Genomic DNA, 71,002 nt, shown 5'->3' with positions numbered 1-71,002 from the left:
AGCGCTGGCCCTGCCTGGCCTCAGAGAACCCCCAGTTAACAGGGGAAATACAGCCCTGCTAGGAGACTCTAGTCTGATGGAAGAGACAGCTCTCTCCTCTGTCAGACGCACGCACACGCCAGGACACGTAGTCTTGAATGTGGACACGGACTCTCCTGCACACGTGGGCCGCAGACATCAGGCGGCAGGTTGAGGAAAACCCCTCTGCTGACCCTGCCATCCCAATGTAAATGCACAGCAGAGTCTGAGGACCTACTGTATGACTGGTGGCCTCGACTCCCACCCCCGTCTGATGCTATTTCCATCCCCTCTACATCCTCCCTCAGCCCCTCTACCCACCCTGGTCTGGTGAGAAGTCTTCCCTGAACCTTCCTGCTGCAACTCCAGCTTTCTACCGTGAAACCCTGCCTCTGGGCAGAGCTTCCAGGAAGTAGAGGGAAGTGAGTTAGGAGGCCTCCTCCCCTCCTACGACAATCAGGATGTGCTCCGTGTGGGTCACACCTGGGAGGATGAGGTGGGAGCTGGCAGGCGCCGTCTCCTGCTTCACAGCCCACATACCCACCCAGGGGCCTCCCAAAGAAGCCCTCAAACCCCCGCACCTTCGGGGGGTTTCTCTTCCAACCTGCCCCCTCCACCCCTAGCCTCATTAAGGAAGGCGGTTAACCTCAAACAACAGGCAAATTAAAGTCCTGAAGCCGATCAAATAGGAGGTGCCCAGAGGGTAAATTGAAGGCAGCCTGCCCAGGCCTCGGAATTATCCTGTTCCCATTCCCAACTCCTGGGCCCACCTTTTCACCCAGGTTCAGAAAAGACAGAAAGTTGAAATGAGGGGCTCGGGAGGGACAGAGCATGGAATCTCTGGGATGGGGAACAGACAGTCCTGGGAAAGATTCCCAGCACAGACATCACACCTGCTTCAGTGTCTCTGCCTCTCTGGGAACAGCACCTTCCCCTCGAGCCGGGTCATTTCGGACAGCGGAACTTGGGATACAAACAGCCATGACAGCTCACAGCAGAGGTGCTCTGGACAAGCCAGAGTGACAGAGAAGCCAATCAGGATGCAATGGTGGTGCCCACAGGAAGACTACGGGCTACAAACTGGGACTGGATTGAAGCACGTAAAATTTACTTGCACACAGCATGGAGGATTCACCTGGGACAATTTCCCATCGACAGTATGGAAGGTGACTTTACAGTCATAGTTCATAGCTCTCTATTCTAGTGAGTGTGAAAAAAATCTAACTGGGGCACCAAGCCATGATTTCACAGATGTTACTGCTCGGAAGCATTTATTTACTTACTCTATTTAACAAACACAGCACTTGCAACGCGCCAGGCCCTCTTCCAGCCACTTTACAAACACGAAGTCATTTTGTTGCGGAAAAATGTGTTACATCCTGGTGTTATAACTCAGTGGTGACAGCAACCTGGATCCAGACGAAAGACCAAGCACCACTCAGACAGTTGGAGAACTCAGGTTTATTACACCAGTGGGCCCAAAGAAGTCAACACTCTGAGCTGTGGACCCTGGCTGTAGGTTTACATAGGCCTTTATACGCTGCCAGTTTTACACTTTGCAACATCATATGCAAATAAAGTATAACAGAAGTTGACCAACCAGGAACAAGCTTTGTAGAAACAGACGAATCAGGAGTGAGAGAAATAACCAATCAGGAGTGAGGGAAATGGGCCAATCAGGAGTCAGAGAAATAACCAATCAGGAGTGAGTTCATGCAAATGAAGTACTTCAAATGGACCAATCAGAAGTTAGGGAAGTGGACCAATCAGAAGTGAGAGTAATAACCAATCAGGAATGAAGGAAATAACCAATCAGAAGTGAGCTCAGGGAACCAATAGAATTTTAGGGGTAAGTAAGCTGTTTCAGAGGCAAAAAGTGAGATAGAGCCTCTGGGCCAGGGAACCAGATGGTGCTGGCACCAGAGTAGTGGCCCTGCTTGGGAGTCCTGCCAGTCTTTTTATGGGGCTTCCCACCTCATTTTAATCCACACAAGAAGCCATAAGTACTATTATTATCCCCATTTCACAGATGAGGAAACAGATGCACAGAGAAGTCAAGGGAATTGCCCAAATCACACAGCTAATGAGGAGCTAAGTTTAAAATTGGGTTGATATTGAATCAGTTGACTTGAAAAGTCTCAGTGCAAAAATCAGGCCCGTAATGTTTCCACAGCTTAAGTGTGAGAAGCATTGACTTCAAGGAACATAATTGGAATTTGATGTCCAATTACTTACTTACCTGTTTAATTGTTTGTGAAGATTAATTTAAAAATAAAAAAATGCTTTCATTCATATCCCCAGTCATATTCCAACCCTCCACCCATTTCCCTTCCTTTCCTCTGCCCACCTTCAGCTGACAAGAAAAGACCCTGTGCAAGTGATTCAGTTTTGCTGGGCCTCAAGCTGGAGTTCACTCCTTCATCTTGTCTCACTGCACCCCCCCACCCATCACCAATTCCATCTCCATCCCTGTCCTGACTTCTGTCCTCACAGCCAAAGGAACTGAATCCTGGCATTAGGTCATTAGCGGAAACTGCAGAATTCACCTCCTTAACTCTGCTTATGAATTCAAGTAATTATTGACTGCCTACTATGTGTGAAGCAGGCACTGTACTCAGAACTAGAAAAAGAATATATGGGTGGGAGAGAGAGGGAGGAGGGGAGAAGGACTAGATTATTCTTCGACTGATTCCCACTGAGAGAGCCCCCTTTTCTGCAGCTGAGGTCCTGTCCAGCCCTCCTCACCCGACCACCCCCCACCCACTATCAGGAATGGCCATGTGCCTCTCTCTCAGGGACACCTCTCCAGCCAGGGTCACCTAGGAGACCGGCCCTTGACAATAGCCCCATTCCTGGCTCCAGGTGGGGGTGGGTTGGCTGTGTTCCCACGAGACAAGAGGGGACAGGCCAGGGGGCCATGAAGCTCTGGGGAGGATGCCCCAGCCTCTGGAAGAACAAATACGGATTAGGGAACACACCGGGGTGATGCCAGAGCCTCTCCAGACACTTTCATCTCCCTGCCTGGGGTCTCCACCAACCCATCTGCCAAGCCGCCTCTGCCTGCAGGCTTCTCCTCAACCTCCCACCCCAGAGTGGGTTTCAGTTGCATCCCACCTACCCTCATCATTCCATCGCCCTCTATCCCCCCACCCCATACCCGGTACCCCACCTCTCCTTAGCCTACCCGTCCCTCCTTCTCAGCCCAGCTACCCCTGCCCTCTGGCTGGAAGCCAGCCCCAACTCCTCCCCACCAACACCTGAAGACCTTCTCTCACCCCACAGCCTGGACGAGGAGGCAGCCCCTTCATGCATCTTCCATGCTCTGGCAGCCACGTCTAAGCATTAGGAAGGCTATTTCAGATCACTTCAGACTTTTCCATTCTGCCCTCCTCCTCAGTCTGACTCACATATACATACCTTCTGTCCACCAGGCACCTACCGCTGTAGGAAAGACGGGCAGGGGCTTCGGGCAGCTTGCAGGGCACCTGGAGGCCTGTGCCCATGGCAGGTCACAGGCTCAGTTCCTCACTCAAGGCTGCATCTCTCATTCCTCAGAGAGACTGGTGGGTGGGGGTGGGGTGAGGTGGTGAGAAAAGGAGAAGGAAGGGACCAGAGCTGATGCAAAACGCAGTGCTTAATGGATGTCATGCACTGCTCTCTGCCCTAAGTGCCTTAAGCTTATTAACTCACTTAATCCTCCTAGCAAGCCTACAAAGTGGGCATTATTACCATTTCCTTTTTGCCAATGGAAAAAAACAGGCACAGAGAGGTTAAGTAAATTGCCCAAAGTCACACAGCTAGTTTTTAGGGCAGGATTTGGATCCAGGACATCTGGTTCTCTGCTTTTCCTGTGCATCTTTCCTGTTTGAATGTCCTTCACCCACAAAATCAAGCTGAGGCTTCTCACTGAGGTACTCAAAGCCCTTCCTAAGCTCCAAGCACCCTCTGCAGCATTTCCTCCATGGATACCTTCCTTGACAGATTGAATTCCAGCCTCTGCCAGAACCCCAGCTGTGTGACCTTGGGTGACTCACTCTACTGTCTTGGGTCTCAACTCCTCATCCCTAAAATGGGAGCTAATGATACCGATTCTCAGGCAGATTTGATGAGATCACTGGGTAAGGTACCCACTGGGTGCCTAGCACCAGTAGGAGCTCAGTACAAAGCAGGAAGGAAGAAGGTGGAGGGGGAGTTCTGAGACGGTAAGCTGAGGTGTCTGGGTGATTGAGTGGGCATGAAGAGGAGGGGTCTTGGGGCCAGGAGCCAGGGTGGGAAGGGAGCTGTCACTCACAGAAAAAAATGTGCTCTGGAGTGGCCTGGCCAGTCACCAGCAGGGGGCCTCACTGGCACTCAGCCCCCAGGGTAAGATGGCACCAGAGCCCATCTCCCACCCACACACAGAGGGCAGCCCTGTGGGGCCAGACCCAGACCCCAGGCCTCCCACCAGCCCCTACAAGCCCCAGAGCCAGGATGTAGCCCACAGGATGCTGGCTAGGGCCACCATGCCCTGTCTCTGGAGGGAAAAGGGCAGCTACTATGCAGAACTTCCCCAGAAGGGGTCGTTTAGTGCTGAGACTGCCACCGTCCCAGCACTGAGGGGCTCACGGCTGTGGTGGGATGGGAAGGAGTCTGCACTCAGCAGAGGTGAGCCCATCGCTCCTCAATGGCCCTGGCCCCCTGGTCTAAACCAGACGCACATCCTACCCACAAGGGCCCCCATGCTTTCCTGCTTTCCTGGCTCTGGGGACTGAACCAAATTATTTCCCGAATGTGATAAATAATAAGAAAGTGGGAAGGAGGGGGCCTCAGGTCCCAGAACCTGGCACACTTCCTGAACGGGAGGGGCTCTCCTCCTCTGTTTCCTCACCTGCAAAACGGGGGCTACAACCCCACTCCTGCCTGCATCTCAGGCCTGCCAGAAGTTCACAATGAGATCAGGTGTGTGAATGTGCAAACTGTAAAGTGATCACAGACTCAGGCAGTTCCTATTTGAGATGTGTTGCGTCAATCAATTGCAGATACAGCTGTTTGAGCAATTGCTACACAAGCTGGTTTGGTTCAGAGGTTGCGCTCAACACCCAGCAAAGGGAGCGGCCCACACTCAGACTGTCCAGAACCTTGATCCTCTACCAAAGAGGAAATGGGCTGATCTACCACCAGGACTTAATTCTAGAGCTGTCTATCCTTGGTCATACACATCCCCTTTCTTGAAATTGGAACCAGTCAGATGGGAACACTTTTCTCTGCTCCCAGAGCTTCTCAGCTGATGAGGGAAGACCAGTCTTAGGTCTCAGGACCACCCCCACACACACCTGATCCTGGAGATAAAGCCCGGGGCATAAGAGCAGGGCTCAGGGAGGCACAGCAGGTCCACGTGGGGGTCGGGATGGTTCCAGAGGGGAGTGGCTGGAACCTGCTTTCCACCTGCCTACTCACCTCTGGTTTTCTCTGAGCCTGGTTTTGAGGCTGCAGCCAAGCAGGCTACCTGGGAGTGTGTGGGTCCCAGACATCCCCCCAGGGGCTCCTGTCCTTCTGAGCTCCCCAATAGCAACTCCCTGCAGGGACGACCTGAGGTCTCTTCTCACTAACATCCACCCCCTTGCCTCCCTACGCTGGACCTGCTGGACCAGACAGTGTCAGGGAGATGCCTGGCCACAGGTTTCCGGGATCTGAGGAGGGAGGGAGGGAGTAGCACCAGGGGGAGTGAGCCAGCTGTTGAGAAGGCAGGGAATCCAGGCTGGCCCACCCCACCCCCTCCTCTCCTAGGAGGGGCAGGAAGAGAGGCCCTTTACAACCCTCTGGGCTTCTGGAAGGGGTCTCCCAAAATTTTAGTGGGAGACAGTCAGAAAAGAGAACTAAGCAGAGACTCTCACCAGGGCTTGGCTCCAGGGTCCTGGATTGGCCCCCATGCTCCAAATAAACACCAAAGGCCTCAAACATCCAGAGTTGCAGAATGAAGACTCAGCATCTCTGCATCCCAGTGGCCTTCAGGAGGCTGCCCAGGGCCTCACAGCTCAATTTCATCTGTCCCCTCTGTCCCTCTGTCCCCCTGTCCCCTCCAGGTCTGATGTCCTCACTCTCCCATTTCTTCCCCCCCCCACCCTCCCTTCCTTTATTCTTCCTACTTCCATCTTCCCTTCTTGTCTTTTTCTCCTTTCATTTATTCAAAGAATTGAGTGGCTGCTGAGGATTTTGTGGTTCTGTTTAACTGGGAATTGTGTCCTTATTTCTGCGTGGATCCAGCTCTCTGGGTATCCGGAGAGTCTCATCTCTCTTACCGAACTGAGGCCAAACTCCAGGCCAGGGTTGCTCCTCCTCCCTCAGACTGGGGCTCCCTAGAGCCAATGCTTCAGTGTCCCCCTCAGACGGCCACCCCCAGGGACCCATCCCTCCCTGCAGCAAAGTTGTGCTGCAACAAGTCTGTCTGGGGTGAGCATGCCCACCTCAGCCCAAATCTCCAGTTTCTAAAGGCAAAAACCTCCCTCACTCCCCCAGGCTTCTCTTCAGCCAGGAACCTCAGACTGGAGGCTCTGCCAAGTTGGCAGAGCTGGGGAAACAGGCCAGAGTTGTCGGGGTGGAGGAGAAGGTGAGACCCAGGCAGTCAGATGTTAGACACAGGAAGAGAAGCCCCACAGGCGAGGAGCTGAGAGGCCCGGAGAGGCAGGGGCCTGTGAGGCCAGGGATCCGCCTCCCTGCCGGGCACAGTCACCTGTGTGACCCAGACGCTGACGCTGAAAAATCACTCTCGTTCCCACGCCAGGCCTCGGGAACGTGAGGGGAGTAGAGGCCAGGAGGCACTTCCTCTCCACTCCTTCTCTGACCTAGGCCTCAGAGAGGCCTTCCTTCCAGAACCAACCACCCCACCTGGGCTCTGAGGACCCCTTCCTGTCAGCAAAGGGAGAAAAGAGTGTCCCCAGGGTGCCTCTGGAATTGGGGAGTGGTCCTGGCACTCGATCCCCAAAAGGTAGCTGGAGCAGGGAGGGAAGAAAGAAGGAGAAAGGGCAGGAGGGCAGAGAAGGGAGGGAGGGAGGAGGTAATGCTGCTGACCCTAAAGGTGGGGACAAAAACCTGGGTGCTCTGGCCTGCCCCACCCCCGACCGCATCAGCACACGCATGCGCACATGCGCACACTCACCCCCTACACCCCGTCTGCTCCCTCCTGCTCTCGCTCACATTGATATATAAACGTGGGTGCATATATCCTCTCAAGTCAGAGACCCAAGTCAGTTCACACGCACACAATCACGCATGCTCAGGGCTCACACCCACACAACTACCCTCGCTCACTCACACTCAGAAACGCTCTCAAGGACTGCGGCACTCTCAAAGCACAGCCTCTCACACACTTACCGATGTAGTCACAGCCCCTCGGGCCCCAGGCACACTGCGCGTGCACCACACCCATAGTCACTCATGCTCATGTACACACTCTCACGGGCGCACACAGAATCACACACTCCCTCACAACTGGGCACATGTACACACTCACACATCCTTGGGCTACCAGGACAAGCCCTCTCTGTGCCAGGTCTGGCCAATTCAGAGGGGGTGCTCCCCCAGCCCATCAGGCTCCGGGTCCCCTGAGCGTCCAGCAGGCAGGGCCTTTCCTGGAGCCTGTCCAGAAATGCCCAATACTGAGGTCTCTTCCCCTTGACTCATGAGCTTGCATCCACACAGTGGGTCCCACCTTTGCCTAGAACCCAGAACTGGCCAGAACTACCCAGGCCTGAGGGACCTGAGGCCTCAGGCAGCCCCCACTGTCTGGAGCCTGGACTCCCAAGGGCCCTGAGCCCCCAGCCCAGCCAGCTTGCCTTCCCTTTGAGGAGGGGCCCTGGAGAGGGGACCTGGGCATCCCTGTGCCTTTGTGCCCTCATCTGTAAAAAAGACACGGTCATGTCATTCCATGCCCGTGTCAGGGGTCATGAGGCTCCCACATGACCAGGAAAGGGCATCGTCAGCTGGAAAACATCATGTCCAACCTAGGGGTTAGTCATGTCCTTCTTAGAATCATTGCTCTTCACGGCATCCTTGGGATACAGGTCCAGGGAGGCCCTGGGGCCAGTCCAGAACTGCAGCTTCAGGGGAGGGCTCACACTCGGCCCTCTCAGTCCTGAGGGTCCATCCACATCCAGACCACTCACTGCCAAGTCTTGCTCTTCAAGGCCAGCTTCTCCAAGAGGGCCTGGATCAACAGCACCAGGTGCCCTGGAGGGTAGGAGGGAGTGGAGTGCTAGACTCTTCTCTGCTGGAGATGAAACATTTACGCCTGACTAGCAGAGCTAGTACAGGCAGGGCTCAAGGTACAGTCTAAGCCCCAGTGCCTTAGGGGGTGGGTTGGGATTTGTAGGGTTCCTGATCCCCTATTTCCCTCTTCAGGCCATGGAGAAGCTCCTGACAAGACCTCCCTTCTCTCTGAAAAGAGAATAGATAGGGCACCACCTGTCATAGGGCCACAGAGCGGACCTGCTGGGTGGGAGGTCAGCCTGGCATGAAAAACAGATCTGGAAAAGGCCTGAAAGAAGTCCAGGGAGGGGGCAAGAGGCATGGAGGCTGGAGGCTGTGCTGGGAGCCCAGAGGGCACCAACCAGGGAGGAGGCAGACAGCCTGGAGCTGACCCAGCTTGCTGCCCTGAGGGTCTGCATCAGGACCAGTCTCCACCAGGGAGCAGGATAGGGCCTGAGCCACAGGTTCTGGATGGGAAAGGCACAGATGAGGGTAGCCTTCAATGTGGGGAAGGGGTGCAAATCACATTAAAAGGAAGGGAGAAAGAAACGGAGATGGAGACAGAGCTTGGTAGCGATGGAGAGAAGATATGGCAATGAAGACAAAGAAGTCAAGTCTCCAGTCAGAGTGAGAACACACAGGAGACAGAAAAGGGGAGGACGTGAGAGAGAGTGTGTATCCATGGTAACTGCAGACCAGGGAGGCCAGGGGACCAGAACTGGTCCCTGATCTAGACAGAAGTTCAGAAGACCCAGAGGTCCAGAGAATCAAGAACAGATGGAAAGAGATGGAGAAAGACAGAGAAAGTAGAGAGATAAAGGCAAGACAGAATGCCAGAGCCAGACTAAGAGCAGGGAAGGGAGTGAGGGTGAGAGGCAGCCTGAGAGAGGCTCTAATTATGGGCGGGCGGGCAGAAGCAGAGGGCAGCCTGTTTGAAGTCTGTGGTGAGAAGCATCAAAGGGAGAGGAGGGAGACCAGCAGGCAAGGGGAGACACAGGAGGGGCCGCCCTCTGCTCAGGCCCACCTGGACCTCCCAGTCTCCACCTCCACCCTGCCCCAGCCCCCAGCTCCCTTCCATCCAGCTGCTCAGCACTGGCCAGAAGTCAGAGCCACCTGGTCATTGGCCTGGGGCTCAGGCTCCAGCTAATCCCTGCCACCTTCTCAGCATCGCCAGGGGTGGGGCAGGCTTCTGGCCCTAGGGACTGCCTGGCTTGGGGAGGGGGCGGGCTTCCCTTGTGGTTCCTGCAGCTACTTGCTCTGGGTCTCCCAGAAAATATGTCTTGGCATTCCCAGCCCCGACTTTTGGGATCCTGCGGGGTGCCGAACCACTCCAGCTTCAGCATCCCAGCACCAGTCCCCATGATTTGCCTTTCCTTGGATCTGCAAAGCTCTAGCTCTCAAGATTCCCAGCTCCCACCAAGGCAGTTTTGGCCTCTTTTGGCTGCAAGAGGGTGCCCTGAGGTGACCTCTAGGCACCCCCACGTCTCAGGTTAGCAAGTCATCTGTGCTGGAACTACCATAGGTCACCTTCTCCAAAGAATGTGTCTTTCTGCCCTCCCTCTTCTGCCCATTCCCGAGTTCTACAGCCACCTAAGCCAGAAAGTCCTTCTGGTGGTCTCACTCAAATCCTCCATGCTGTCTCTTATTTCAGATAAGAGGCCAGTGGGCCTCTACAACAGCAGCCCTAGGAACACGTGCTAGAGCCCATTTCCTTGTTCTTGAAGCTTATTCTCTAGGGGGCCTCACCTACATCCCTCTGGTGTGTCCTTCAAACTGCTGCTGTTTGGACCAGTTCTTTCCAGCTGACCAGCTGGACCAGCCTGCAGGGAGAGGGTGATAGTCTCAGAAATGAGAGGTGGCATGAGGCAGAGAAGCCAGGCTGACTTGAATAACCTCCTAGGTGGGTGATTCTGGGCACGTTCTTTCATCTGTCTGAGTCTCAGTTTCCTCATCTGTAAAATGGGAGAAATACTTCCTACCTTGAAAGGATACTGTGAGAATTAATGTGATGACATATGTAAAATGCATGAGGCTCCTATAATTATCATGGAAGTGGGGCCATCCAGAGTCCCCGGGGGAAGATTTTTCCCAGGAGAAGGACAAAAGAGAAAACTCTTGAAGCCAAGAATAGGCCTGGTACCTGGGAAGGGACAGAGAAATGACTCTACAGCCAACCACACCCATCCCCCCACCACGCACACCCCCTCCTGGCATCTAGCTTCCACATGTCTTATTACAACTTCCGTTTGCCTCCTCTCATTTGAGAAAGCAGGTCAGTGTCCACCTTCTGTTGTCAGGGCAGCATTGCCGCTATCAAGTTCTTGTCAGCGTCACACCACCTGGCAGTTGCCAAGCTAATCTCTGTGATCCTGGGCTCCTCCAGTGCTGACTGAACCTCAGGGAAACCTGGAGGAACAGCCCTAGACACTCAAGAAGTCCAGCCACTGTCCTCACAATCAAGGTAGTTGTAAGAAACTCATTCCTTATGTAGAGCTTGTCTTTTAAAGGCCCTTCCAGGCTCCCAAATCCCTACCACAAATTCACTCATACACCTATCCACCCACTTTCCCATCTCTACCCTTCCATACATTCATCTATCCATCTGTTCATCTTTCCTTCCATCTATCCATCCTTCTGTGCATCCATACATTCACATACTCTTCCTTCCATCTATCCTCCACCCATCATCCATCCATTCAACAATTCACTCAGATATTCATTTATCTAACCACCCACCCACATGTCCATCCTAACACTACCCACTCACCCATCCACACATCTCACCTGTCACTCCTCCATCCATCCATTCACCCACACATGCATTCCCCACCAACTCACCTATGCATTCACCCTCTTCTATATATTTATCCACCCACTCACCACTATATATCCATCTTTGTATATTGATCATCTTTTATGTTGAAGGCACTGAGCCAGATTCCTAACCCCCCTGGCCTTTCCCTGTCATTAGGAAATCCCAGCATCCATCTTGGCATGCTTGGCAGCTTCCCTCCCATGGAAGGGATGGGGCTGGCTCCACCGAAGACCAAATAAAAAGGGCAAATAAAAAGACTAAATCTGCAGCAAGAGAGGACTAAACCTATAGAATAATAGTTTGATAGAAAAGAAGGATATGGAGACGTCTTTAAGAACAAAGTAGATCCCAATGCTTTTGGCAGGAAGAAGGAAGGAGCTTCCATAAATACCCGCAAAAGCACGGGATGGATGCAAGGACTGTCCACGCGATGGGGCCATGATTGCTTCAGGATGGGGTGTGACTCAGGGCAGGGCCAGCTCATCTCACGCAGCTCCCACTGGCGGGTCTCCATCCCAGTTTCCCAAGACAGCAGACTCTTTGGGGGCGGCAGGGACAGGGTACTGAGGAGGCAGAGGCCCAGCCACGGGAATTCTGAGGGATCCAAAGCATCTCTCTTGACACTCACAGAGCAAGACTCCAGGCTCCATCCTGGCTGTCCTGCTCACCAGTTGTGTGATTTCAAGTAAATCCTTTCACTTCTCAGAACCTCAATCTAAACACCTCTGAAATGGGAAACGTGGGACTCTACCCGCCCTATCTGTTAAGAAAATCCTTGAGAGTAAACATGAAAGAATTTTCAGTCATTTCTGGTCTTGCACAATACAGAGAAAGTGCTAAACTCAAAGCCTCAAAGTCAGGGGGCACGACCAACATATTGTTGTATTGTCGCTCCCTCTGTTGGAGAAGCCGCAGGTGGCTCTCCAGAGACACAAGACCCAGTGTCAGTCCCAAGTGTCCTCCATGGAGCCCCTTTGACCCCATGCTGAAACAGAGTTTTGCCTCACCAGGGTGGGCTGAGCCCCGACCAGAGAAGGCGCCCTCTCGCCTCCAGCGCTCACTGGCAGGACCGTGCCCTCCCCCAGGAATGCACAGGGAAGGACTGGGAGGTCGGCGCTGCAGCCCGCTGTGGGGGAGGGGTGCAGGGGCCAGGAATGAGAGATGCAGAGACCTGGGGTGCCAGCAGCGATGCGGGCCGGCCCGGCACGTGCCGAGTGACCGAGGAGAGACCTGGCCTCGCCAGCAGGGGAAGGTGGGGACCCCAGGACCCTCTCCTCCACAGGCTGCACCTCCGCTTCCACCGTGGTGTTGGGGCGGGGGCCACACACACACACACACACCCCCTCGGGCTGCAGAGGCTGCGGTGAGGGCACTGTCCTGGGCTCAGAGGTGTCCGTGCCAACCGGGTGGGCTGGCACGCGGTGGGGAGAGGGCGGTGCGGGCGGCTAATCCCCCCAGCGTCTCCCAGACGCCCACAGAGCCCAGGGTGAGCTCTTTGTCTGAGTGCAGAGACGACAGAGGGGCGGCGGGCAGGCGGGCAGGCTCCTCTTTCTCTCCCCAGCCTCCCGCCCCGCCCCAGGGCAGGTAGAAGCCTGCCGTCTGTGGGGATGGTCGGAGGGAGTGGGGGTGAGAGGATTAGGAGAGAGACAGGCGCTTACAACTTGTAGGGTTCCCTCCCTCAGGCCTGGAGGGCCTGTGGCTTTGGGGTAGGGGTCCCCAGGAGGGCAGGGGGGCATGACCCTCAGCAGGAGCAGGCCTTGTTTGCAGAGAGGGGGGCTGGTAGCACTGCTGTGCATTCATATACCTCGTCACACCCAGAATGACAACACACACACACACACACACACACAGAGCCCGAGTCCCAAACTCTGCATCCACACGTGTGTTTACAACCAGTCTCACTCACAGAGCCCAACTTCAGGGGCATAATTAACTCCACAGGATCATAGCTGGGCAGTTTAAACAACTCCAGTCCCTCATCTGCCATCATACTCAGACGCTGCCCCCCAGAAACATCACGATGGGGTCACGTGCTTTCACCTACAGCGGAGCAATGCCATAGCCACTGGTGGCTCATGTCACACTCTCACGCCACCAGAACCCAGCAACACAGTCACCCACACCACACAGGTCCTAGCCCACTGGCCCACGACACACAGCACTCAGGGGGTGCCCAACGCCCAAAAGCCTACAGCACAGAATCAACCACGGGCGCCTTCCGCGAACCCGCACCCACCACCTAGCACCACTTGGCACCTCGTGATTGCCTCTCTGTGCACCTTGAAGAGAATGGAAAGGTCACCCCCTTCCTGCCCCTGGAACTTGGCCCCCTGCCCACCCCTCCTGCTTAAGAACAGGCCCCCAGTGGGGAGGGTATAGCTCAGTGGCAGAGTACATGCTTAGCATGCACGTGAGGTCCTGGGTTCAATCTAGTACCTCCATTAAAATAAATAAATAAACAAGCAAATAAATAAATAAAAACCTAATTACCCCCCCCCCCAAAAAAAGAACCAGCCCCAGACTCCCAGGCCAGGACTAAGCCGCACACCACAGATGCGCTGGGCCTAGGCTGGGTCTGGGCTACAGGAGGCAGACAGCTGATGTTCCCCCCAGGCCGGCCTTCCAAGGCCTGTAGGAGCCTTCAAATCTACAGACACATCTGAACTGAGCTGCACTGACACTTTCCCCCCAGCCCCAGAGATGAGCAGGGTCACATCAGTCCCTTCTTCCCCCCTCCTCCCCGACCCTGCTGCCTGCCTGAAGCCTGTCAGCTCTGCAGCCCACGAGCCCAGCTTTGGCAAGCTGGGTCCCTGTGTGGCCAGCGCCTCCAAGGATGAAAGACCTCTGGCTCCTCCAGAAACCAGGGCTAAATATACCCCTCGCCAGCTTTCTTGTGCCTAACTGGAACCAGCTGGGCAAGACCCACCCTTCCGCCTGCAGGACTGGCCGCGGCCGGCAGACGGTGGACAGGCAGATCAGCAGGCCACTGCCCGGAGCCGCGCCTGACAGAGCGCTGGGATCCAGGGAGTGAGCCCAGAAGTAGATGAAGAAGAAAGCCGTGTCTCTCAGCACCCCTCTCTCCAACCCCCACCAAAAAGACAAAATGCTCCCTGAAAGCAGGCCACTTGAAAGTGAGCCTGGCACAGGAGAAATGGGCTAATTCCAAGCCTCAGTTTTTCTATCTGTAAAATAGGGATAAAATAGCACTGCCCTCCAATAGTGTTGTTGTACATAGTAAATGAATTAATACAGGTAAAGTGCTGGGATAGTATCTGGCACCCAGTAAGTGCTCAATAAATGCTGATCATTATAATAAACATTCTGGTACCCCACTGAGACGACCTTGTCCTGAAGGTGTGGGCTGCACAACCTTGGACACACACGATGCAGGGCCTCAAATCAGCAGGGCTGCAGGGAGGGAACAGAGGGATGGGCCCAGAGCGGGGCAGATCAGTGAGGGGCCCAGGGAGGGGTCAGTGAGCCAAGACACGCCCCCAGGGGCCCTTCCCCAGGCCTGGCCACGGTCCCGGCTCCCCTCCCCCTGCCAGGACTCCGCCCCGGGCTGTGGTCTGTGCTGTGGCTGCAGCTCCCACGCTGCGGCCCAGTTTAGCGGCTCCAGCCCGCGGCCCCAGGACAGCCCACTCTCCGGCCCAGTCCAGAGGCCTGAAATAGGAAGGAAGAAGGGCCTAAAAATAGCCCTAATTACAGAGGGGCCCAAGGGGGTGGGGGGCGGCGGCTCCTCTCTGGCTCCTGGGCACTGCCACAGCCGGCCCAGGATCCTGCTCCGGCCCTGGGGAAGGGACCCCACCCTGGGCCTCCTGTCCCCAGCCCACAGCAGGCTTCCCAGTGGGACAGTGAGTGAGGGAGTGGGGCGGGGGGATGGGCTAGTAGGGAAGCTTAGGCCAAGATAGGGCCAACATGGCCCCCTCCCCTGACTACAGGGCTGTGACAGCCCACCCGCCCTGTTCCCCATACATGAGGATCACTGAGCACCTCCTGGACTGATAGCTGCCACGGAAGGCACTGCCCTCACTCAGCCTGCCTTCCCCTAGTACTGGCTCCTGCCTCCTCCAGGAAGCCTGCCTTGAATACCTTCACCTGGCTCTGGCTCTGTACCAGTAGAAGCTCCCAGAAAGGTACACTTCTGCCTCCCCCTTTCAACAGGCTTCTGGGGTAGGGTTGTGTTTCCTGTCATCCTGGGGGCTCTCAGAGGGCAGAGAGGGGCTGCCTCTTCTACATTTCAGCCTCATGAGAAGAGAGAGAGCACGAAGATACATAAAGAGATGAAAGGGAAAAGGAGAAACTGGTTAGTGTAATGATGCTTCAATTCTGAGAAGACGCGGAGGCTAAGATAATCTTGTGGGCACTTCCCTGGGTAAAGGATCGTTTTGTGTCAGGTTTGGAAGAAACAAACCAAGAGGCACAAAGGGACGGTAGGGCCTCAGCACAGGAGAAAGCACTCAAGGGCCCCACTTGCTCTGGGGACCCTCACATCATCCTGTTCCCGCCTGCCCCGGACAGCCCAGGAACCCCAAGTTTTGGGAACCTGCAAAGCTGGGGTTCACGTTCCCTCCCACTACACATTTGCTGTCCCACCATGGACGAGGGAATTCATTCCTCTGGGTTTCACTCTCTTTGTGTGAACAGTGCACACAGGACCTCACGGGTTTGAGGTGAATATGTGCTGTGATGTCTGCAAATGCCCTTTGCCCCTTTGTGAGGTGTTACCCTGAGGGGTATTAGAGCTTCTCCAGGGAGTAGGAGCTCCTGGCCCCCACCCTGACCCTGCCCATATTTTGCTGCATCTGTTTTGCTCCATGTTTAAAGTCCCAGGAAGGCGTTGGGCGGGGTGTGTGTGTTGTGAAGGGTTAAGGGTAGTTAATCACCCTGGGCCGGTGGAGGAGGGTGGAGGCGGGTACCCCCAGGAAGGATAGGACACGGTGCGCTAGCGCTATCTGGTGGCTACAAATAGCAATGTCAGTTACTGGGTGAAGAGGAGAGGGAGGAAAGACTGGACAGCAGGCAAGTGAGTGTAAAAGGAAAGGAGGGAGACAGAGACAAGCAAAAGGGAGAGAAAGGGAGGAGGGAGTGGGATGGAAGGAGAGAATGGGCTGAGGCCCCGCAGCAAGAGGGGGGACGCTGAGAACTGGGGCTTTCAAATGTTGCCTCGGGCCCAAGCAGCCCAGAACAACAGCCGAAGAACATTTGCAGCCTCTCAGAGGCTCCCATAAGCCATAGGGGACCCCTCCTCCCCCACCCATCCCACCGCAGCACAGGGGTTTGAGTCATGAGGCCTGAAGGTCAGCAGGCTGAGATCCAGCAGGTCAAACCAGGTATCACTCCTCGGGGACCCCTAGTCCTAAGGCCCAACCTCATCAGCTTTCAACCATTTGGCCCCCAGACACGAGGGATGGGGTGAAATGGTCCCCATGAGCCTTTGCCAGCAACCTGGTCCTTGGAAAAGGTTAGCCACAGCAACCCCAGAGATGCATGAGAAGGCAAACACACTTCTGTACATGTCGCCCACGTGCGAGAGCCCAGCACACACCCTCCAGGCCCCGTGGACACCCATGACACGCACCTGTGTTATGCAGATGGCTTGGGCCAGGCTGAGTGCTTGGGGGCCCCCACCTCACCCTCTTCCCTGCTTCCTCTCAGGGGCGGGAGGCAGAGGATGAACTTGTTTACCACTTCTGCTCCCGGGCAGTGGTGATGAGCTCAGACTAGCCCATTGCCCTCCACGGGCAGGGCCAGGCCTGAGTCATGGGGGTCAGATGACTGCAGAGGCTAAATGGGTCCCATCCTGCAGCCCCCAGGAGCTGCTGGAAGCCCCACCCTTCCCCTGATGGTGGGCCACCCTCCCAAAGCAGTCAGGCACTCCCAGGCAAACAGGACATAGTGAAGGTCCCGAGGTTCAGGCCACCACCAGCCCTCCCCAGACCGGAGGAGAACGGGGCACATGGCCCCTTCCATCTCTGCCCAGCCAAGCCCAGTCCCCTGAGCACTCATCCAGGAGCAGTGCCTGCCTGCCCTCTGGGGCGTTCTCCTTCAGGCCAACGCCCTCCCAGAATACCAAGTGCTCCTTCAATCAAGTCCCCAGACACATCTCGGAAATAAAAGAAATGCTGACAAAATGGCTGTGCTGGAGATTGTGTTACTTCTCCCTGGGCCTCAGGCCGCTGCACTGTGGCATGAGGAGGGGGACTCAAGTTGTCCAGGGCGCTTCCCAACTGACCTCTGTCTTGGCCTGAGGTACATGTTCCTGGGGCTGCAGCTGACGAAAGCTACAAGAAAACCCTCAGCTCTGTCCCCTGACAGACCTGCAGGCCTTGGGATTATCTGTTGATCAGAAGAACCCCACACCCTGACCCCTTGGACAGCAGAGTAACCAAGGTCAGCTCCAGTCACCTAGCATCCACCTTTGTGATGTTTTTTGTTTTGTTTTGGGAGGAGGAAGATAATTAGGTTTTAGGTTTTTTTTTAATGGAGGTACTGGGGATTGAATCCAGGACTTCGTGCAGGCTAGGCATGTGGTCTACCACTGAGTGATACCCTCCCCCACTTTGTGATGTATTTTTGTCTTGTAAAATCCTTCCTACTACTGTAGGACATTTGATTTCCATTGAAAATAAATTTTCCTAATGGATTTAAATGACTCCTCATTTTTCAGAGTTCCACCAAAACTACAGTTTCCATGGAACCCTCTCTCTCAAATGTTCTAGCTCTCAGGGGGTGCGCTCCTCCATTGATCCAGAACATTTCCCCAGTGGTGCACATGGCCTTCCACTGCTGCTGGGGTTTGGACGTGTTTGGCCTCATCTTCCCAAGCACCACGGGCCCCTTTGGTCAAAACTGGAGCCTTTCACTCTTAGCGTCCCTCACTCCCCAGCACTACAGCATCACTTCCCCACACTCCACTCCAAAGGTGTGGCACAGACTTGGACACACAGGCAGGTTCGGCCCAGGTTTTGTCACTAGACTTACTGGGTGACCTTAGAAAGGCCAGACCCCTACCACGCACATCGCTGTCCCCACCTGTACAAAGAAGGAATTGGAAAAGATGACCCCAGAGGGCCCTCTGAACCCTGAACTCTAGGTTTTTGTAACTCACCAACAGAGGCCTCTGTTTTTGTTGCAAAACTGACTGAGATCCCAGGAAAGAATAAGTGTGAGGCTCCCTCCCCCGGCCCCCCAACCCCAAGCTGGCACTGACTCTTTCCCATTGCTCCTCTGGCACTGCCCACTTCCTCCCGGCCACCCCCTGGCTGCACTGATCCCCACACTCCACCCACCGCCACCCTGCCTTTGGCAGCCTCCAGCTTCAAGCCCTGACAGTGCCCTTCCCCCCACCCCCGTCTGCTCCTCTGATCTCCAGCCCTGGCAGCCCCTCTCCCCAGTTTGGCACGGCATCTTTCAGCCTGCTGTCTGCCAAGCCTGGGCATCGCCCACTTTCCATGCCTGGGCACCAGGGTTTGGCTTTTACCTCCCCAAACCTTCAAGCCTCAACACTTTCCTCGCCCACCCACCCCCTGGGCGCCAGAGACTTGCTGACTCCTGCCAGAGTCAGCGTGGTCATCCGTCTGCCTCAGGGCCAAGCTACGCCTCCAGCAACCCTGGCTGGCCCGGCCACTGTCACCCCTTTGGGTCCTCAGTCTCTCCCAGGGTGATGACCCCATTTACTCTTTGGTAAGAGAGGAAGACAGTTTCACTGTATCATCAGCAGCAACATCAAAGAGCGTCAGTGCTCCCTCATGAGTCCCAGGCGGCCGGGGCCTGGGACCAGAGTGGGACGTTCCTAGGTGGACCACCAGCTGATCATGGGTTTCAGGGCCCTCTGGTCAGGACTCTTAACAGGAAAACTGAAAGCAGACCCTGTGCTTGTGGACCCAAAACCCTGGTGGGACCTCCCCTACCCCAGGTCAGCCCAGTTTCTGCCCCCCCCAACCCCCCTTCACTTCAGGACTTGCTCTGCATTTCATACTGTTGACTCTTCCCTCCTTTTTTTAAAAAATTTTTTTTAATTTACTTATTTATATTATTTTGGGGGGAGGGAGGTAATTAGGTTTATTTATGTATTTATGTTTAGAGGAGGTACTGGGGATCGAACCCAGGACCTGGTACATGCTAAGCATGCGCTCTACCTCTGAGCTATACTCACCCCACCTTCTCTCCTTCTTAAAACCCCTCTCCCTGTGGCTTTTCTTTTCTTAATTTTTAAAATTATAATTTTTTATTTCTGAGGGGGAAGGTCAGTTTATTTATTTATGTATTTATTCACTTATTTTTAATGAAGATATTGGGGATTGAACCCAGTACCTCTTGCATGTTCAACATGTGCTCTACTGCTGAGCCATATCCCCACCTCCTCCCCGTGGCTTTTCATATGTCTCTTCTAATCTTCCTTTTTCCAAAATGTATTGATTATATCAGGCACATTAAAATGTGTAGCTAATATTACAGCAAACTTGAATGCTCACTACCTAGTTTGAGAATGGAATTATTACAGAGAAAATGGAAGCGATCTGTGTCTTCTCCCCAACCCCTCTCCTCCTCCCCCGTATACTTTCTACACACTACATGTGTCTATATCCGTTTATAATATGGATATATGTTTTTCATGTTTTTAAATTCTACATAAGTGGAATCATGCTCGAGGTATCTTGCTGCAACTTGCTTTTTTTGCTCAACATCCTGTGAGTTTTATCCATGTTGATACACACATTTTAACACATTCATTTTCACTGCCATGTATTATTCCACTGCCACAATTGATCTATCCATTTTCCTGTTAATAGACATTTAGATGACTGCTTATCTTGTTTTAAATTGTTAAAGTAACACGTACACATATTCTCATCATAAAATATTCAAATCATATAGGATACTGAACAGATGATAGAAACCTCCCTTTACCATCTCAAAGTTACCACTGCCAACCACCTGTGTGTATTCTGCCAGCCTCTTTTTTAGGCATTAACATATACACGTTTGTTCATCAATCGGCCCTTTGCATCCTTGGGTTCCAAATTTGTGAATTCAACCAACTGTGGATTGAAAATATTCAGAAAAAAAAAAAAAACTCCAAAAAATTCCAAAAAGCAAATCTTTAATTTGTTGCAGGGCAGCAACTATTTACATACCATTTACATTGTATTTAAACTATTTATACAGTATTTACATTGCATTAGGTATTAAAAGTAATCTAGAGATGATTTAAAGTATACAGAAGGATGTGTGTAAGCTATACGCAAATACTATGCCATTTTATATAAGGAATTTGAGCATCTTTGGACTTTGGTATCCAAGGCGGGGGGGTCCTAGAACAATCGAGGATGGATAGCGAGGAACGACTGTATACATATGTATCTTTTATAAGCATCTCTTGTCTTGATGTCTGACCCTCTCCTCTCTCTTGATGCATCCATCCTTCTAGTTTCTTCTGTTCACCCCACCCTCTTGTCCATCACCTGCCTTTTAAATATTGAGGCTGCTCAGATCTCAAGCTTTAGCCCTTTTATTCTCAATTTCCCTCTGTTGTCTTCATCTCCCCTGGATTTACCAACTCAGAACTGACCTCCTTAAAGCTCCATGACCTTGTCCCCCGAGCTCTGACCACCTCCTGGCATCCTCTCTTGGACCATCACAGACATCAAACTGTCAGATCCGTTCCTCCAAACGGTTACTCACCAGCAGCTCCCCACCCTCCCAGAGACTGCTCTCCTTCCTCTTCATCATCCCAATGCCTTCCTCACTCCCTCCCTCCAGACCTCACACCTGCTGACCCTTTGCAAAAGACACTGATACATCCCTCTTCTCTCCAGCCCCAGGCCCACTATGTCTCCTCTAGACTACCACAATTACTTCCTGAAAATCTTCCCTGTCGCCAGTTCCTCCCCACTTCCAGCCCCTCCTGGGAACCCACGAAGTGGGGTGGGAAATACAATCCCATATAATTCCTTTGTTCTAAAACCTCCAGTGCCTCCCCAGTATCTGCTGTATAAAACCCACACTCCCCAGCCGGGCATTCAAGTCCTCATCTCTTTGTTCCCCAGTCCCCAGGCAGTCCGTACAGGGTCTCACTGAACTCAGCATTCCTCTGAGAGCACAGGTGTTCCAGACTGCGGTCCAGGAGACCCCAGGACGGGGTCAATCCTGAGTCTCACGCCCAGCCCCAGCCAGCCAAGTTACCCATCCCGGGCATGCAGCCTCCGGAGTCCTCCCTGACTTGAGAAACACACTGTTCTGCAGACAGTGGGGTCTGGAGGCTCCACTCCGTAGACAAAGGACAGTGCATTATAATTATATCTTCAATTAGCTGTTCACTTTTCTGCCACACTCACTAACCAGGATCCAGGAAGAAAACACCGACTGGAATCACGAGCTTCGCCTCTCCCACTAATGGGGTCAGATTGGCGGTCTTTATTGCACAGAGGCTCTGAGACACAAGCACTCAGGAGAGACTTCACTGCCACACGGGAGGCAAGGGCCGGGCCAGAGCCCACATCCCCCACCAGCGTGGCTCTACATACCTGCCTCAGCACTCAGGCCTAAAGCTTCTGAACCCTAACTTTCAGGGTGGGCACACAGAGTCTTGTCTAAGAGACCTGGCCACAGGGAGCTCCTAGTCTGACAGGAGAGACCCAGTTCCTGCCCTTAGGAAACCTTCAACCTGACGACAAAATATCAGGGAACGCCAAAAATCACTTTCCTTAATCTGGCTTTCCTGTAAAATCGAGATGAGTGTTATAGTTTAATTACATTATTAGCAATAATAATTGCTACCATTTACTAAGGCCTACAATGTACAACGCGCCAGCTGCTGTATGAAGTTCTCTTCTGCAGTATCTCTCTTAAACAAAGTTTACTTCTATTGTTTCTTTGGAGTGGGGGAATTGGGTTTATTTGTTTTTTTATTTTTTAATGGAGCTACTGGGGATTGAACCCAGAACCTTGTGCATGCTAAGCATGCACTCTCCCACGGAGCTATACCCTCCTCCCAACCTTTGCTTTTACTCTTAACTTAAATCCTTCTTGTGGACAAATAACCCCCACTGTGCACATTTGTCTTTCCTTGTAGAACCTAATTGCACAAATGACATGGATAGGTCAGGGCCAGGGCCCTGGGGAGAAAGGTGATGCAGAAGGAGGTTGAGAAGTTCCCAGGGCCCTGGGCCTGGGCCAGGATACACCTTTGCTGATAAGGGCAGGGACTCGGACTGTTTCAAATCATTCTCAGGACTCTATGAGAGCTTCTGAAACTGGGCTATCTATACCTTCAGGCCCTCCCAGTGATACTTGGGATATAATTGAGAGGCTAGAAATGCCAAAAGCAACGCAGGCTTGGGCCAAATTGTCTGCCATGCCTGTGGGCAGAGATAACACAGCCTCTGGGCACAGAGGGCTAAGGCTGTTTGCTCCATCTGCACTCTGCATGTAGAGACCCACTTTTCCAAACCCAATGTCTTCTGTCTAGGACAAATGTCTTAAGTGTATCCACACTGTAAATGTGGGTAAAGGGGGCCAGGATTCTTCTCTCCCTGATGCCCCAGCTGTGGCACACTGTTACAATGCTTGTCTGTTTCTTTCATCTGTGTTCTGGGGCAACTCCCATGTTGCAAGGTGCTCAGCAAATCCAGAATCAATAAATGAGTGCATGAATGTAACCCCAAAGAACCGAGGTAGCGTTAAGTAACTGCAGCTGAAAGGGTTCAAGAACAGGGTGCAAAGACTTTTGCCCGTTACCGGCTCCGGGCTACTTTTACCCGCCCCCCTCCTTTGGAAGGACCGCGCTGCCCACCCCAGGAGGCTCTCCCCTCGGGCGGCCCAGCCACTCCTAAACATCCTGTCTCTCTAACCAAGGGGCAGGCTGTGAGATCGGGACCCAGCTCTTGCCCCGCCTGGATCTGCCAACTCCCGAGTTTTAGGAGGGGGATCGGGCTTCGGAAGAAACCTCCACATGGGGGCGCTGGAAGGGCGCGGGAAAGACTGAAGCAGGGCCCCTGCGGCGTCATGTGGGGTGGGGGGACCCAGAGGGTCAGCCCCTTAGCCAGTTCCCTTCCTTGCTCCGGCCCGGATCACGTCTGCATTCTCAGTCGAGGGGAAAGAGCACGCGGTAGGGGAGGCTTTACAGGCTCCCGACTCCGCCACTTTGCAGCTGGGCGGCCTCGTCCGAGGCACTCTGCCTGCCCAGCCGGCCGGTGAAGTGGGGCCACTCATCCCACCTCCTTTGGACGCAGTCGGCGCTCGGGAAACGTCAGCTTCCTGCCCGCATCCCGCCCTCGGCTCGTGTTTCCTTGTCGGCTCTCCTCCCTCCTGCGCCCTTTCTCCTCTCGGCTCCGCAATCTTAGCCAAACCGCAGCCTTTAGCAATCTTGCGCGCCCACCCGGCGCCCGGGCAGCCCCGCCTCGGCCGCGACCCAGCCCGTGGCCCCGCGCCGCCCGCTCCCGCCCACCTCGTCCCTGCTCGGCTGCGGCGCCCCGACCCCCCGCCTGGGCCGCGAAGACTGGGCGAGGCGGGGCGCGCCGGCCAGGGCCGTGCCCGGGTGACCGAGGGCACTGGGAGGGGCGGCGGGCTCGGATGCCGGGGGCCGCGAGCGCCAGCCCGACCGCAACCCGAGGGCAAGGCTGCAAATAGCCGCGGTTTCCAGCCCGTGCCCGGCCTCCCTCCCGGCCTTCCGGACCTTTGGGATTTTCCCTCCCTTCTTCCCGCCGCCTTCTCCTCTGCCCCGTGGCCCCTGCCCCCTCCCCCCTCCCCGCTGTGCACCCACCACACCCAGTCCCGCGCAGCCGGCCCAGGGGATTAGCGCTGAGGTCCAGGGTTCCAGAAGTCGAATGATCACAAAAATTAAGTTAGGATTAATTGAGCACATACTAGGTCCCAGGCACTGTGCTGAGCTCTGTTAAGGATGAGCATTTATGAAACATTTACCACCACCAGATGAGGGGTGGCTCCGACTTGCAGATGGAGAATCTGAGGCTCAGAGAATACTCCTTGGGTCCTAAGGTCATCAGGTTTGGTCTTGCAGAATGGAAAGCTATCTTTTCTGTCCAGAGACCCACGCTGTTACTCGGCTTCCAGCACTGTGCAGCTTGCCCTTGTGGGCTAAGGCCCCAGGGGAAGTTGGGAAGCAGCTGACTGTGGACCCTGGATGCCAGTCGGCCACCAATTCCCAGTGTAACCTAGAGCAAACCCTACCTGCTGGAGTGTGAAACCCAGTGTCTCTACATCTGAAGGGGCCATTAATCCCTGTAATTTTAACAACAGTGGAAAACCCCAAAAGGAATGTGAGCTATTAAGTGCCCTGCTTTCAGGAAAGTTCAGCTGTGTAGAGGCAGACCCACAGACCACGGTTGGCTGTGTCAGAAAGGGCTGACCTGGGCAACCTGCATTTTAGCAAATGCAGGGATTCTGAAACCATCAGGCTGGATTCACCAAAGAGGTTCCTGGAAGGGGGTGGAGGTTGTATGTCCTCCCCCAAACCTCCAACTGCCCTTAGTCATCTCTGTCTTCACTGGCCTGGACTCAGTGATTGCAAATTTCTTAAGGACCCCCTGTGCGCCCAGCACACACGTCACAACCCCACTCTCAGTGCTCTCGTGGCATAATACTGCAGATTGACAGAGCTCTCCTCAGCCCAGCTGATCCCTCTGGGAGAAAGGGAGCCAGGTGAGCAGAGTGAGGGCTGGGTTTCACCTCCACTAGGCCATCGGCAGCCTCCTCTGTGCAGAACATAACCTGCACAAACTCTCACCACAGCCCATGCAGCGCTGCAAGAGATTTGAGTGGGAGATACTGGGAAAACCCAGGCAAGGGGCCAAATCATTCTTGCTGGAGTCAGGAATAGAGACAGAAAAACTCTTCTGAGGGGGTGACCATTAAGTGGACCTCCAAGGATGGTTTACCAGGTGGAAAAGGAAGTCCAGGCAGAGGCAACAGCCAAGGACAAAGCATGGGGCAGGAATCTTGTCCTGTCTGGGAGCAGGTGGTGAAACTGTCTGGGGGCAGGAAATGGCTTCTGGGCAGCCTGGGAAGGGGACACCGCCTTCTTTCACTCCTACCTCTTTGCTGGCACATAGCAAACCGAACCAAGCTTATCTGCCAACCAGAGGTCTCCTTTCCTAGAGGCTGAGATGCTGTAGGACAGAGACGGTGTCTTATTCATCTTCTGTGGCCCAGCGCCTCACCCAGTGTCAATAATAGTGACAGTAATGATCGTTAATGGGAATTAAATATTTACCATCAGGCACTGTGCTGAGTGTGCCACATGCATTATCTCATTTCATCCTCAAACAACTTTGGAAAGGAGGGCTATCAATAATCCCATTTTACAGATGAGGTTCTAAGGTTTAGAAAGATTAAGTAAAGGGCCTAAGTTCATACAGCTGTTTAGGGGCAGAGCTCGGAATGGACTTCAGGTCTCTCTGACCATGGGGCCCTTGTTCTACACTGATACGTGGACAGACAGATGGACAGATGGATGGGTGGGAGACAGAGAAGAACTAAGTGGAGAAGGGCCCTGAGTGCCATGCTAGGGAGCTTGAACTTCATGCCAAGGGCAATGGGGAGACATTGGGAGGTTCTAAGCAGGGAGAGACAGGGTCAGGGTTGGGCTTTTAAAATAACACTTTGACAGCAGTGGGAAGATAGTTTAGAGCTGATGATGCTTGAGCAAGAGGCCATTTTTCTGGCAAATACCAATTTCTGCTTGTGAGGACCCTCCTTTCTTTAAGTATTGCCTTACCTCTTCGGGCAAGACATGTGCTTCTGTGCACACATGGGGACTCCTGATGGAGCGGAATGCCGAGGAAGGGGTTCAGGGACGGGAAGGGGAGGCAAGTGGTAGAGTACTAAGTTCTGGGGAGAGGCCTGTCTTACGGGGTTGGGGGGAAGCCAGGCAGTCCCCCTGCCCCATTTCTAAGATGACAGGGCCCCACCGGGGCCTCCAGTCAGGAAGCCTGAAGCTCCGGTCCCGGCATACCTGCCCCATTGTGCACCTGCCTCTGGAGGGAACGCAGCCAAAGGCGAGGCGGTGTCGCAACAGAGAGTTAAGCCCTGAGATCAATGGAGGCGGTGGCAGTGGAAGAGGTCTTGTCCCTTCTCTGGGCAGCTGTGATATCATTGGCTTTTCCAGCCAGGGAGGAGGGGAGTCCCGGAAACGGCCCCCAGGCTCAGATAAGCTGAAGGAGCAGAGTAGCCAGAAGGACTGAGAACAGGTGGAGTTTCTCCCACCTACCGAGGAGCCAGAGAGAGAGGACCAGCCTCCTCAAGGCGGTCTTCAGGCTGTGAGGGGCTCACCATGCAGCTCTGCCTCACCCTGCTCCTCCTGGCGGGGCTGTCTGCGTGTACTGTGGCAGGGGACAAGGAACTGGCACTCGACGCTGAAGCGAGGTCCTGGGTAGCCGTGACCCTGGAGGTAGGTAGCACTGAGGAGAGGCTGGGGGTGTTCCATGGAAGATCCCCTTTATGGTTGCCAGGAGAGCAGGTTGTACACTGCAAAGCAGGGTGTCTGCCTCCCCTCTCTCTCTGTAGGTTCAAGGCCACGGCTCCTGGCCTGACAGAACTCCGAAGGGGCACATGCATGTGAAGCAACAGCGTGTGTGTGTGTGCGCACATGTGCACACTTATGCTTTACTTAACATTTATTATATACTATGTTTCTGGCACTGTCCTAAGTGCTCCATAAATATTAACCCATTTAATCCTCATATCAACCTTGTGGGGAAGGTACCATTTCTATCCCCATTTCACAGATAAGGAAACTGAGGCACAGAAAGGTCAAGCAGTTTGTCCAAGGTTATGCAGCTTCAAAAGCACAACTGTACACCTTGCCCAAGGTCTGAGTCTATGTACCTGTGCATCAGAAGACATTTTCTAGAATTTCCTTTCAAGGGGTCAACTTGGCGTGGGATCACTGTTTTATCTCACATATAGAAACTCTTATTTCCTGACAAGTACTGGTTTGATTGTCAGTTTCTAAAAGGACCCAAGTGCTGTCACTCGGAAGAAATCTGAAAGTTAGAGACACAGCATCTGGGCCCCACCCCATTTGGTCAAGGAGACAAAGGTCTGACCTCAGGGAGTTCCCAGACAGGGGAGAAAGGACACACACCAGAGACGAACAGGCCTGGTGCTAAGGGAAGGTTTCTGGGAGGGCAGACAGAACGGGGTTGGGCCGGGCTCCTCCCAGTCCTGGTTTGGTGAGGACACTGGGGCCACAGGAAGAGAGGAAGAGCCATCGAATAAACAGCCATTGGTGGTGGGTTTCCTTCATGGTTAGTCTGGATGTGGAAGTGTGTGTAGGTGAGAAGATGCAGGAGAGAGAGACCCAGGTTCAAGTCTCAGCCTCTCCACTGACTCTGCCATCTTGGGGAAGTCATTGCTGTTCTCAGGACATCAGTTTCCTCACCTGTAAAATGGGGGGAGGGGGAAGACGTCCCCAAAGGGTTTTTTTCCCCTAGTTTTGACATGCTTTATGGAGTCTGTGCCAAACCTCAGGGGACCTGGCCCAGGCCCAGGGAAGCCAAGCTGGGTGATGGGGGGCTCCCTACACAGCCATGTGGGAAACATCCTCACCAACTTCAACTAGCGCTGCTGGGCTTTCTTTTCCCCCTGCAAGCACCTCACCCTGCAGCTGGATCTCATGCTTCTTTTCCGTTCACTCTCATTTAACATCTCTCTGCTTCCTGAGACCCAGGCTTGGGATATAGGAACCATTAATCTAAGTGAGGTGACAGAAGGAGTGGTGGCTCTGTCAGGGATGATCTGACCACCTCCCTAGCTCTCAGGGCTCCCCGCCTGCAGTGAGCCCTGGAGCTGGGGATTTGGGTTCAACAGATAAGGAGGGCTTCTGGTGAGGGCAGTGGAGCAGGGGTCCTTTTTTTTTTTTTTAATGGAGGTACTAGGGATTGAACCCAGGACCTCATGCATGCTAAGCATGCGCTCTACCACTGAGCTATTCCCACCCCCTACAAGGGGTCCTTTCTGAGTGAAAGATGCTTCCTAATGGCCCCCAGGAATCTGGTGGGTGGGAGAAAGGTGAGTCTTATTTAATTCATAAAAAGCCATTCTCTCCAGCTTGCATTTGAAGACTGCCTTTTACCAAGGCAAAGTGGTTTTCATAAGCTTTTCAGAAATGGGTCCAAATCTCCAAAGACACTTTTCTGGTTCCTGGCCAGGCTAGGCGACTCCAGCCCCAGACAGCCGCCCCAGCCATTGACGTCCTGGGGAGGAGACAGATTGGAAGTGACTGAATTAGTCCAAGGCTTAGAAAACAATCCACTCCTGACCCCAAAAGTTGGGACAAGACAAACTGTGAGAGGTGAAGCGGTTTCCACTGAACCCCAGCCAGGCCCCTGCTGGTCCCAGGAGCTCCAGCGCTGCCTCATGGGAACTGGAAATGGAAGAGCAAACCCCTGATCCAATCCCAGCTCCCAGCCTCCTGGCAGGTGGCTTGCATTACTCTAAGGCTCTGTGCACCTCTCAGCCTTCCTAGAAAAGGAGACCCCATCCTCTCCCCTATTCCAGATTGTCAGAGAAAGGGCCCTTCATTCAGTGTCCTGTCTCCCAAAAACGCTCAGCTTCTGCATGTACCCAGCACTGTGGCAGGTACTAGGGATACAGAGATGTGAAGATGGTCTAATGAATGTCACCCACTGTTACTCTCTCCACTAGTGAGCATCTCTCCCTCTCAGCAGAGCTGAGCAGACCCTTCATCAGGGGCTCTAGTGAAGGCCAGAGAAGGAGAGGACTTTGGCAAAGGTCACACAGGCTAATAGAAGAATGAGAACTTCAATCCATCACAGACACAGAAAACAAACTTATGGTTACCAGTGGGGGAATGTGGGTGGGAAGGCATAAATTGGGAGTTCGGGATTTGCAGATACTAACTACTATATATAAAATAAACAAGGTCCTACTGTATAGCACAGGGAACTATATTCAATAGCTTGTAGTAACCTACAATGAAAAAGAATATGAAAAGGAATATATGCACATTTATGTATGACTAAAACATTATGCTGTACACTAGAATTGACACATCATAAACTGATTATACAATTAAAAAAACAAATAAATAAATAAGTAAAATTAATTAATTTAAAAAATAACTTAAATCCATGGTCCTCGGTCCAGAACTTTCACCCCCTCAGCTCAAGGATGGAAATGTCTTTGCCTGGGGTAGTGGCCTTCACATGCCATGACCCTCATGGAGGCCCAGGTTCTAGGGCAGGATAAATCAGGACCTGGGGGGAGTGTGGGGGAAGAGAGGAGAGCAGGAGTTAGAGTGGGCGTTGTACTGGGTGCCCACCTTGAGTTCACCAGCTGCCCTCTCCTTGTCTATGTTGAAGACATTTCCCAAGATGGAGCAGAACCCCTGCTCTGGGGTCAGATTCTCTGAGTCTGGGTCCTGGCTCTAGCATCTCCTGTGGGACCTGGGACAAGTCGCTTAACCTCCACCAGTCTGTTCCCCAATCTGTAAAACAGCGATAAATCATAGTCCCTACTTCATATGGCGGTTGGGAAGAGGAACTGAGACTATGACTGCCATGTTTAAGCCTCTGAGCCAGGTGACCCGGGTTCTGCCTTCACCTCTTACATCCTCACTGGCAATCTCTCTGTGCCTCAGTGTTTTCATCTGTGAAATGGTGACAGTGATAGTACTTACTTCATGTGGTTTTGGTGAAAATTAAGTGAATTAATATATAAAAGTCCTTAGAACAGTTCCAGGAACATAGTAGGCAAAAGGTTAGCTATCAGTTATTAAGTATTGTGTAAAATATGCTAAAAAGCTCAGTGCCATCACAGAGCAAGTGTTACTGAGGTTGTCACTGCTCACGCTGTCTCCTCGCTAACCTCCCCCAAGTCTAACTAACCCTCTGCTTCTTCAGGAGAATGCTGTCCCCAGCATTCAGCTCCAGCCCCGGGAGGTGAAGAGGGGCAAATCCAGCCAGTTCTTTGGGCTGATGGGGAAGCACGTGGGAGGTGAGTGACAAAAAGTGGGCGGGTGCCCAGCGAGGAGGGCTTCTGAGTGGGTTCCATCACATCAAGCAGAGCTTAACGCCCTGGACCCAGCATCCCTCACTCCAGTCCAGTAGGGGTCGCTTGCGCGATGGTGGTGGTATACAGTGTCCATATCAATTACCATCCGAACCAGGACACTTTGGAGATTGTTAATTATGCCAGGCAACAGTGCAAACCAGGGCTATCTCCAGCATCTGGGGAGTGTGGTGGGGACAAACGCTTTGCACTCTACTGGTGCCCTTGCCTTCAATACTATGGATGACCATGGAGAGAGGTGGAGCTGGAGATCAGCCACTAGGTGTGAGTAAAGCTACGGGCAAAGCTTTCTAGTCGATTCTGTTTGGCTCAGATAGAATTGGTAAAATGAACCTGTGTTCTCTGAGGGCACGCTTAATGCGGGATTCATGTCCTGGGGGGACAAGGAGAAAACAGTCTGAACAGAGAGCAGTTTTCTTTTTCTTATTGTCAATATTGTATATCTTTTTAAGTGGTGTTGGTGAGGATATGAAAAAAAAACCTGGCACTTTTCTATACTGCCTTATTTGGAAGATGTGTTGGCAATATCCATCAAGGTTGGAAATGTGCATACATTTTGACCAATAGTCTCATTTTGGTCGTATAGGGAGTCTAGCAAATAGAAATACTGTTGATACATGAACCCTGAGGTATTTGGACCAGGGCGTTCATTGTCAACATGTTTGTAGTAGCAAGAATTTGGAAATAACATAAAAACCACTAATGGGGGAAATGGTCAAAATCTATTAGGCACGTCCATAGCCTTTGTGGCCGCTAAAATGGAGGAGGCAGATCTCGGGAAAGATATAGAAATAGCCCCAAGATACTGGTTCAGTGGAAAAAGCAAGTTCTATAACAATATGTAGGATGGGAACCTACGTGTCGTTTTAAAAAAAAACCTACATACTTACACACATACATATGAAAACATAGGGGGAGTTCGAGAAGGATAAATATCAAACTGTCAACGGTGTTTATACCTAAGATAGGAAGTGGAGGTGAGGAAGAGTTAAGAGGGACTTGAATTTTTACTACACTGACCTCTACATTACTTGATTCTTTTTATAGCGGGAGTGTATTCAAAGACTGCTTTTGTAATTTTAAAAAATACATTAAAAAAAGAAAACCTACTTGTAACCAAACACTTTTAGCCTGAGTTTCCTCTCTACATGTAGTTTGGGATGGGCCATTTCAGAATTCTCTTCCAAATCCAACAACCCATGGGGAAGCAGGGCGTGAGGGTATAAGAGAAATATTTATTGAGCACCTACTATGCTCACATGTGATGAGATCTCACAGTATCCTCTTTATCACCAGCAGGGGAACTAAGGTTCACAGAGGTTAAATATTTCCCGAAGGATGCCCAGCTAGTGCCAGGCACCAGTGACTTCAAAGTACATGCACTTCCCACTACACGTGGCCTCCTACCAAGTGTGTGTCTTATGTGGCCCAGCTACATGACTGGAGTTCCACTGAAGAACCACCAAAGGCCCGGGACCCCAAAAAGCCATGAGCCCTTGCCACCTCACTGTGCCCCCAGGGAAGCAGTGCAGCCCTCATTCCTTCTCTCTCTTTCCCCAGGAATACCTCCCATCCAGCCAGAGAGAGCAGGTAAGTTTTGTCCAGACTTTTTCTCCCTACACTCCCTGGGGAGGATTGAGTTGTCCAGGGAGGTGAGGGGATGCTCTGGCCAGAGCGCATGTCAGGCCAGCATGTGGAGGGTGGGGTCAGCATGGTCCAGCTGCAGGCTGGGGCTGGGCTTCCTGCTTGTTTCCTTAGAGGGATGCTCTCTGCCTGCCCAGGGAACAGCCGCGGGGACAAGTAGACAGGGATGAATCTAGTTCTGCCAAAGCTTCAAAATTACCTTGGGTCTAAGCCTGGAGTTGGAAAAACAATTCAATCCATTCCCCATCCTGCACCTGGAAGGATCTTAAAAATGAAAATCTGAGCAGCTTAAAACCCTTTGGGTGAAAAGGGAAAAACAAAATCAAAAGAAAACAAACCAATCTTTACCCATAAACCTTCAGTGCTCTCAGGAGCAAACCTCATGCCCTAACGACTCAGCACACCCTCCCGGCTGTCCTCACTGCCTAGACTCCCGGCTCCACCTCCCCTTCCCTGAGCGCCTGCCCTGCCCAGAGCTTGCCTCCATGGCCTGGGCACCGTGCCTCCTCTGCACACTGCCCTGCACTGTTCTGCTGGGTCACACGGCTGGTGTCCCCAGAGTAGAACACTCTCCTCTCCCATGGGCAGGGAGAGATCTGCCATCTCCTGTGTCCCCATGACACCCAGCAGTTTCTATGAGGCACTCAAGAGGTGTCTGTGGAAGGAAGGGCATAAGGGAGAGAGCACGGAGGGGAAAGAGGAAGGAATCTGTGAATGAATCAGTGCATGAATGAACCAGTCCACAGTCTTTCCTCAGCTACTCAGGCTGATTGAGAAATGACTCCATTAGTGAGGTCCCAGCTCTGGCCTGTATTTCTTGGTTCCCAAGAAAGCCTTCCTCTGCTGCACCCTCTCTTCTTTATCTCCTCTCTCCATCACCAGGGTATCTGCGAAGACCAGTGGTCCAGGGCCTCCTGGGCAGGGGAGGGCCATCTACAGAAGGTAAGTGAGAGCTTTTGCTGGATCGCAAGGGCATCCTGAGGAAGGACCAGGTATTTTGCTGCCAGTCTCTGGGGTAGGGGCCAGGCAGCTGGACAGACAGAACAGGCTTCCCACAAGCTGCAAGGAAGGGGCCCCATGGAAGAGAGCAGTCAAGGTGCTGGGAGGTGGTCCCTTTGATGATCCAGGCCTGAAGCAGCTGTAACCCTGAAGCTGTACCCTCTCCACTCCCCACCCACCACCAACAGGCACACTCTGCTCCCTGCTCTGAGGGCCTGCTGAAGCCACAGAGAACGGTGTGGGGGTTTTTAGACCCTGGAACATCCCCCTTATTCCCTCACTAATCATTGTTAGAAAACCTGAAGATATTTCCTGTCTTCAACAATTGTAAATAAGTGCAAATCACCCTGGGAGGGATAACACCCTAAGTGGTTATCAGCTAACGCCTTCTGGCAGGGGCCACAAAGTCACACAGTGAACTGATAACAGAGCCAGAACTAAATGCTGTGTCTCCTCGTCCAGGGCATATCCCATGTCCCCAGGAGGGCCTTTGGCATTCTGAGTACTGGGTTACCACTCCCCTTCTTTAGAGAGGATAACTGAGGATTGGCTCGTCCACACTCTGGAGGCATTTATGATGGAAAAATGGAAGATGTGGCAGGTGAACCTGTAATCTGATCGCCTAGCTAACTGCAGCCAGAGAAACCTGGGCTAGGGAAACGGAGGGCCTCCAGGGGTGGCGGAGCCAGGCAAGCCTCCCCTAACCCTCGCCCATGTACAGCACTCTCCCCAGGCAGAGAGGATGAGGACCACGGGTCAGAGTGAGAGCCCCCACGACACGCTTCCCAGACGATGAACTCCCCTTTCTCCCTACCTGGACGTTATAACCAACCAACTGGCCAGGCCAGCTCTCTTCTCCATGTCTCCTGTGCTCAACGCCGGCATGTCCCTCCCACCAGGCCCTCACTGAACTCACTGGGGCTCCTCCCAGGACTCTTGGTCTCAATCGGCGGTCATGCATAAATTCCCTGTTGTCACCACTGTGAGCAAATGACCCTGCCCACCTCCACCCCCAGCACTCAGCTCACCTCTCACTGCATAGCAGGACTGAGCCTCCCCACTCCTGTCTCCCGTGCCCAGGGCCACATCAGGGGCTCAATAAACCAATGAGTAGTGAATGGTTTCTTCTCTGGTTCCAGGGCAGAGGGCGGGGATGGCCTGGGCTCTGCACCCTGCCCGGCGGCCTGGCACGTCAGCAGGCCGGGAGGCCTTTTCCAGAGTTGTAAAGGGAAATCCCAAACAGCCGTGGTTCTACCCGAAGGTGGGAAGACAGGCTTGGGACATTGGTAAGGGTGACACCCCCTCCCTACCTACCGTCATAACCTCAAGGACCCAAATCCATGTGTCTTTGGACTTGGAGAAGAACTGGATTCCAGGGCCCTCGTTAATGCTCGTGTATGAGGTAGCCCTCCAACTAACTGCTGTGCTTTTGAGACACAGGCAGCTAGTCACTCTCTGAGCACTGGGAAGAGCTTTAGAGAAATGAAATAGTTCCCGCCTCAGGGAGCCCCCAGTCTGATGGGGAGACCACTGTCCTGCCCCAGTGGTTCATAGACAGGTGGAACACAGAGGACCCCAGGATGCTTAGAAAGAGCCAGAATGAAATCCTGGGGGGCAAACCTAGGTAATAAGCCTAGAGATGAACAAAGGAGTGAGCTGGGAGCTGTGCGGGTTCCACAGTGAAGGACGGTTCGTTAGTTCACTAGGCTGCATCACATTTTGCATCTCTGTGTCCCTCTGTCCAAAAAGAAGGAAATGGTTTAGGAGTTTGAGGGGGCACCAGACTCTTTAGGGGGTGGGGTGGTTAGGCTGTTTAAAAGGAGGGGAAGAAGGCATGGGTGGAAAGAGCAGGCCCCTCATCTGGGTGCTAGAGAAAGGTTTGGTGACAGCAAAGGCCCTGAGGCCAGTGTGTCAGCACAACCAGTAAGGTTCTTCTAGTCAACGTGTAGTGAAAGAATCTCTATCCTAAGGCTCACTCTTCGTCGTGAGCTCTGAATAAACCTGTCCTCATCCTTACACCATACCATGTCCGCTGAGAAATATGGGAGTGGGCGGCGGTGCAAGCCACCGCCTGACACTGCAGAAGCCCCCAGGGTACCCTCACCCCTTCCACTGCTAACCTCCCCCATCAGGCACTGGTGCCTTGGCCATCTCAACACCCAGTGCTGTGGTCCCAGGCGGTCGGTCACTGTAACAAGCCAACCTGAAGGAGTGACAAAGAGGACTGAAGATTTTATTCCTGTGTCTGAAATTTGGGACATTTAAGAAAAACAAGTTACTGGATATTTAGTAAGTTTCCTCTCTGTGCTGGTACTTTTTTGGGCACTTAGACGGGACTGTAAGTATCAGAGATGGAATTTGTCCTAGAAGACCTACCGACTGTAGAGAGCAAGGGAGAGGTGGTCACTCTGCAAAGGCCAGCCCCTGCTCTCCAACGATCCTTTTTAGACCCATCATGTTCACACAAGCTGCTTTCTGCACATGCCATTCTCCTCCCATTCTAGTGAATTCTTACTCAGAGGTCAATTTCTCTGTAAAGCTCTCCCAAACTGAGAATTACCCACTCACTCTCTCCACTGAGTTCCCAAAGTGCCTGCACCTTCCTCCACCACAGCACGAATATGTGATGTTAAAATTAATAGTTTTATCTCCTCAACAACAGGGTTACTCAAGTATACAGACCACTTCTCATTTATCTTTACCCCAGTGCCAAAGATAGTGTTCAGCACATAAGAGGTCCTTGGAGAGGATTCACACTTCCTGTCCTCAGGGAGTCTGTCTCTAGAGCCACGAGGGAGCCAAACATAATACAAGTAACTGAAATAAACAGCAGTGACTGCTCAGTGAACACATATCCGGTAGTTCTCAAACTCAACATGTCCAAATGCTGAACTCTTGACCTACAGCCCCAAAGCTACTCATGGTGGTCAGCTCTTGTCTACAAGTGGCACCTCCAGGTACCCTGCTGTGGGCTGGAAACCTGGGAGCCACCCTCTACTCCTCGCTTCCCCCATCTAAACATGTTTCCTAGTTGTTGGTTCTTCCAGATCTGTCTAGAATTCATCTTGCCACCTTCACTACCACTGTTAACACAAGGCATCATCTTCCCTTGCCTGTAGGGCAGCAGCCTCCTGAAAGACTTCCTTGCTTCCCATCTTACTGCCAGACCCACCCCCCTCCATTCTCCGCCCAGAGCATGACCGTCCACTACTGGCCACAGTTGTTTCCTAGATAAACCTGATATTCTCGTCCTTGGCCTCCAAGGCCCTGTGCTCTCTGATCCTTCCCCCCTCAGCCTCCTTACTGGCACCAGGCAGAATTTCTTAGACTACCTTCTTGCCTGCTTTGAGGTCTATGCTCTGGCTCTCCCCTATATGAACATAGCCCTAGTCCCTCCACACACCCCTGCCTTGGCTAACTCCTCATCTTTCAGGTCCCAGGATAAAGAAAGAAAGGCTCTTTTTCAGCCAGGGCTTCCTTGATAATCAAGTTCAACGAGTTCCCTCCAGTTATGCTCACACAACACCTTGTCCTTCACCCTTCTTAGCATGGATCACAACTAGAAATCCTCTGTATTTAGTATCGATGTCCTCCAGGAGATTTAAGTTCTACATTTTTGTGTACAAATGAAATGTCTGTAATGTATCTGGCATTCTGCAAGACAGTTTACCTCCACAAGTACCCTCCTCACTCTGCAGACACCCTCACTCTACACCAGAAATGGAAGGATTTGAGCCAAGGGTCCTTCACTCCAAATACACTCAACTCCTACGCCTACTTGGTCTATGCTGTAAATGTACGGGCAAATCTCAGGCAGAGTTATAAGTCTTCACAAGGAATTCCTTTCTAGCCAGGCCACTTCAATAGGTAAGAAACTTCCAAATGTCTGCCTCTCAACATATTGGTCTCTCAAAGGATCCTTCTAGATCTAATCATTTAAGGAAATGTTACATTCCATCTCCCTCTTGGAAAACCCCAAGAGGGAGGCTTTGAGAAGCTCTGAATTCAAGAAACACACTGTAATATAACTCCGTATTCTCCAAGTTTGAGTACAGTACCCTTTTAGCCCGTTAATTCTTTGTGTTTAACGGGACACACTTTGGGGAAGGCTGAAGTGGAGGCATTCCCGAGGAAAAACAGGAAAAGGGACAGACTAATCCCGTTGTGCACTGAGGCTATGTGCAGGGGAACGAAGAAAGCTAGGGAGGCCATCAGCTTATGGAGACTCAAAAGCCAAGATAAACATGAACTTCATCAATCCAATGAGCAATGGGAAGCCTTGTGAATTCTGGAGCAGGAAAGGGATGAGCCACGTCTTGATAGGCTATTCTTCACTTCTCCTGATCCACTTCCATAAGGAGGTGGCCAAGAATTCCAAGGCCATGGAGGGACCTCAGAGGCAATATGACTGAGAGTGGAGAAATACTGAAAGACCAACCAGGGTTAAACTGGCTCTGCAGACGCCATTGCATGGAATTTGAACACTGCCCCTGGTGTTACACAAGGTGGTCCTCCTCTGGACACATCTGGTTTCCAATCACAGGCATCAGTTTAACAAAACCTACAAGGCCAAACTGGATTCTAGCCATTTAATTTCAAAAATCCTTTTTCATATACCCATTTCGGTGTGTCATACCATCCCCAAATAATGGTTTATAATTTCTCCTGGTTCTCCAGGTTGGCAGGACTCAGCAGGATGTTTCTTTAGCTTTGTGTGGTCGGCAGGGGTCACTCATGAGGCTGCATCCAGCTGGGAGTATGGGGTCTGGAGTTGCGGTGCTACCGGCTGCAGCACGTTGGTTCTCCTGTACATGGTCTTACTCCATCCAACACTACTCAGTTTAGCTCAAGCTCCTGGTTTGGAAATGTCAGCTGGCTTCCAAGACCAAAAGTGGAAGCTGCCAGAATACCACTTCTGTCACATTTGATTAGTTAAAGCAAGTAAAAAGTCCAGCCCACATGGAGCAGCACACACATCCAGAGATGGGAGAAATTATTGGTCACCACCTCTGGAAGTGATCTAGCATACCTTTTTTTCTTTTTCTGTGAGATAGGAGTACAGGTTTCTAAAAACTTTGGGACCAACTAAATATGAGGTGAGTGGTTTCCAGAAATAAATACCCAGCAGAAAAAGACAGGCTTCTTGGAATGGACATGATTTGCCAAGGATAAAGGTGTTTGTATCACACACAGCACATCTGGGAAAAGCAATGGAGCCAAAGTTGTGCAACAGCACAGGTTATTTTCTCCACTCCTGGGCACAAGTACACAAACCCTCAAACCCCCACATGGTGCCAGTGTGTCCTGCATCTACAGGGATTGCACAAGGCAGAAGAGACAAACTGATCTTTCAGCACAAGGGACGTTTTTCACCACTAGGCAGTCTTTTTTTCCCTTCTTAGTGACACTCATTGGCATTCTGTTGAAGATACCACAAAGGAAGTGGGCAATTATCCTGCCCCCATCAGCAGGAAAACAGTCTGGAAGAGGCAGTCATACAAGTTTGTAGTAGAAAGTGCTAGGGCAGAACCGGTGGCCGTCCAATTCTGTCATTCCATGATCCCCAGTGAATAGCAAAAGGTGGTTTCTAGAATTCCCAGCACACACCGTGTTATTGAGTGAAGTTTTTACCTTATTCTCTAAACATGCAAAATCCCGCATAGCACTGTGTGTGTATGTGTACCTGGGAGGCCACGGGAAGGAAGGGCACTAACGAGCCAGTGAACCAGGCCTTCTCCCTCGGCAGTCACTGTACCTCACTTAATGGGACCTGTTACTTGAACCTGCAAAGGTCTAGCTCAGGGCCGTGGGGTGGGGTGGGAGTGAAGGCAGGTAGAAGGCAGGATTCTGCCTTTTCACTGGAGCTTTCTCAAACCAGGGTTTCCTTTACCTCCCCACACCCCCCAATCCAGAAACGGACTTCAAAGGCTCAATTTCCTGAACTGTAGACAAATGTGTGCCTATCTGCATTATGTACATTAAAAAAAAAAAAAAGACCCAATGCTTTGATTAGATTCTCAAAAGTTCAGAAGGAAAGAAAAAAGGGTAAGGCTCCCTGCTGAGAGTCATGCTGCTTCATCTTAGCACCTGTCATAACAGCTCTGCTCCTTAAATGTCATTTGGCTTATCGACTGCTCTTCGATGGAGGAAAAAGGCAGACATGTTTATGCCTACCCTTGAAAACTTACTAATATACATCCAAAAAGCTGCTTTTCATTTGTTTCACGTTCCAGGAGGAATGTGTGCTGTAAGCAAGATGCAGTCTTTTTTCTACACTGGCTTCACATGAACTCCATTAAGGCCATTCCTAACCCTAGCCAGGCAATCTGCCCAGAACTGCAGGGACAAACCAAAGCTGAGGACAAGTCAAAAGCATCATGTTGCCATGTAAAGGGCATACCATATTCTTAAAAATTACTTAATATGACTCACTAGCCCCCTTGTGAGAAATGGGAACAGGCACAGAGACATCAGATGACTCACAACAGCGCTGTCAGAAGCCTGGGATCTGGAATCAGAGAAGCAAGGCTCTCATTCTGTTTCTATAACCCAGCAGCAAGACCTCTGAGCCTCAAATTTTCTCGTGTGGAAAAGGGATATAATACCCGCCTTACAGTTGTGCTGCGGTCAGGACTGAAGGAAACCACGTCAGTTAAGGGACGGTGCTTACTAGACAGTTTATTCCTAAATCAGAAGCAGAGCCAGAATGAGGCACATCGTTTGCTTCCTGGTTTAGGTCTTTGGCCTCCAAATGTTTGCCTATCTGACCAACTAAAATCAATTCTTCTGTCTGCAAGTTTCACCAGTTTTGTTATTTTTCTGGTGATGGAAGCCACTATGAGCATGGGGGCCTGTGGCTGAAGCAAGGAAATCTAACTAGAAGGGATCAGATGGTTTAACCATTAAGGAATCAAAAAGCCGAGAAGTGAAATGGTAGATGGGAGGGTGTGGGTTCTCAAGCCGGACAGAGCAAAATGAGATTTGTCTTTGTCACTTACTATGTCACCTGTGTTCCCGGTTTTCTCCTGCAAAACCTGTGTGGATTTCTACTGCACTGGGTTAGCATGGGGGTCAAATGAGGCAGTGTGATAGTACCCAGCACAATGGGAAGCACCTGGGAAGCAACCAACACGTGCTAGAGCGCTCTTCCTCCAGAAACACAGGAGGGGCTTCTACTTGGAGGGTTTCGGGAGCTAGATCCAGGAATAACTCCAGACTTTCGATCTTCTTATGAGGGAGCCTCAGCAGCTGAGCTTCTTTTGTGCAAGTAAAAGGGAGTCAGAGGGGGCAATTTTACTCACAGTAACCATGGAAGTGAACAGTCTATTCCCATACCTGTAAGGATTTAAACCAGAGAATTCTTCTATGTGAGGAAAGGGCGGTGGTAATCAGCAGAGGCTTAGGATCCAGACTGTGCACAAACTTCAAGTGCTCTGACCTCTCAGCATTCCATTCTCATGATCCATACTGCCTACTTCAAATTTTTCAAAATGTGAGAGAGAGCAAAATTTCCCTTTGATGCAATATCTAGAACATGGAGATTTGGGTGCACATCTCTGAGTGTCAGAACAGTCTTTTTATAACTTTAAGCTTCTGTCCATCCCATCTCCCACTCCTGGTAAGTGACACACAGGACCTAACCTTGCCAAGGAGGACCCTTGTCTCCAAGTTTACCTGCCAGGAGGGATTCTCACTGCTACCGGCCACAGTGGGCGAAACCACCCTAATACAACTTCCACCCTTCTCCTTTCTACTGTACAGATAAATGCCCAGCCTCCTTTTTCCTGCACTGGATAAATGCTACAAGAAAATGCAGCTGCTTTCAGAAACCATCTCTACCCAAGAGACAATGATTAGAGGTGACACTGCTCGCTCCTGGCAAACAAGCCTGGAGATTAAGAAGGGATACACCTATTTCCACCTCCCACAACTATCGCTTGTACCCCATCTACCCTAACTTCCTGCTGGCTCTTCTGCCCTCGAAATCAAGAAAAGGAACTAAACAGAAGAATGAATAATACTGACTAGTCGCTCCTATGCATGCCTATTAGCTGGAACCAGAGGGCGGCAGAGAATTTATCCCACCAAGTAGACAAGTTCAGAGTAAGCACTCCCTCTACAGATAGCCTGCAACACAAAGGAGAAAAAACCTTCCCCCAGCCACAAACCGCATCCCTCAACAGGCAGTTTACTGCTAGGAAAATAAATCCCGAGTGCATTTACTATTCGCAGCAAGTCAGTGGCACCCGTTCCATCTGTAAATGAGAGCTCCTGGGTGAAACAGACGTGAGCAGAGAACATGCTTTATTGAGGAGTAGATACAGGACAGCACATTCTACCACATGTGGGGAAGGGTTAGCTTCTGTAAAAGGCCTTTACCCCTTAAGAAAAACCCCAGTGAAGTTGCTTTTGGATAAATTTTAACAGTGACACTGAAACTGGCAGGGAGCTGCCACTGAACATGCTTAAAATTAGCTCCCCCCAACCCACAGTGAATATAAGTAGTGTACAGAGATGACAAGAGAAAGGCACAAATGACCAGAGTGGGGACTGTGGTGAGGGCTCCACATGAAGACAGTGGTGATGTAGGAGACCAAGTCGGGAAGGGTGACATGTCATACATCAAAAGCTGCCCCAAGATAGCAGGTTATAATGGGCTGGAGAGAAATTAGAGGGATCATCTCTTCCTTCACTTAAACAACACCAAAAATAGGAGACCAGAGAATGGGGGGGATGGTGGTAAATCCCAAAAAAGGAAATGGAGGAGGAGTTCTTGGAAGGGCGTGAGCACTTTAGTCCTAGAGGGAGGGTGAGGCACTGTTGAAAAGAGAAGCAAACCTTGGCAGGGGTGGACACTCTGCTTTGCTGAGTCATGGGCTGAGATACGGAAGTCATTTTCAATCGCTTCTCCGAGGATGTTCAGACAAAAGCAGTGCAACTTATGTGGAAGTGTAGGTGTGCTATCTCACACTGGTACTGGTGGAAAGGTTTCTGTGGTGTAATTAACCAGTTAACATGCAGCATGAAAGGGAGAACTGGAAATTATTTTGGCACCTGCAAACGTAAAAAAGGGCAGGGAGTAAAGAGAAGAAAACATTTACGACTGGGCACTTTATCTGGTGAGGCAAAAAGTAGTATCCATTCCTTTCCACCAAGACGCTGCCCGCTGCCCACTGCCCACAGGTGAACTCAAAGTACAGAATCACCACCGCTCAATTCTTTTCTCCATCTCATTCAGATAATGTGCTGTTACCAAGACAAATCCCTGGGAGAGTCTTCAAAAGTATTTGGCTCTGGTCAGCCCGATACTGATCAAAAACAGGTCTTTTGATAAAAATGGAGGAAAAAATTTACAGTGAGATGAAGTCCAAAGGGAAGGGACCCCTCCCAGCACACACACTCAGAAGTGTTTGTTACCTCTCCCCTGCCCCTCCAAAAACACATGTAAGGAATAAATGGAAAGGTCCTGGTGGTGGCAACCGTTATTTGGTGGTCTGGTGACCAGGCGGCAAGAAGCAGTATTACAAAGTTTAGAAGACACAACACAACCTCATGGGGCCAGAGGACATGAGGAGAGAACCAGTGACTGGACAGGTACAGTACCAAAACAGAACACCTTGGGTCAGTGCTACGAGGGATCTGCACTCAAGTCTAACAGCGATCCCATCCAGGCAACCTCACTGAGGCCGAAAGAACAGTTCCTCAGAACCAGCGTCTGCAGTGTACATGAAGGTCGGAGCCAGGACAGTCCTGAGGGGGATGGCCTTCCCAAAGGATACTGTACTTGCCAATCACAAGAGCAACAGAAATGACAGACAGATCCCTAGGGTACGGATTCCTACTGCTGGGGTTCGCTGGCTCAGAGTAACAGGTCACTTTAAGTGCCCTTGGGAGGGGTCCATTTTAAACAGCTTGGATCCATGGTTTTATTGGAGTTGGATCTTTTGGCCTCTTTGGCTATCCACTCATCAATCAGGTCCTGAGGGAGAACAATGGGAAAAATTATTATATAAATTCAACCGAAGTATCTTTATATGTGGGTTCCTAAATGACTGTAGGCAAAGAAGAAATCAACAAAGGTTTCATAATACACTAAGGTGTGAAACAGGTGTTAAAAAAACTGTCTTTTGATTTACATAATGCTTTCCTACCTAATCCGTTTCTTCCTACGAGGCTCTCAGTCAGACCAGAAAACCATTATTCATCTTCCCCTATTATATGTTATGAGTCAACTTAAAATTTAAAACATTTCAAGTCGGCATGAGTTGAGATGGCATTTGTGAAAAGAATTTAAAACCGCTCCCGCAAGCCCTGGAGTTTACGAAGATACCCCTGCACAGATGGGCGGTCTCCTCCGATCTAAGAAAATCACCCAGAATCAGCACAGAAGGACAGCTGTGCAACATAAAGCCGCTTAGCTGGCGCTGCGTACCCTTCTGTCGTCCGAATGTAAGACAGGAGCTGACCAAAGCTTCTGATAAGGATAAGGCAGGAGACAAGCCTAACAACGAGACCATGGAAAAGGTGCAGGTGGTCAGGCTCCTTTAAGGGAAGGTTACCGTTAAGGTGTGGAGGCCCCACAGGATATTCAGCAACGAGCAAGAGGCTGACAGAAACTTTACCTGTCTCTTCAAAACGAGGTGTTTTCCTTTCCAGTACTTGAGCATCTGAAGGGCTTGCAGAGTGCTGACAATGTCCACGGGATTCACAGCTGTCTCCTGGCTAATTTCTGAAACAGAAGAGCTACTGAGAACTTGGCCAAAATGCAGACCCCCACCACCCCCTACCAAGGCCCCCTTTCCCTTGAAGGAAATCTAGAGGACTCCAAATGTTTGGAATCTTCACTACTCAATCCAACCTGTTCAGAAAAAGTTTACAAAGCAATCACTTGACTGGTTCAAACAGCTACAGAAGACAGCAAAAACCTACTTTGTCCCCTACAGAAATCAGGTCAAAGACAGACCAAACTAAATTCTTCCACCCTTGCATAAATATACAGGGATGTTAGAAGTCCCTGTGTGTGCCAAAAGACTTGAAGTTTTTCTTCTTTCTTGACTTTTGTTGAGAATTAAAGTGTTAGCAACCTGAGACTTGAGAAACCAAATCATATAACCAGTCCCAAGGGCCAACTGCTCTGGAATCCTTAGGTACCTTTAGTGAGGGGCCCATATTCAGCGGGCCACTCTCACATTCGGAGGAAACACAGAATGGGGCATTATCTTTGCAGGTTACAAAGCATGAAAAGGGCCAAGAGGAGTCAGAATATTCAGCAAACATCTTGGGTAACAACCATTCTCTAAGAGTCAAAAACCAACCTTTGATAGAAATCTCTTTGCCTTGGAAATTATGCAGGTAACGAAGAAGCACTTCTTTCCAGTAACTGCGATAGCTTATGAGCCCTAGATCTGAGAGTGGACGTTCTGGGGAGCCAACTTTTTCTTCCACTTTGGAAAGCAAGTAACCTGCCAGGGAAACAGAGACACTGTATCTCATCTCATGAGCAAAGAACAATGTACCAACATAGAAAAAGATTTAAGCAGTAGAATCTGCTTTGCACTATCAGTTAGGGTCCAGTCATTTAATGCAACACTATGTGGCTGCTGTCTAGTAGGCTGCCTTTGTGTAAACAAAAGGGGGAGAATGCATACCTGCATTTACTTATAATAGACATTAAAAACTCTGGAAGGCTTCACAAGGAACTTTTCAATGGTTACCTGTTACTCTGTGTTAAGAACAGGGTAGATGGGAACAGAGATGGGAAGCCATTTCACTATACAGCTTTTAATCTTTTTCAAAATTTTGAACTTTTAAGAATGGATTATTTCAGTACCACCTATGAAATATTTGAGGGGGTGGGGGAGGTGACATGACCTAAACCTTACAAAGTCTCTAGTTTTAACATCTAAACATTAACTTTCAACACAATGGGATGCAGTCAGCAAAATTCATATTCTGGGAAATGCTACTGGATAACCAACCTGCTTTCAACAAACATATAGCAAAGAAAAAGAAAAAGGAAAAAAAAAAAAAAAAGAGCGATGGAGCAGGAACTTTTAGATTAAAACTGATTTACAAGCTTCATCTATCAATCCCAGTATCAGTTCTATCTGGATTTGAGTAAAAATAGTTTGAAAAAAAAAAAAGAACAAAATCACAAAATCAGGAAAATCTGAAACTATAATTTATATTAAGGATTTTTTTTAGGTAATGGACTTTGTTCTTTTAGAGATAGTAAAATAATTGAGGGTGGGAGTATAGGTAAACAAGATTGGCTATAAAATGGTAATCATCACAAGGGGTTGATTATACTATTATGCTACTTTTGTGTACGTCTGAAAGTTTCCACAAAGTTCAATTTATAAAAGAGGTATTACCTATCCAAAGATATACAATGCCCTCCACCCCTCAGCGGATTATGCCATTTACTGATTCATCTCTTCCCAGGTGGCTTAAATAGAAAGGTTTGGAAAGCTAATTCTAAGAATTCTAATTCTGATGAAACTATGTCATATTATAATGAACGCGAAATAAAATACAGTTGAACCTCATTATTTACAGAAGTTATGTTATACAAAGTCACAGCGAACACTGGATTAGCGAACACTGAACTATTGCTTCTAGGGAAAATAGAGGGTCAGATTCCTGTGAGCCTCTCACACTTTCTTCACCCATCAATACATAACCACGTTTTATGTGTTTAAAAACACCTATTTAATATACATTGTTGTGGGTTTTTAAAAACTTTTAAAATATATATATATATTCGTTTTCATATTCTTTTTCATTAAAGGTTATTACAACATATTGAATATAGTTCCCTGTGCTATATAGAACACATTTTTTTTATCTATTTTTTACATATAGTGGTTAACATTTGCAAGTCTCAAACTCCCAAATGTATCCCTTCCCACTCCTCTTTCCCCCAGTAACCGTAATATTGTTCACCATGTCTGTGAGTCTGTTTCCACACTGTTGTTGATTCATTAACACTGAATTGACAGCCAACAGCACAATAACCTACGCCTGAATGACAGCTGGCCAAAACACCTATTTCCTCTGTAAGGCACATCATAGCCTTCGTCGACAGCACTTTAGCTCAACGCTTAGGGGCCATTTAAAATAGCAACAAAAAGCACAAAAATAAGAACATGGCACTAACAGACTGAAGAGGATACCTGCTTAAACAAAGAGGGCCAAAACAAGGAGTCTTGCTTAACCTCATCTGGGAATGTGTAGTGACCTTTTTTTACTGCCTTGCTCACGTTCGTTGATTTGGGGGTTGCAGATAAACTTTAGTTAAGGAGGTAAATCCCCAAATACAGAATCCAAGATTAATGAGACCCAAAGCCTCTATCAGGTATCCGGATCGCCTCCAGACAATTCCTTACAAGACTAAAATTCCTAACACCCAGGAACAAATTCGAAGCCTTACACATCTATGTGCTGTTCATAAATCTTAAACTGGGATAACCCTGAAGAGCTTACTTCACTATCCTCCATATCTCCCACTGTTAGGTACCAACTCAGGGTCCTGTATTCATTCGCATGTTCAACTGATGATCAGGCCAAGTGACAATCAGGTTTTCTCCACTTACTCATTCACTTAATACCAGTGTACTCCCACTACATGCCAGGAACTGCAGAGATCGTAGGACAAAAAGACAAATGACAATATTCACGTGGTCCCTGCTTGTGGAGCTTATGACTCTGCTGTTTCACTTACTGAAATCAATGAGCATCTTGCCATAGCCCTGTCTCATGTACTGAGGCATGGTAAGGATACAGGACACATTGTAGTTGAGGAATGAATTCTTTTCCTAAAATCAAGAGCAAACAGATAAGCAGGTCATGAGAATACGGAACCAAAGGTGTCAGCAGTCCCACACATACAAAATAAGGATTCTTATAAAATATATGCCAACTAGGCCTGGGAAGTGGCTGTCAGGCTCACAGTTGTTTCACCCACACCCTTTACGATGGCCAAAGCTGTGAATCCCAGGGTTTCCCTAGCTCTGGGACCTCCAGTCTCATTTGAAGAGGGTTGACTCTGTTTCTTTAGTCACAGAGCAAGGCAAGAAGGTTTAGAATGCTGAGTCAGCCTAGGGCACCCATCTCTAAAAACAGTATTTCGAAAAGGGGCTGCCGACTGGAGAAGAGAGGAATCCAAAAAGTAAGCCCCCATTCTGCAAGGGGGTGAAAACTCAGTTAAATCACATATCATACAATTTCATTTACGTGAAATATCCACAACAGGCAAACTTCTAGAGACAGTAGGAATGGGACGGATTGAGTGGAAATGGGGAATGACTACTTATGGGTATGGGGTTTCTTATTGGGGTTAACAAAAATTGATTGTGGCAACTGTACAGTGGTTGCACAACTCTGTGACTCAACTAAAAACCACTAAATGAGTGAATTGTATGGCATGTGAATTATACTTCTAAACAGTTGTTATAGTAAAAAAAAATCATATGCAAAATCTGGCCTTGAGTCTTTGAAGGCACAGTAGCATTATGACTGAAGGAGTCCAGCTTAAAAAACAGGCAAAAGGAATATATTCCTGGTTTGAAGCTAGTAACATAGAGAAGAGCAAAGCCAGGAGAGCTGGCCTGACGACAAGACATGGGCCTGTGGGTTAGCAGGCAGGGCCCTGGCCAGTAATTAATAGACAGCTTCAACCCACAAGTCCAGAATGAGTAAACCAGCTTTTAATAAAGAACTGCACATTTTCATTAAATAATCTTTGATATGTGGCTTTCTCCCCTCAACCCCCTACTGCCCTTTAAAGGAAGGGCTGTCACCACTGCCCAGGGAACTGCCTCTTTCTGTCAGTGATTTGAGTCCCCATGTGCCAACATCAATCACCCTGCTCTGGTCATCAGCTTCTTAATCTCCAGATCCTGCTGACCTTGGAAAAATATCCAATCAGGTGACAACCAGTGTTGTCTGCTTCAGTCATAACATAGAACAGGAAGGGTTCCACATCATAATATAATGTCTTGTGGTCCAGAAAAAGCTTGGCCAACAGGCACAGGTTTTGGCAGTAGATCTGGAAGCAGAGAAACAGAGTTTAAGCGTGGGTCAGTGATTCTTAAACTTCTCAGATAAAGGCCTAAAATTAAAGAGCATACCATTATTGTTAATGAGGCAGAAATGGTATATTTTGGCCAATAGAAGAGTTCTATCTTCTTTACAAGGTGAGACAGATATATAACAAATTGCTTCTGAAACCTGTGAATGTACAACACTCCCACCCCTTTTTCTGATGTCACCACTTTACCTTGTTTTTCTTGCCATCCACTTCAAACACAGAGATTGAACCTTTGCGATATATCTCATCGCCGGGTGGGTGTTTCCACACACACTTGGCCTGCAAGAGAATGGAATCCACATCAGGGAAACAAATCTTCCCTGTAGGACCGCTGCTCAAAGGGGAAAATGAATCATGGGTCGAATCTGGTTAGCTGAGATGGACAGCTCAATGTACAGAAAAACAGATTTTTTTTTCCCCAGTGAACCAAATAAAGGCTTCTAAAGTCACTGCAATGTATTTATGGTATTTTCATAGCAGTTTGGAACAAGTTTTCTGGATTATATTCTGGCACTGTTCCAACTCGAGAGATTAAAATCATCTACTATGTAAAAGCAAGACAAATAAAAAATACCCTTAGCTTATTATACAATGTCTTGTGCCAACAGGAAATTCTTAAGCAGCTTATTTCCAGCAGCTTAGAGTTGCTAAGTAAAGGTACTCTCACCTTTACCAATAACTTCTCGTTACCACCTAAACCATTACGGTCATCTTTTTTTCAGATTAGAAAAAAAGGCCCAGTGATAAAAACCATGCCCTTTCTCCAAGGGTTTCCTTTGTTATACTATAAAGAAATAGGAGCAAGGCCTTCTGTGGCTTAGGAAAAAAAAAAGGCAAGGCAGCCTGGTTTAGTAGCAGGAAGCTGGGTGGGGGGAACTTGGCCACAAGGGGGCACAAGTCACCCCTTTTCTCACCCTCAACTGCCAATGGATTTAATGCAGCCGGGAACTCCTTGCTGTAAATACGTGACTTCCTGAAAGGTTTCGTGTAAATACGTTTTAAAGTATCACTTTAAAAGTATGTTTATAGAGCATTTTCTATTAAATTTTATTGTGACTCTTTTTGGTCAACTCAAGGATCATGCCTCAATTTGTGTTTTTTTTTTTTTTTTCACTGAAGTTTACAATTTTTTTAATTGAAGTTTACAATGTGTCAATTTCTGGTGTACAGCATGTTTCAGTCATACAAACACAAACATATACTCCTTTTCATATTTTTTTATTATAGATTACTACAAGACATTAAATACAGTTCCCTGTCTACACAGTATAAATTTATCTATTTTATATATAGTAGTTAGTATCTGCAAATCTTGAACTCCCAATTTAGCCCTTCCCATCCCCTTTCCCCTCTGGTAACCATAAGTTTGTTTTGTATCTTTGAGTCTGTTTCCGTTTCGTAAATAAGTTCATTTGCGTCTCTTTTTTAGATTCCACATATAAGTGATATCATATGGTGTATTTCTTTCTCTTTCTGGCTTACTTCACTTAGAATTGGTGATCTCCAGATCCATCCAGGTTGCTGTAAATGGCATTATTTTACTCTTTATGTCATGCCCCAATTTGTCACACTTAAATCCAAATATTCACTAATTGGGACTGCTTCAAGAAAGCTTCACCTATAGTTAGTTTGTTCTTATCTCCACCCCTCTACTCATGCTGGCTCTTTCCAACAATAAGCAAACTAACAACTATTATTTGTTTAGAAACAGAAGCCAAACTGTTGACCAAATGGCCAAAGAAAGCCCATTTCTGTGAGTATGCCTAAAGCAACAGGAATCTCAAGAGGTATGCATTAACAGGTTTTTATTTCCTGAAATTCAATTTTTGTAACTCACAGAACAATTGTAGAGAGCCTCAAATATTCATAATGTTTGTTTACTTGATCCACAGATTAATCTAGACCTTTGTTTTCTCTCCCTACTAGTACTATTTCTTATCTTTTGGCTACTTTGTTGGTTAGTGCCAATAAATAAACAAAAACAAAAATGAAGAAAAAGGGCATAAATGGTAAGCAGGTCACATCAATAAAAATACCAGTCTTTCACAAAGCAAACTGTATTTTAGTTTACCTCCACGATCAGGGAGACCAGTCCCCACCCGTCACCCACCCCCCCTCCAGCATTCCTCCCCATCTAGTCTAGTGTGAGTGTCGTGTGGAGTCTAGAGGACTTAGTTCACAGTGGCAGTCTGGGCCACAGCATTACAGACCACATATTTGAGTCAGGAAGACAAAAGAGCAGTTATCACCAAACTGGGGAGAAGAGTATTATGAGAGAAATCATAGGACTGTGATGTAGATACTCAGCGTGTGGAAATCTGGGAAATAAAGACGGAAGGGGAAGCAAAAAGAGACCCAAAAAGGCCTCAGAGCCACAACTACACTGTGACTATGGGAACAAGAAAAAAGAAAGCTTTCCTTGTCTGACAGACTTGTCCCCCGACAAGACTTCCCCATCCCTGCTCCATGGCAGAAATTTTCTTTAAGACCTCATTCCACAACCAGGGAAAGAAAAATGGCTTAAAGCTGCAAAATACCTAGTAAGCGTATCTAGTAAACAATAAAATCAGGTTCAAATCTTTATTCCTATTTTAACAGGAAGACTGCTCAGAAACCAAAAGCATCAAGCAACTCAAGGAAAAGGCTGACCCAAGGACCCATTCTGTTAATTTCATAATCTGTCTCCCCTAAATAAGTGTTCACTCAACACACATTTATTGCTATGTATAGAAAGGTGAGTCATCCTGTCCCAGCTCTGTCTAATGAATTCTAGCTAATGAAGACCATTTATTTTCATCTGGCTTGAGACACAGAGAAACTGCGGGCAAAGGTAACCCATATCCCAAGGAAGAACTAGAGAAGAGCAGGCACCAAGAAAGAAAGACAGGGAGATAAGTATGACAGGATGTGGTTAAGGGCCACCCAGCACCAGCCTTGCCACAGGCTATGTACACCCGCCCTTCAACTTTCTATGCCTTCATCCCACTTCTGTGGATCACTGAGAGATACTTACATACATGTCAGAATCTTGAGATCCTGTAGCTTATCGTGACCATGCTCATGGATCCCAGACAACTTACCATGTGCCGGCGGAGTATTGTTTGGCTCTTCATATATTTTAAACAGAATTCACACATGTAGAGACGCCCCAGTCGTGCATATTCTTCAGGATAGGGAGAATGGTACCAAGTATCAAGCTCATAGCGACCAAAAGCAATTGTCTTAATCATGTTGCTCCCCTCTGTGATTTGACCTTGCAGCCTTAACTTTTCCTATTGTAGAGAATAAGTCAAATCAAAGGACGATTAGAATTGATCATCTTTGTTGCTGTAAGCTGTGTGCAGGCCAACATACTAGGCTATGGGGGGAAAAAAAATCAGGTTTGGCTTTTAACTCATGAGAAACTTACATTGAAGAGGACTTACAGGGGCATGAGTAACCAGGAAGGCTCATAGAAAACGTACTGTGTACGCTGCCTAGAGCACAGATCTCAACAAGAGAGTGGCTTTTCTCTGCTCCCTACCATACTCTGGGCCTCCTCTCTTGAACATCACAACAAATCCTTGGTAAAATTTTATTTTTTATCAGCCTGAACCAAACTGAATGATAAAAGGCGATCTACCACAAATACAAACTCCCTACACCTTTACAAAACATTCTAAAACTAAACAAAAGATCCTCTAGAATGTGCTTTATGTATCTGTAGGAGCCTTTATAAAGCTGTGTGGATTGTTGTAACATACACCCAGCATGGTCACCCTCAAATCGGGTCCTTAAAAAAATATTTCTCGGGGTGGGTATAACTTAAGTGGTAGAGAGCATGCTTAGCTTGCCTGAGGTTCTGGGTTAATCCCCAGAACCGCCTCTAAGAATAAACCTAGTTACCTACCCCTACCAAAAAAAAAAAAAAAAATTTCTGAAACATGTATGATGCTTTAATTCTGGAAACTTAAAGTAGAAAATATTTTTGGATACCTGTCCCCACTCAGTAGAAATGAGCTGACTTTGGAAATAATTCTGAAGCATAACCAGGTGGAGAGTTGTGAAAAGCTGGCCTATGAAATGCTCTCTGTTCCAGGATAAGACAGAGAAAACCCGCAGTAGCAGCCTAGCCCAGCCATGGGAAGCTATCAATCCCCACTCTCTATAAAACTTTCAACAAGTCTATTTGAGAATTTTCAAATAAAGTATTGATATAATTTTTCTTTTTACAAAGGAAGGTAAGATTCACTTTACAAACTAAGTTTCCCTGAACACATTATATTCACTAAATCAGAGGTACACTCAATCACAATTTTCTTAAAACGAAGCAGCAGAAAATTCTGCGTAGTGTAGCAAAACTAAATACTAACTAACTGTAAATAAAAAACAGAAGGGAAAACCATCTTAATGTACATAGATAAAGCTTGGCTGTGTCAAACAATAATTCTAAAATATCTGACAACAACCTTTTCCATTATTCCCCACGGTTCCTTTTATAGCTGTAATGAAGGACTGAGACAACCCTGCAGAGGGGAGTTTCTGTTTAGGTTAAGAGAACAGAGAGGCGTATCTTCCAGTCCAGATGTTCTCGGAATTGTGAATTTCCCAGCTGAATCTTAGGGGCACCAACTGTTTTATCCAGCTAACCACCTCCACCAAACAGGTCCTTCCAGGAGTTGAGATGGGGAGAGAAAACTTTAAGGGATCAGGGAAGGGAGGAGAGGTAATTAATTTTAAATATGAATGGGATGGAAGACAGTTTCAAAGGAGGATAGCTGGGGGGAGGGGAAAGAGCCAAGCAGCAAGGTACATTTAATCCCCATCAAACTAACTGCTTAATCATTTTCTTGGCAGTTCCAAGTGCCCCTCACAAGTGGTCCTCAGCTTGGAGGTTTTAATACTCACCAAATCCTCTGAAGCCCGAGCTTGTGCTCTCCGGAAAAGATCCAAGTCATACTCGCTAGTCAGGTTTTCCAAGAGAGGTTCCCGAGTATTCCCATAGGTCTGCCTGTGTTCCTAGGAAAATAAGCAGAGCGTCATACTCTCTGCTTCTAAGAACTTAATCTATTTCATTTCAATGGATGCCAACTAGAGGGCCAAGAATAACCATAAGCTATTATTTAGTGCCTACTATTTGCCAGGTATTATTAGGCACTAGGATTGAGCACAATACATATTATTTATCAGACAAGATAATTCCAGAAGACACCCACTACCCACCCTAGTGAATCTGGAAAGAAAATGCTCTCACAACCTCTCCAAAAGGGAGTTTCATTCTTCAGAACTCTATGCCTCAATTTCTTCCTTGTGACAGGACAAATGAATAAAATATACAAACCCAAAGGCACTACCAATTCCTAGAATCCTGAGATCTACTAAAAACACACTTAAAAACACAACCTAATAAAACCCAGAATCCCTAAGCCTTTGAGTCAAAGATTTTGTACTGAAAGTAAAATCTGCAGGTAGGAAGGGGAAGTTGGACTAAGCAGTCTTTTGTAAACTCTTTCGCTTGAATTCCTGCACCTGCCATTATACACAGTCTGTCAAAGGCACTGTAATGCTCCCCCTTTAAAACTCCAGCCCCAAGTGCACAGGAAAAAAAGGCTAGCCTCTTTGAGAAATGTTTAACTAAATATTAAGCAAGAACAAAAGAGGGAATAATCATAGAAAATTAGAAGTGTAAAAATAATTCAGTTTTAAGTATCAGATCTTACCATGGCAGTCACTACACTAGTGTCCTTTCACAGAAAAGAAATTCTACAGGGGAAACGTCCCTTTTAAACCTTTGATTCTAGCCCTTCCCCCTGCATCCTAGGCTCCACCTCCTACCCAGAGAATAGAAGATAATGGTTGTTAAGAGAAGTGGATGGCTCATCCCAGAATGAACACTGTAGACTTCACATACGTATTAGCATATGAAGAAACCATTCACCAGCACCTTTATCCGCACTAAAACTTCTTCTGGTTAATCTGGGCCCAGCTGATGAATATCTTCTTTGAGCTTGAGCTCATTCATTAGACTTGGGCTCTAAGTATTAGTTATTTCCTCCAGCTTCACGAAACTTTTTTTTTTTTAAAGCTTTAAAAAATCCTATTCAGCGTTTTTACCAGGAAGGTTCAGTCTAAATCACCTAGCCTGAAATACTGGGGAGCAGTTGTTTGTAAGGTAAATTTCAGGAGTTTTTACTTCAGACATTCTTTCTACCTGTATGGTTCTGGGAAAATTACCTCTCTAAATCTCAGTTTCCTATCTATAAAATAGTTGAAATGCCATCCATTTTTGTTACAAAAATTATGTAAGCAACATGACCAGAGCGGCTACCGAGCACATAAGCACTCAATATAATAGTATTATCTTATTATTACCCTCTACCTGATTTGTAGATAAAAACACTAAACAAGACAGAGCAGAAGTATACAGGCTTCAACCCTACAGCACACTTCTAGAGCCCCCCACCCCCACCCTCAACCCAACAAGTCTGCAGTAGGTGTTTGGCTACAAACACCCCACAACCTCCAAACGTCTCACACTGGTCCATCTCCATTTATTTATAAGTTTATCATTTTTAAGACAGTGATGACTACCACAAAAGCAAATACATAAGTTTGTCACAGTCTTACTGAAAACATGCTGTCTTAAGTATTCACGAACCATACTTTTAATAATCTATTCTAATGACTAAATAAGCAAAGATTCCAACTCCATGAAAAATAAAAATATGTACCAGAAAAAGATGCCAAAATGTTAACAGTGGTTTATCTCTTGGAGGGTGATTTCTATTGGAATTTTTCTTCTCTATATTTTTGGTATTTTCAATAGTAAATACTTATGAATATAATTTATAATAAATCTTTACTTAAAAATTAAATTTCATGCAAATTTTTTAAAATTCTATTTATTTATTTTAATTTTTTCTTGGAGGGGGGAGGTAAATTATGCAAAAAATTTTTTAAAGAATTTTTAATGAAACAAGGAAATCAGTTCATGATATGTAAATTAAAACACAGAATTAAAAGCTGTACTTGACTATTTTTCCTTACATGGACATCTCCAATATCATGATATTTTTTCAAGCAGGTAAATTTAACCCTTTAAACCTAAAGTGAGGTTTAAAAATTTGAGGACTGAATTTTTTTTCCATCTAAATTCTAACAGTTTTTTGTTTTTCAAGACTCTCCCAGTTCCATTCTTAATGGGGAATTATATGTAGTGAATTCTAACTGCCAGAGGGGAGTCTATTTACTTACAGAGGATACTGAATGGCAAATGTGAAAAGCAGAAACTTAGTGACTAAAAGGAATCAAATGATAGCAAGAGTTCATGCTAATTAAATATTTAACTTTTTCTCACCATATATTTCTCTTTCTGTTCTTTGCTCAGCCCAGAATTTCTCTTCTTCCTGAGTTCAGCAACCTTTTCCTTATATCGCAACTGCCTCTCTGTTGGTGCCTAAAAAGAAAAAGGAAGAAAATTGAGAAGCTAGCTTGAAAACTCATTATGTAATTAACTTTTCTAAAGGAAAGTAAGACACACTAAAAAGGAGGGGAGATGGGGGTAGGGAATGCCAGATGTGCTACAGCCACCCTGTGAATACTATGGTAATTTAAAAAATTCCACATGGGGTTCCCTCATCACCTAGACCACAACCTTGTCAGTTAATATGCATTCAGAAAATGTATTTATTTTAATATTAATCTAAACAGAATATAAGTTAAGGATGGAAGCAACAGGAATAAAATAAAGATCAGTTCAGTTCAATAAGCATTTACTGAATGTTTACTGTTTTCCAAGTACTGATACAAAAATGAATAAAAAATTTTGAAGTGAGTAAGAACAGAACCGAAGACAGACAACAAAGAAAAGTGTAGCTACCACTTACAGAGTGCTTATTACCAGCCAAGCACTGGGGACAGGTATTTTACATGCATAATTTAGCTGACCACCCTGCCAGGTAGGTATTATTCATTCCTTTTTATTAACAAGGAAATAAAGTTTAGGGAGGTTAGCTGACCTGCCCAAGACCACACAGCTAGAGTAAGAGAATCGCAGTATTCAAATCCAGATCTGTTTGGCTCCAAAGTCAAACTTCTCCCTCATCACCGTGCCTCCTCTGCTATCCACTTATAATCTAACCACAAAAACAGACATCCATATGATGAGCTATGTATATATAATATTTGACAAATTCTAAACTAACATTCTGAGAACATTACAAACAGGAATACATGAGGAAGAAATTCATTAATGGTAGAAGATTTGGGAAGAATTCCTACAACAGCTGAGAGTTACACAAGGCCTTGAAAGATAAACACAATCTGTTCTTCGTATAGCTATAGAGTTGTAGGCAGAAAAACAGCAAGAGAAAAGACCAAAGGTATTCAGACGGGGACAAGGAATTAAGTGTAATTAACTGGCATGAATGTTTAGAGAGGCAGAAAGATTAGGGCAAAGCAGCATCTTGGAATCCAAGGGAAAAGAGAAGTAGATGAAAAATGACATAATCAAGTGTTAAATGCTAAGGAAAAGTCACTGGTGACGTTGGAAACACGCCAGCTGAGTGGAGGGGCTTGAATGTAAATTACAATGTGTTCAAAAGTGGATGCAAGATGAAGAAATAGAGCAGCAAGTATAAACTTTCAAATAATCAAGATTACCTATTATCTATTATTATTATTATTATTGTAGATAGCATGATTCCTTCATTTATGAGTTAGAAGTTTTGTTTCTTGAAAATTTCCTATTTGGAAAACAAGTATGATTTCTAGGTTTAAGACTGAAGACCAGTTATTCAGTCAGACCATACCACACGATATAAGAGGCATGGATATACCTAAAGACCATTATGGGGCAGAGGGGATCCAAGAGACTTGGCTCTCAAACTATGATCGGCCAGAGCTTTAACAAGGCCCGTACCTGGTGCCTGGTTGCATGCCTGTTGTTGTCATCTTGCCTGTGGGACAGCATCCTTTCTTCTATCTGCTTATCCCGGCTCTGTGCTCTCACCTGCAACCATCAACAATGTCAATAAATCCACCTGCTTCTAAGACTATGTTTACTTAAGGCATAAGAACACAACAGTAATCCCTTGGATTTACATTGTATTTTCACTTTCAAAGGGTCTTCACATTTATTGTCACAATCTCTATAAGAAATAGATACGGCAAGCTTCACATTCTGTTTTCCTACCCATTAACTGAGAATCAGAAGTGAAATAATTACAGCTAAATGGTGGTCAAGATAAGATTTTAAGTCTGATGACTCTGAGCCTCTGTACTCTTTCCACTATACAATGGCTAAGAAACAGTGTGAGGAAGTGCAAGAACAGAGTAAAGAAGTACAAAGAAAAGGTTAGATACTTGGGGTCAGGTCAAGTCTACAGGTAAACTTAACTGCAGTTATGACCTTGGACAAATCACGTTAGCTCTCCGAGTCTCAGTTTCATCTTCTGGGAAGTGAGGACTCATATCCAACTCCCTCTCTAACAACAACACTAAAACGCAACATGGTCAGAACAGAGTGACTGACCCACAATAGGCTCTGCCTCAAATCTCCCCTATGGCAATAAACAGCAACTATTTTTAAACAACTGATCAAGTCAAAAACCTGAGAATCCTTGATTCTCCTCTTTCTCACACCTCACATCAAATTCGCCAGCAAGTCTATCACGCCACTCCCCTCCAAAACATATCCTAAATCCATCCAATTCTTACTATCTCCACTGATACAACATTAGTCCAGGCCATCATCTACAGCCTGAACTTCAGAGCAGCCTTCCAGCTAGTCTACCCTGTGGCAACTCTTGCCCCCTCCAGTCCATTCTCCACATACTAGCAAGCTGTGATTTTAAAAAGTATTTATTAAATTATACCATGCCTCTGAATGCTTCACTGCCATCAGAACAACAGGTCCTTTATGATCTGGATTCTGCTTCTTCCTTTTCCATTACATTCCAGCCACACCGGCCTACTTTCCATCCTTCAAACCCAAACATTTATGCCCACCTCACAGCCGGTGTGCCTGCTCACCCTTCTACTGAGGATCCATGACTCAGATAAGATGTCTTTCTTAACAACCCGAGCAATAGCAGTGCCGCACCATCACCCGCAAAATGGTCACTCTCTCTTGAGTCTTTTTGTTCCTCACAGCATTTATCACTAAACAAAATTCTTACTTATTAAATTTACATATTCATTTTTGCCTCTCCCCATGAGAAAGTAGCTCATTGAATGCAATCTTTTGTCTCATTCAGAGAGAATCCTTAGATACCTGGAACAGTGTTCAGCACATGCAGTCACAGAATTCTACGATTAAACAAAAATGGTGACATCACTAATTGCAATCATTTACTGGGAAACTCAGAGTAATTCTGTATATGCAAGTAACTGAAAAATCTTGGAGCTTTTAATGTGAGGAATTAGTTTAATCTTTCCATTTAGGATTCTAAATGACATAAAAATGTGTATCTTTCGGAAATTTTCTTGATCCTCCAAGCACATGATCCAGTAGTAAAGATGGATTATGCTGAGCCTGATTCCACTTGTAAAGAAGAGAGCACAAAAGAGGAAAAACTCAGGAAATGCATTCCTTTTTTCAGAATTTCCTTCCTCAAACTGAAAAAATTTTTTCTTCTTTGAAAATAAATGCTTAAGGTAACATGTTCATACTGCTGCAAGCCAACAATTTAAAAAGTTGTACCTTATATGTAAAAGACTTTCATGTAAAAGCATCCACAGTATCAGATTGTTATATTTAGAGACAAGTGGTAAAGGACAACCCTCAAAAAACAGAGGTCACAGTTATTTTCAGAGAAAGAATCACCTACTACTTTGTCAGATTCTGATGCAGATGTTGGAAGAACTGTTCCTGCTTTGATCTGGTCTCACACTAATGGGAAGATAATGGGATGACCTACCACTTTTATACAGAGCAGAAGAAACTGCCTTGCTCATGCAAGAGATTTGGAATGAAGAGAAGAGTAAGTGTCCTCAACCTTAAAGCCCACATAGGCATTGGAAGGATACTACTTTGCTGGAAGACTACACACAACACATAAAGAAATTTTCCACCCTATAGTCTACTTGTAAATAAGAGAACAAATTTCTGAAACGGGAGAATTAATGTTAGTTGTGGAATCCAATTTTTCTTAGGAGGAAACTGGAACAGACAGGAATAAACCTGTTACCCTGGCCTTGTTAGCAAAGTAACAACCACAGAAACAACAATTAATACTTCAGTTTAACCACTTTGATAACCTGTCCAAATACTACCCAAGCAATCCATTTTATGAATAACAATTTCAACTCTTGCTTCCCCATAATGAGTATTTTGGTTCCTCCTTGGTTGCAACAACCCATACAGAAACATACAAAATAGGATCTTAGATTTCACTTCTAAATCCATTATTTCAAAATGCCAAAAATTATTTAGAACTGTATTTTTCAAGAATGTGAAGTAAGAATTAGCCAAGAGTCAGTGTGATTGAGAGTAACAAAAAGGAAAAGTATTCCATTGAAATAGCCAGAGAAAGAGAAAAAGAATTATGAAAAACTTTTTAAAAGCCAAGTGTCTTTAAAGATTTATAAGAAGGGAATCTAATGCATAAACATTGAAGCCACATATTTACGTAAGTTATTCGTTACTGGAAAAGGTCCCTAGCAATCTTTGAAGATAACTTTCAATGGAAAATATCAATGCACTTAGAGGGTGAAGTTCTAAATATTCCATAGATAATCTCTTTATGAATTTCTCTTAACTCAATATATACAATAATCTTTTATTTGACCGTTTAATTTATTTTTAAAAACAGTTGTTTCTTATCATGTTTCCTCCAAGTAAGAAGAAAAAGGACCTTGCCCATTCTGTTCACACCGTGTCCCCACTGTTTAGCAAAGTGCCTGGCAAATGGTAAGCACTCAATAAGTATATGTTGATAAGTGAGAATACAATTACCTTGCACTCATCAGCAGAGAGGTTATGATAGAGCGGGCATCCTGAGATGGAGAAATGTCTCTCGTGCTTTCCTGTAAGGTGTCCTGTTACAGGAGGACAAAACTTAATCTCAAGATGAAAGACAGTAATACTTCCCCCTAAAATAGATCTTTTTTTTGCTGTATCATTTTTACCAAGTATATGATCACAGGTAATCACATCACATCAAAGATAAGCACTGTTAGGGTCATACTGCACCCACAAGAAACTCTTCTCTCACCAGGTTGGATTTGGCAATCTCTGAACATACTCGCATATCTTCAATACAAATGTAGTCCCTTCTTCCCTAACGATGTATTTCTCAAATTCCAAAATGTCATAAACCCGTAAGTTTATTTAAAAAACACAAAATTATAAGCAAGAACATTTTCTTTTGGTGGAATTTATCTTTCCTATATTAAATTGATCAAGTCATATGTACAATAAGCGTACTTTCCTTTCTATTACCCATTATCCAATCTGAATTGAACTTTTTCCAATAATCAAAAGAAACTTATGAAAAATGGAGAAGGAAATGGACTTTTCTATCATATAAGGAAACATACTTTGATAATTTGGGGCCAAATTGAATACATTCTTTTTTTTTTTTTTTCTTTTTTGGAGGAGTGGCCGATTTTGTTTAAAGATTGTTCTTCTATAATCAAACTTCTATTTTATTATCTATTTATAAAACAGATAATCAAATTTTTAAACAGGCAGTTCTCACAAGGCCCTCTTAAGAGAGGAAAATGTTAGGAGTAACAACACAGAAAGCTCATTTTATCTAAAGGGGTATCTCTTCATTTTTCTATTTTTCATGTGGTTTGTGAAAATACGCAGGGAACCAAAAATCCTTTTTATAGGTCTCTTCAGTCAAAAGATTTTATAAAACACTAAGATCAAGAGGGATGGTGAGACAATGCTGATGAGATAAAAAGATAAATTAGCAAAGCTAAATTGCAAATCTACAAAAATCTTTTTCTTTCATGGAAAAAGAAACATTTGATTTGGGATAAAGGGGACTTTAAAAGGGATTTAAAAATTATACAAGATTTATCACGTAAGCTTTAAAACAGTCCAAGTATTGGAAGAGAGGGGAATTAATATATGATACGCAGGATGCAATTTCTCCAGGATTCTATTATTAAAAATGTAATCTTAGAGATACACATATTTATCTTAGACACAAAAAACTACCCTCACTGATCAAACACTATGTACCGAATGTAAAGTGTCACTGTTATAGCAAAACTTTCAGATATTATGTACCTATAACTTCAGAGCAAATTATTCAAGTTACATCTTATTTTATAATACGTAAACTAAAACAAATCTAATGTGTCTAAATTTAAAGTTTAAAAATGATAGTTGTTCTATTGAGCTAGCAATTCGACTGCTATGAATTTATCCAACCAATTTTCTAGAAAGACACAAAAACACATACATATAAGGCTATTCATTACAGTATTGTTCAGAGTAGCTACAAATGAGAAACAATCTAAATGTCAATAAATAGGGGGCAATTTAAGTAATTTCTGAACTATCAATATAATGGAATTCTCTATATCCTTTAAACAGATGGACCTCTGAGTGCTAATAATGGTAAGATATCTAAGATGTCAAACCAACAATTGTATATTTTCTTTTTTATAAGTAACAACAAAAAAGAAATATATGTACATACACATGTCTTCTTATATAAGTATAGGAACTTACTAGAAGCATTCATAACAACTACCAATAGTAGTTTTATATCTGGGGCATGGTTTGGGGGATATGAGTGAAGGAGAACTTTTATTTAGCACTCAAGACCTCCTATAGGGTTTCAATTTTTCACAAGCACATAAGACTTTCATACCAAAATTACCAAAAAAAAAAAAAAAAAAAGATTGTTCCGCATAAGACAAAGAGTAGAACGGGATCAAGAATAATTTTGGAACCTTAGGTTCATTCATACTTTTCAAACTATGCCAGAACATTAAAACCAAAAGTCAAAAAAAACTTTCCTGTGATGCAACAGATTTCTATTTACCCTCTGGTCTACCACATTAAGGGTGCCAAGACCTGGGCATAAACAGCAAATAATCAGGCCCCAACTGTAACCTCATCTCCTCCTCCCCATTCTGGTCTATCTGCCCCTGGGCCTATTGGCCTCTAAGTACTATTCCTCAAACTGGTTAAACATGCAACACAGTACATAAAAGTAACAACTGAAGGATGCAGGGATAGTGACTAGCAGAGCTGAGGAAAGCTCCTTCTCTTGCCTGTGGCAAGGAGATCACCTTACCCTCTTCAAGTATATTAGCTAGCTCTCTCTTATCCTAAATGTCTATGTGATATTGTCTATTCTTTGTTTTTCATTATTTATCCCAAGGAAATTGATTTAGGCCTAAAACAAGTATCTTGAGTAACAACTGGTATGGCGTTGGGGGGAACGTTTGCTTTATTTATGCATTTTGATGGGTTGAAATTACCTGAGAAACCGCTCCTAAACTCGGTAAAGGATTCAAATAAATAAAATACTAGGGAAAATGTATTGGTGTTCTGCAAAGCAGCAATGTACTCTATTCTACCTTTTTTCTGAAACTGGTGGCCACATTCAAAGGCTAAATTTCTAGATAGAAAGGCCCTTTATATTCCAATCAGTACCTTCCAACTTCAGACAAACATGCACCCAACATGTGTACCTAAGCTCATTTAAGGCACACAATAAGGTTTAAATCATTACAAGAATCCCTCAGTAAGTGGGAAAAGTTAGCCATTAAAAAAATGAATAAATAAACATAAATGAATGAAACATTCATTTATCTGAGAATACTTATCTAGTTTATACTTATCAAACACAAAGCCGCAAGATCTAAAACCACTGAAGTCGCAAAAGGCCAGGGTCTCATCTGTACTCTTAAGGTTGTCTCTTGACAAAAAAAAAAAAAAAAAAAAAAACAAAAACAAAAAACTGTTTTTCTTATTTCCTTAATAGCTATGGCCATACAACCACTATTCACCACCAGCTTATGCTGTTAGTCCTCAGTAAGCTTGGCCGATGCTCCATACAATGAGATATTTAGAGATAACTGGTCTTCTGTTTTATTTTTGCTGGAAAAATGAGAGAATTTTTCACCAGGTAACCCTTCTCAATAAACTGAATGGTGCTTCAGAGCTGATTTCCTTGTAACCAAATATGCCATGGACAATAGACCAAGAAGCAGAAATGCTTTTTATTCAAGCAGGCAATTCATTGATATTCTGAGCAGTGATCACTGAAGAGCCTAAGAGGCCAGGTCGCAACAGAACACTAAACGTTTCTGGGTGATCTTAATTCCAGAGGGAGAGAGAACCATGGAACATGGGGTGTCATGAAGCTGGGGCACACTTACCCAGAGAGTTACAGCCTGGTGTAGGACACTTCATGTTGAAATTATAGCTCTCATGGAAGCGACGGCGCTTGGGGCGGTGAGAGAGATCACTGCCTGAGTCCTTCAGGGACACATCCTTGGCAATGCTCTCATCGTGAGACACATTGGGGCTGGAGATGTCTATATCCGACTCAGAAGAAGGGGCATTTCCAGTTGGCGTTCGAGGTGGAGACTCATCGTGATCGGCTGTATTTTTAGTTTCTAAAGTAAACAAAATTGGTGGAACTCATGAATAGGGTTTATTTTCTTATAAGGTTTATTATATTCAGAAGAGTTTATGGGCTACTCAAGATCCTCTTCCTATAATTTAACCAGTAAATTTTAGCCAGTTATCTGCCACAAAGCTAAATGGAAAATGAAGAGAAACTAATAACATCATTCCTCTTGTGCCAAGTTTAAATTCTGACTAAAATTAAATTTGGGGTTAATGAATACATTTCACTTATTTATGTTTCTCCTAAGCCCCAAATCATGGGTAATCCACAATGGTTGGAAATAAATTTTTAAAACACATTATCATCCCGCTCTCCTTGCAGGAAATACACAAGATGGAAGACAAGTGAAAATGGTTCTTTCTGGATGACACTGAACAGACCTGGTGTAAGAGTGTGAATGGACTTGACTAATTCTAAATCGGTGATGGCAAACCAAATGCCCACCAGGGCTGAGCAAGGCCAGAGAGCTGACTGTCCCTGTCAGAGGATAACTACTATTCAGCGCCAGCCAATTATTATTGTGGGTGAATGGCTGCCTAATGTTCCTAGAGCTTTCCATTTTTTAAAAGAAACTAGTAACTCAGATTTTTATATGAAATCTCTATTTTCAAGTATTGGTAACAAAACTTCTTTTAAAAAGTAAATACTGTGCAAGCAAACCAACTGGCCATGTTGGCAAGCTAGAAGCTCACCAGTCTACAGCCTTCACTCTAAGGCCTCTGCTTTGGGCTGGTGAATCACAACCTCAGTAGCTTACCACTCAGTGTTACTGACGGTCATTCCACCTCAGAAATTCAGAGACAAATGGACTAATAATAAGCATAGTTGTAAGAAAATCTGGTATGAGCTTTCTACATCTGTGGGGAAGAGGATTCCGGGCCCTTCTGCCTACTGCAAGTCTGATCTAATATACTCTAGCTACTGTGGACCTCAAGAAAACTAAACTACCAAACTGCCCTCAGCAAGACCTAAGAAAGGAATCAGACAGACATCATTCACCGAGCTGAACTTTATCCGCATGAGGCATCTATCTGCAGTGGCTCCAAGTCTCCCTTAGGAGGAAACTGACTAGACCTCTCTATAATGGGTCCAAGTCATACCATACCCACTCACCTCTATCTGAAAAGTCAACCACTTGCTCAGTTTCTGAGCCAGATGAACGAGTCTGCCGAAGGGGATATTTTTTCGGAGTCACGGGGGCAGGCTGCTGCTGACTACGGGTCACTCTCCTGGTAGAATAAGCAGGCTCCTCCGTGCCAAAAGACTGCAAATTCCGAACGGGGCTGGAATCTGATCCCGATTTTTAGAATAATAAAACAATTAAAGAAAAAAGAAGGAAATCTGTTTTATTTCTCATCAGTGTGATTTATTAGCATATAGGCCCTCCTCTTAGTATTTCACAAAATCCAACAAATCCTTAAAACATCCATTTTACTGAGTTGAATATAAGCAATATAGCATAGAATTAATAATTTAGGCCCTGGAATCAAGACTGAATGTGATTCAATTCCACTTCATCGTACTAACCAGCTATGGCATCTTGGGCAAGTTAATCTCTCCAAGCCTGTTTTCTGATCTATAAAAAAGGGAAAATACTAGTAGCACATTCCTTATACGTTTGTTGTGAGAAATAAATGAGATAATTCATATAATACACTTAATGTGATTCCCTAGATCCTTAAGTCTAGTGCTTCATAAGTATTAGCTACATTCTCTTTCTTCCCTTACTCTAACCCACCAGAAAAGATATTCTACTATTAAACATACAACAAGATACAAATACTTCCTTTGTTTAAGGATGTCTTTTTTCCTCCCTGATTACCCTCTCTGATACCCTGATGCAAAATATTAGATTCATAAACGGTAAGGAAAGAATACAACCTTTAAAATTCTTTTGGATGGAGAAATCTATTCTGAAGCACCTAGCAGCCTTTTTTACAATTCTAATCTGATGACACTTAAAAAAGGAATAAAAGAAATTCAAAGCTAAAATTAAAGCATATTTTAAACAACACAAAATAACCTAATGTGTAAATCTTATAGCTTCTTCACAGAAGAAAACTGAAATTTTCAAACTCTTGTGTAAAAGTTAGCACACAGCTAGGTTTTCAGTTTGTGTATCTCCAGGGGGCTCCATTTACAATGTAGTCTACATTTTGCTTTAGAGAAGGTCACTTACACAGAGCACATTGTGAATGGTTTCCCAGGAGCCGTGCAACTCAGTGGTCATGAAGGAAGTCTAGAGATCATGTAATTCCTAGTTGTTTTCAATATTTACAACCTTCAGGTGTCCAAGGCATGGTTAATTACACGTTCTAAGAATACAATGCCTGTTCCTTTGCATATACTGTACCCTCTGCCTGTAACAACACTTTGCCATGTTTCAACTTGTAAATTCCTACTAGATCCTTTAAGGTTTCCACAATACTCTACGCAAGCTTCTCAGAGCCCTTACCACAGTGCACTATCATATCAGTTCACATCTTGCACTGCACGGCGAGCTCCTTGGGGGCAGGAACTATGATTTCTCTATCATGGTATTCCAGGACACAGCACAGTACCTGAATTACAGTAGCCATTTATCAATATTCCCATTGTGCAACAAAATGAAAAACTTAAAAGTGGAGAAATCAAGGAACAATATCTATACTTCAGCCGAAATGTTAAATTCAAAAATAAAGTTAGGAACAGTTGCTGAGAGAGAATGTTTCCACTTTCTTGCTTAAAAAAAAAAAGTGTTTTTCTCTCATTTTGCAACATGTTCATAACAGCAGTAAGTAAATCCGCACTATTTAAGTGCTCAAAGTGTATTCTATTTTTCTCCCTTAACTTATTATCATCCATTGATCATCGGCTTTCTGTATTAATTACAACTTTCTTTCTTCCCCAGGGAATCCCAGAGTAGAGCCAGAAGGGTCAGGAGTACCCTCCAAATCTTAGCTCAGATGGTTAACTGCACTACAATTGATAGCTGGGTCAACTATTTATATTTATTAACTGTCTATCTGACTATATTACAGAATTAAACATGTTTTTACAAGTATTGGGCCTTCTCCAATAAGTTCAAGAGACTATTTTAAGTCCCTACACCATTCTAACAAAAAGTAAAAAGATAATATTCTCATTTTACTGACAGGGAGACTGTAATCTATAAAAAATTAAATGACTCAAGACAGACATCTGTCACACATTGATTATACCAGACACAGTTCTTTTGGGTCTACAAATTGGACAGCACCCCAAACAGAACCATGGTTAAAGACCTGATACTTCTGCAGTCATTTACTCTACATTTTACCAGTCTGTCAACAACATCAAATCAAGGGACCAGTTTCCACAATGACTAGCACAATAATGTGATGATCAGTCAGCTGTGAGGTGCAGTCAGGAAGGATACTGCCTTTTACCTTGGGAACTCTGGCTTAGCCGGGCTGAGGAGCGGGTGACTCGGGCAGATCGCCGGGATGTGCCATCACTCTCTGAACTGTCTGTGTGCTCGAGATCTGTAGAGAAATCGGAATCTTCGGTTCCATCTGAACTACTGCCTGCATTCCTCTGTAACACCATAGATCCAGACATTAGCACAGAAACATTTACTTTAATTAACACTGGAAATAAAATGAACTATGATGCTGAAAACACCAAGTTCAAACGTAAGAAAGGATTCCACAGCCAACTTCCCTTTATTTAGAGCATTTAAATGGAACAACCTACAAATAATGTACCTTTATTAAATAAATGAAGAAAGAGAATTAATTCTTATTTATTATCATTAATTCTGAAACAAGACTATTTGAAGGTCAGTAAGTACCACAAATGGGGAAGTATTCTACTCAAAATAGTCTGGTTGACATAACCATGCACTTATAGAAAATCCAAGGTAATGAGAAAAGTGTTAGTGCTGGACCCCACTTAACTTCAGAGTAGTTTTTGTTCAAAGTCTCCATGAACAGCTATTACGTTTTTAAAAATCACATACTAATTCAAAATACTATGGTCCACAACTCTGATCCCAAAAGAACTTAAGAAGGAAAAGAGTAAAATTCCTCTTTCTTATGTTATCTACCTTTGACATTTCTCCACATGAACGCCAAAAGTACATTAAAAAGAGGGGAGGTTATATAGTTCAGTGGTAGAGGGCATGCTTAGCATGCACGAGGTCCTGGGTTCAATCCCCAGTACTTCTATTAAAAGAAAAGGGGGGCAGGGCAGCTTGCAAACGAAGACTCGTAAGTATGCAAAACAGGTTTTAAAAAATCACCTTCAATTATTAGCCTCCTGAGGTATGAGTAGCCATAAAAATAACTTTCATCAATTGAGCATTAACACTATACCCTTTACTAAACCACAAAGAGAAATGTATTTGTTTAAAAAAAAAAAAACCCAAAACTTCAAACTACAAGTCCCCTACTCTTTATTCAAAACCCTTAGGACCAGTTGTGTTTAGAATTCATAATTTCTTAGATTTTTTGGAAAGGGAATACTTTGTATATATCCCGCAAATAACACTCTTTCTTCAGCAAAATATATGTCATACTAAAGGAGACACACAATAACTTTAAGTATCCTCAGGACAGTTTAGGACTGGGTTTGCTACCAAATAAGTTACTAAAAAACATACATTTTCCAGAGTTCTCTGTATTTGGGAATTGCAGTACGGGGACTGTGGACCTATTCCAAGGCACCAGTACTATTCCTGATTCTGGTGAGCCTTCATGTAAATACCGCCTACCAATAGGTCATTTTATACGACATTAAAAAGTGTAAACATTTGAAAGCCTCTGTGAAGAGAAAGATTTCTGCAGAAACGAGCAAGAATATCACCCAGCTTTTCAAATATTTCAAGGGTAATTTGTCTAGATAATGAGTGGAGGCCCCAGAGAGAGTCACAGAGAATTGACAGGATGAAATGGGATCTTAAAGGTGCTCTAGTCCAATTACGCAACTATCTGAATCCCTGATCATCTCTGACCATCCCCTCCTGGCTTGACCCTGGAACTCAGCCCTTCTTTCTGGCTTTCACCAATCTACTTGCCATCTTACTCCAGAGCAGGTTTAACCGCTCTCTCACTTCCCTCTCATTAAGCTTTGTATATGTACTGCCAAGTAGAGAACTTACTAGATTCTTGTACAGTTATTTATGTCTGTTCTCATTAGACTCAGATTTCCTTAAGCTAGGGATCATGTCTAATTAATTTCAGAATCCCCAGCAACCAGCATGTAGCAAGCAGTCAATAAACATTTGTTTAACTGAATTAGATTTGTTCTGTAGTCCTGGCTCTGCCATTGCTTAATTCAGGGCACTCCATTTGGCCTGTCCGTTAAGCTGCGAAGAGGACTATAGGTGTCTCTAGGTGATCTCATTAAGTCCTATCTAATTCTAAAAAGTTTCTAATTTTTACAAACTGCATTTTCGAGGCGCTGACCAACTAAGCTAGTAAAGGAAAAATAACAGCTTGGATGCAACAAGCCAGAGTAGGATCCCTCGGGAGTGGGCGCTGGTTCTCCATCACCCAGTCTTCTGCTTTGTTGTGTCCCCCTCCGGGAAAGGAAGGGTGCTCCAAAACCCCGCCTCTTCTCCTATCAGCATCACCAGACGGTAGGGCGGGGATTCGTGCCACCCAATCGCAGCCCCGCTAAACCGCGCCCCCACAGGACAGACTTCCAAGCCTAGCCAATCAAGAGAAGAGGGATCGTTCTCTACAGCCAGTCGGCGAGCGGTAGGGCCGGGCCCAGACACCGCCCCCACACGCGGGGAGGTGACCGTTGAGCCCAAATGGGCGGTGTCACCAGCCAATCAATATGCTCCCAGACGTTTCAGCGGCCAATTAACGAGAAGAACGCCTCCGAGCCAGGCAAGCAGAGGGCGGGAATAGTTGCAAGCATAGGCCGAGGCCAGGGTCGGGCCCACATTTTTCTGTTGGGTATGGACAGAGGAGAGGGTTGCTGAGCTAGGTTTGGGGGAGCGAGAAGTTGGAACCCGACCACTATGAGGCGTGGCCAGCTGCGTCACGTTGCTCAATCGACTGTCGTTAGAAACCCGCCATCCCTCCTGTGCCGTTCCTCTCACCTTCCTTCGCGGCATTGCCGGCGGCTGCGGCCCGACGGTTCCGATTCGGGCAGCGGCGGCAGCAGCAGTAGGAACGGTGGCTCCGGCGGGCTCCGTGGCGGCCTCTGTAGCAGTCCCAATCCTGCGGACGATCCCAAGTGCCTCCTGCTTCACAGCGTCTAGAGCCTTCTGCGCAGGCGCCGCGGGCTGAGGCGCTTTTTCCTCCACTTCCGGCTGGGGCTCGCGTCACCTGACGTTATGGGCCAGAGAGGGTGCTGGGAGGTTCCCTCCTCTGATGAGGGCAGTGAACGCCATTTTGGAGTTGGGCAGAAAGCGGCATCGATGGTGAAAACTGGAGCCAGCCATTTTTAGTTAGGGAGTGGGTAGCCATTTGTAGGAGTGGGTAGCCATTCCTGTTTGGGGCAGAAGCCTGACAGTTGAAGTCAATGGTTCTCATCTTTACCTTGGGCAGAATTTCCCTTACAGGTCGTTTTAATTTCTGAAGTCTAGGCAGGAAAGCCCCAGAATCCATCAGGTTGCTGGGGTTTAACCCGTTCGTTGCCTAATTGGCGAAAGGACGTTTCCGTTTATCATATAAACTCAAAGTTGATAAGGGATATTTTGCAGAAGAAACCATATTTTAAGAGCCATCCTGTGTCTCAAAGTGTTAGGAAGAGGGGCTTGTAAAAGGAACGAAAGGGTAGCGTCCATCATCAGGAAGTTTCTTGTCTGGTAGAGGAGACACTGTCCTTGCCCTTAGCAAACAGCAAGTAAATTAATCCGTTCACTCGCGGAAGGAGGCAGAACCATCCTCCAGAAGCTGTAGCTCCAAAGAATTACCAATTTAGCTCTGTGGTGAGCACCCACCTCCTTCACCCGTCTTGTATGGGTTTGAGAGGGTTGAGTGGCGTGTGTGTGTGTGTGTGTGTGTGTGTGTGTGTGTGTGTGTGTGTGTGTGTTGAGTGGCCTGGGGGGGGGTTTGAGTGGCCTGGGGGTGGTGTGTGTGTGTGGGTGTGGGTGTGTGTGTGTGTGTGTGTGTGTGTGTGTGTGTTGAGTGGCCTGGGGGGGGGGGTTTGAGTGGCCTGGGGGTGGTGTGTGTGTGTGTGTGTGTGTGTGTGTGTGCGCGCGCGCGCGCGTGTGTGTGTGTGTGTTACCCGAGTCAGAGAAGCATTGAATCCCGTTAGCTCAAGTGACTTCTGGAAATCTGTTTGAGCCAGGAGTTGGGAGGAGGAGGAAGAGGAAGGAATATTTTTAGTAAAGTTGGAGCTCAGAAAGTCACTAATGTTTAAATAATAGTAATAGGGCCTGCTTTTAGAGGGCCTAGAATGGAGAAGTTGGTCGAAGATACAAGGTTGGAAGAGGAGTCATAAGAAAAGGCTGGAAAGTGGAGAGCAGGCATTGAGGATTTAACGTTGCTGGAAGAAAAAGCCTTGAGAGGACCAAGGCTTGGCTCACAGCAACTGTGTGGAATCCAGGCAAGCTTAGTCATTAAGTTAGGATCCTGAACCCCAGTTTCACCTGAG

General features: G+C 46.9%; 2 protein-coding genes across 5 annotated transcripts; one reads left to right on the top strand and one right to left on the bottom strand.

The window, feature by feature from the left end:
* Window positions 1-26,211: 26,211 nt before the first annotated feature.
* Window positions 26,212-40,899, top strand: TAC4 (tachykinin precursor 4). Of its 3 annotated transcripts, none has more exons than XM_032457774.1 (5): window positions 26,212-26,468; window positions 29,944-30,037; window positions 31,673-31,702; window positions 32,639-32,698; window positions 40,517-40,899. In XM_032457774.1, exons 1-5 carry the CDS (start codon window positions 26,352-26,354, stop codon window positions 40,606-40,608), a joined length of 393 nt encoding a protein of 130 aa, XP_032313665.1. In that variant the 5' UTR covers window positions 26,212-26,351; the 3' UTR covers window positions 40,609-40,899. The 3 variants fall into 3 exon arrangements, with proteins under 3 accessions (XP_032313665.1, XP_014406307.2, XP_032313666.1); XM_014550821.2 differs by lacking the exon at window positions 40,517-40,899 and adding an exon at window positions 33,489-34,047; XM_032457775.1 differs by lacking the exon at window positions 40,517-40,899 and adding an exon at window positions 33,477-34,047.
* Window positions 40,900-41,042: 143 nt separating this feature from the next.
* Window positions 41,043-69,666, bottom strand: KAT7 (lysine acetyltransferase 7). Of its 2 annotated transcripts, XM_006174947.2 has the most exons (15): window positions 69,501-69,666; window positions 66,838-66,985; window positions 64,544-64,720; window positions 63,177-63,416; window positions 59,782-59,864; window positions 56,746-56,835; window positions 55,183-55,281; window positions 52,734-52,844; window positions 50,927-51,118; window positions 48,036-48,125; window positions 47,664-47,804; window positions 46,479-46,572; window positions 44,071-44,217; window positions 43,378-43,484; window positions 41,043-42,734 (listed from the first exon to the last, which is right to left on the bottom strand). In XM_006174947.2, exons 1-15 carry the CDS (start codon window positions 69,513-69,515, stop codon window positions 42,633-42,635), a joined length of 1,836 nt encoding a protein of 611 aa, XP_006175009.1. In that variant the 5' UTR covers window positions 69,516-69,666; the 3' UTR covers window positions 41,043-42,632. The 2 variants fall into 2 exon arrangements, with proteins under 2 accessions (XP_006175009.1, XP_006175010.1); XM_006174948.2 differs by lacking the exon at window positions 56,746-56,835 and having other exon boundaries at window positions 69,501-69,652.
* Window positions 69,667-71,002: the final 1,336 nt, after the last annotated feature.

This window comes from Camelus ferus, chromosome 16 (assembly GCF_009834535.1).
Source record: "Camelus ferus isolate YT-003-E chromosome 16, BCGSAC_Cfer_1.0, whole genome shotgun sequence".
Lineage (NCBI taxonomy): Eukaryota > Metazoa > Chordata > Mammalia > Artiodactyla > Camelidae > Camelus > Camelus ferus.
Note: the sequence above shows the minus strand (reverse complement) of the source record. Positions and strands in the feature narration are given on the sequence as shown.

What these genes read in the sequence shown, in the direction of transcription:
- TAC4 (XM_032457774.1), top strand. Translation starts at nt 26,352, where the DNA reads ATGCAGCTCTGCCTCACCCTGCTCCTCCTGGCGGGGCTGTCTGCGTGT. An exon ending in GGGTAGCCGTGACCCTGGAG is followed by an intron (nt 26,469 to 29,943) that starts GTAGGTAGCACT and finishes CTGCTTCTTCAG; the next exon opens with GAGAATGCTGTCCCCAGCAT. An exon ending in CATCCAGCCAGAGAGAGCAG is followed by an intron (nt 31,703 to 32,638) that starts GTAAGTTTTGTC and finishes CTCCATCACCAG; the next exon opens with GGTATCTGCGAAGACCAGTG.
- KAT7 (XM_006174947.2), bottom strand. An exon ending in GCTAAGCCAGAGTTCCCAAG is followed by an intron (nt 64,721 to 66,837) that starts GTAAAAGGCAGT and finishes AATCGGGATCAG; the next exon opens with ATTCCAGCCCCGTTCGGAAT. An exon ending in CAATACTCCGCCGGCACATG is followed by an intron (nt 48,126 to 50,926) that starts GTAAGTTGTCTG and finishes ATTCTCTTGCAG; the next exon opens with GCCAAGTGTGTGTGGAAACA.